This window comes from Lactuca virosa, chromosome 8 (genome assembly GCF_052849685.1).
Source record: "Lactuca virosa cultivar CGN04683 chromosome 8, Lactuca_virosa_CGN04683_v6, whole genome shotgun sequence".
Lineage (NCBI taxonomy): Eukaryota > Viridiplantae > Streptophyta > Magnoliopsida > Asterales > Asteraceae > Lactuca > Lactuca virosa.
In genome coordinates, this window is record NC_136433.1 from 185,556,677 (window position 1) to 185,628,765 (window position 72,089).

General features: G+C 36.5%; 1 protein-coding gene across 1 annotated transcript; it reads left to right on the forward strand.

Moving 5' to 3' along the window:
- The first annotated feature begins 4,551 nt into the window (after positions 1-4,551).
- LOC145131125 (uncharacterized) lies at positions 4,552-5,271 on the forward strand. Its single transcript, XM_079065856.1, has one exon. It carries the CDS (start codon positions 4,552-4,554, stop codon positions 5,269-5,271), a length of 720 nt encoding a protein of 239 aa, XP_078921982.1.
- The last annotated feature ends 66,818 nt before the right edge of the window (positions 5,272-72,089 follow it).

Consider the following 72,089-nt stretch of genomic DNA (forward strand, 5'->3'; position numbering starts at 1 on the left):
GGGTCAAGTCCATCACTCAGAGATTATTCGGCCTGTGTCCCATGTGACTTAGCATATTCACTTAGTAGCTAACTCACATCACCAAGAGTCCCACAAAGCACAAAGCAAACAACATTCAAACAATCAGTAAATCTAACCAGCATACACTAGACAAGTCATTCTATCCGCACATACATCCCGCAGGCAGGTAACACTTGGCGCTATCCTCATCCTAGGCTTACCCTAGGGTAGTCTCCGTCCCATGAACTATCATCAAACATTTGGCTCACATACGACCACTCATGCTGTCCCCATCCATCCATCCTCGCTGTTGGCTGTCTTATGCATGCAAATTATACACAGAACAAGATCTAATAGGCTGTCGAATAATAGACTCTGCCCTAAGACCACATGAAATAAGGTCAAATCAGCTATTCTAAGGCTATAAGATCCTAACCGTATACAATTTTCAAAACATACACATTGCAGTTACAAATACCAATTATCATTCTCATTCCAGCATGACATCCAATATCCGCATGGCCACAAGCACCACATATCAGGCCAAATTATTGTTGACTACTCCGCACTAGCATGCAAGGCAACCAGCTCATACAACATATAAAGGCATATATCCTAGCCCTAACTAGCATGCGATACACAGATTCATAATCAAATCATAACAGATAACAAATGTGGGTATTCTGGGGAAACTTTTTTGAGCTCGACTGATTGCATGCACCACACCCTTTCTTTTCTTAGAAAACTTTTCCTTGAAAACATTTTTCTTTTTAAAAATTTACAGATCCTCAGTTTGATTTCAGACACACCCGAAAATATGTCCGAATCCCTCAAACCAAGGCTCTGATACCAACTTGTAACGACCCAAAAATCAAGGGTAAAATTTTCATTTTTAATATAGCTAAAACATTGATACCATTTATTTCAAACATTTCAAATCATCATTAAGTAAAACATTTATCAGAGTTTATCCCAAAATCCTTCATTGCAGAAATCATAAGTGTGTGTACTACGATCAATCTGAGCCCTCATTTTCCAAATCGATGATACCTGAAACCAAATCTGTAAACCGTAAGCACAAAGCTTAGTGAGTCCCCCAGAGCATACCCCACACACAATCCACATGACACATATCATATTAGTTGTAAAAGCTATCTCTACCACATAAGCACTGCATATAATCATATAAGGAAGCCATGGAAACCCTCCAGGGTCTTACACCTAGTGCCAAGGGAACCCCCACGTGGTCTTATCTTCCATGGGAACCCCCACATGGTCTTAGCCTGGAAAGCCATGGGAACCCCCACATGGTCTTATGTCTATCTGCCTCGGGAACCCCCCGGGGTCTTCCATGCAAGTATCACAAAGACAACTAGCATACCAAATACCACACAATCAACTAGCATACTGCATATATAACTATTTTCCATGGGAACCCCCACATGGTCTTCACATAAATACATAATGTATCAATAGTACATTCACAACAATCATCACAACTAAATAAATGGGCCGGCCTTGGTGCCTTAGACCCATTGGTATGGTGAGAAGACTCACCTCTCGAATGCTGAACTGATAAGCTAAAGTCAAGTATATCCCACACGCTACTCCTTCTCAACTGCCTATAATCATCACGTGATTAACTTAACACCATCCCAAAAATACTCTCAGATCAACCCTGGACAAAATCAAAGTCAAGGTCAAAGTTCACAGTCAAGGTCAACAGTCCATATTGACCTCAACTCGTCGAATAGAACCTGCCACTCGTCGAGTTCCTGGCATAACTCGTCAACTCGCTGAGTCACTAGAGTGACTCATCGAGTTCCCCAATGTTTGCGGCCGTGAACCCTCAGCCGCTAACTTCTGACCGCAAACCCATCCAGTCGAAAACCCCTTGGCCGTAAACTCCTTGGCCGACTCGTCGAGTTGATAGGGGAACTCGCCGAGTCCCCCTTCCTGTTTGCTCGTCGTGATCATACAGGGATTCCAGGGCTTAGATCTGAAGCCCTAAGATGCTTAGAAGGATAAAGTTTCCAACTTTACCTTCTAGAACCATTCCAAATGCTCTAAGGTACTTAATAAAGGTTGGAAAGCTCCAAAGCTTTTCCATTTGATCCAAAACTCTAGGGATCTGAAATCCCTCCTTTCCAGAAAGGTTCCTAGTCTTCAAAACGTCCCAAAGATGAAAGCTTTATGGACATGCATGTCCAATACATGTCCCTGTGTCAAAATGGCAAAAAAGAGGGAAATATGCCCTAAAACCCTTGCATGGTGTCCTTACACGACCAAAAGCCAGATCTAGCCCACCTTGGGACCATTTTGCTCTGGAGATTCATAAAGTTGCAAACTTTATGAATCCTATGCATGCATTCAACAAGAAGGGTAGGAAGTGAGGAGTAAACCAAAGATCTAGCCTTATTCTTTGATAAAAATCGAGTCTTGAAGACTTACAACAATTCACAAGATGATTAAGCTCAAGGATAGGTTCTTGGTTTGTTGGATCTCTTCACTATCTCCTTCTTCTTAAGCTTTAAAGGTTACTCTAGCTCCCAAAATGGAACAGAATGGGGACTAGGGTTAGCACCGACGTTCTTAGTGTTTGGAGGCTGATGGGAGGTCATCCTCAAGGCTCATAAGGAGATTATATAGGGTGCAAACCCTAAAATTAGGGTTTTGTCTTAACAGCGCCTACTCCTCGAGTCGGACTTGCAACTCGTCGAGTAGGGTGTAGATCCCGCGTCCCTGAAATTAATACTTCTACTCAACAAGTTGATCCTCCAACTCGCCGAGTCCACGGCCAAAACCCTAAAATCAAATAGATCAAATAATACTTGGAATAGGTGTTACATTTCAATTTGAAACTATATTCAACTTATGTTAAGTTAATGATCATGATAAACCATCAAATCCAATATTAAAGCGGAAGAAAGGAATCATGTTTATGTTGATTTTTTTTTTCCACATATGTGTTAATTATGTTATTTGTAAATGTTACAATATCTAAAATTCGAATGCCAGTTTTTGTAAAAGAAATAAACTGTGTAAAGTAAAACTTAGGAAAAAGATATCCTTCATAGCATCAATTTGATACATTTTTTTATAAGAATTTAGATGACAGTTTTATTGAAGAATTTAATAATAAAGTTATTTGTTTTTATTTTATATTTTTGTAGAAATAATATTTGTTGTAACTAATTTCAAATATTACTTAATTTAAAATATCGAAATGTCTGAAAAAGGTAATTTACCACATTTCGGTAAATAATTTGCAAAGGACAATGATTTAGTAAATATTTTTTAAAAACACTGCTACCGTACAAAACTCATCCCCAAGATTCAAGACCCGATTATTATATTTGACTTCCGCCCTATCAGTTTAATTGGTTGCCTGTATAAAACAATCTATAAGATGTTGGATGAAAGGCTAAAGAAGGTGGTGCACCTGGTAGTCAGTCCAGTACAACCTGCTTTTATCAAAAAAACGTTTTATACTTGACGGTCCGCTGATACTAAATGAAGTGATCGCATGGATAAGGAAGAGCAAGAAGAAGGCCTTCACTTTTAAAGTTGATTTTGAGAAGGAATTTGACAGCCTTAGTTGGGAATATTTAGACTCAATCCTGCAATAGATGGACTTCGGGATTAAATGGCGAACATGGATACATGGGTGTCTATCGTCAGCAAGGGTATCAATTCTTATCACGGGTCTGCGTTAACAGAATTCTGTATGGAGTGTGGGATCAGACAAGGTGACCTGTTATCCCCATTCTTATATATCAATGCCGCAGAAGGATTACATATAGCGATGGAGGTGGCAAAAAAATGGAATTTTTGAAGGTATTCAACTTCCCCATCAGGGTCCGATCATCTCCCACCTCCAATACGCAGATGACACTATTTTCATGGGTACTTGGTCAATTGAAAATGCGAAGAACTTGATTAGAATTTTAAGATGCTTCGAATTATCATCAGGCCTCAAGGTGAATATGTCCAAAAGTAAACTCTTTGGTTTTGGTACCCAGTCTTGCGAATTGGATCTAGTGGCTCAGAGTTTCAATTGTTCGGTTGGTTCTCTTCCATTCATATATCTAGGATTACCGGTTGGTGCTTCTATGGCAAGGGCAGTACACTGGAATCCTATCATAGAAAAATTCCAAGCAAGACTATCAAAATGGAAAGCGTCTATATTGTTGTTTGGTGGCCGATTAACGCTTTGCAAATCAGTATTGATCACTTTGGGTTCTTTTTATTTTTCATTATATAAAGCTCCCATCAAGGTTATAAAAAACCATTGAAAAAATAAGAATGCGGTTCTTTTGGGGGGAGACCTGGAATCAAGGAAGATGCCATTGATTGCTTGGGAAAAGGCTCTTGCAGCCAAATAAATAGGTGGACTTGGAAGTGGTAGCATAAAGGCTCATAATATAGCGCTATTGGGGAAATGGTGATGGAGATTTAAAAGCTATCCCGATAGTACCTGGGCAGAGGTGATAAAATCCATATATGGCATGGATGGTGGATTCTCTAGACCCTCGGTAGCAAAGAGAAAAAATGAATGTTGGGGTACAATTTGGTAATATACCTAAAATATTAGGGGAAAATCAAGTGACTTTTTTAGAACATTTCCAATTGGCATCTAGAGCCAACAGATCAACCAGATGGGTTTGGTCACTTAAGCCATCAAGAGTATACTCAGTTGCTTCTCTCAGAAACCACATTGATATTGCAATGCTTCTTCTAAGTGATTGCAGATGGTATTGGAACTATCTAATCCCTGGGAAACTGAATATTCTTGCGTCGCGAATCTGTCATGGCAAACTTCCTTCCATGGCCAACCTCTTGAAACTGGGAATCAGCTCATCAAACTTGTGCAAAATGTGTAATGGAGCCCCAGAAACGGAGGAGCGTGTGTTTGTGGACTGCCCAGTAGCACAAGAAGTCTGGCAGCAGGTCTGTAGATGGTGGCGATTGTTGGAGTATCCTATAAATTCGATTCGAGATCGGTTAGATTGCAAAGAAAGGCTATGGGGTCATTATAGGCTGAAAAAGATTCACGAAGCAATAATGTTGGTATTTCTTCGGGTGATTTGGGGATATAGGAACCTAAAAGCACATTCTTCAAACGCAAATACAAAACCGTATACAGCGCTGGCTTACGAGGTACAATCGTTATCTCTTCTTTGGATTAATGCAAGGAATCGGAGAGGGCAGAATCTAAGATGGCTGGAATGGAGTTGTGATCCGATTTTAGAATGCTATTGTAGGCTATAGTTTTGGCAGCTTCTGTTGGTTTTGTTATTTTCTTTCCTTTCCAGTACTATACTTTTGTACCCCTAGCCCCTGGCTAGTTTTGCTTCGTTTTTTAATTCCAGCTGCCGTTCAAAAAAAATTACAGTAATCTATTTGTTTGCTACCGTTAGTGGCATATTAATTAATTGTTTCAGATTAATTACTATTGGTATGAATTTTAAATCTTTAGCAAAAAAATTTTACTATATTTGAAGTTGCATGTTTAGCTAAGTATTAACTTCGAAGGTTTGACTTCAAACTTCTAACCGTTAAAAAACAATATAAAGACATTTTTGTTTTTTATTCAAAATAAAATTAAAAAAAAAAGGAATCATTATATAACAATGAGTTAAAGATAAGTTGCAAAAATTTTGAAATGTTGCAATATGACCATATGTCACATCACGATGCTAATCATTTATTCAGCAAACAGAATATTAAACATTTATCTAGTTTGTTGTCTAACATGCAAAGTATTGTTGACTGTTCCATTAAATTTGTATCAACGTAATACAGTTTTTAAAATCTTATTTATGTTCGACCATGTTTAAAGAGAGATTAAACGTTTTGGATTTAATTTCGCTTGAAAACGACTTTCTTGAGATTATAGAAACTGGTTGACCCGACGGTCGAACTGATTAAACCGGTTGAACTGGGAACCGGTCATTATACCGGTTCAACTAAAAAACCGGTGTTTAAAACATTGGCTACGAGTTGCAAGCAAACAGTTTTAGGATTACTTACTATATTGGTATTCATATAACTTTTTGATTTTTTTTTATTTGTCAGTATCGAAGTATATAGCATATACTTTCTGGATTTCATAACACCATGTTCATTTTCAGGTATTACTATCCTTTTCTTTCCATGTTTTCTTTTATTTTTTGGAAATGAAACTTTTACTAAAAAGGGTTTTCCGAATAGCTTTTGCAGACCTAATCCTCCCAACATAATCTCATGCCTTAGAGTCAATGGCTCAATTCAGACCTCCGCGGCAACAAGGACTGATTTGAACATGGATAATATTAGGCTATGGATTAAAGTACTTTTGCTTTCCAATTCATCCAAAATATTTGATGCATGCAATCATTACACGTCAGAAGAAAGACTATACAACATGGTTGGCAGGTTATGTTCCATCAATTCATGCTAATTAAAACATTCATATATATGTTAATTATCTAAGACACTGTTTATCGCATCATTAAACTAAGCTGCACTGAGAAGCTCCTTCGAACATAGATATAGGAAAATCTAGAGTTGTAACCAAGTAAATATCTATATATATAATAGATATATCAGAAGTTCATGGATAAATCACATGATGATACCATGAGAAAGAGAAAACTTGTTATCATCATCCTCATCCTTGAAGCAAGATCCATCTTCAAACCCTAGTTGGGGTACGACTGCATGTTCCATTTGAGGCAAGCTGGAGAGGTGGTGGTAATCACTATAGAAATTATCAGACGGGAGAAGATCTTGATGCGAGCATTGATAATGATGATAATTTCTATTAGCATTATCATAATCATGGAAATTCTCAAAACTAATCATTGTTTGGTGTAGCCAAATCTGAGCTTTCAAGAACTTGACATATTGAATGGCCTCTTCCAGCATGGATACTGTATCCATGTTCCTGGTATCACTACCTGGTATCAAGCTTCGCAGAATCTTGAACCGCTCGCTGATTCTGTGCCTTCTCTCTCTTGCAGCTACACTTTGTGGGTCTGTTGAGAGCTTCACTTTAGTGCTGATCTTGTTGTTTCTCTTGTGCTTCTTCTTCTCCCCTTCTCTCCCATGAACTCTGTTGTTGACTTTATTGCTTGTTACAACTACCGAAGAAGAAGAATGGAAATTAGGGTTTCTGCACTGTAAAAAGAAATCCATGTGCTGTTTTTATGCAGGGCTCCCTACTCTTTGATTCTGTTGTGGCTGTTTCGTTTGATGTCCACAATCAGATAAAAGAGAGTTTCATTGAAAGATTATGGTGCTTGATGCTTTCAGCAAAGGATGAACATATATATAAAGCAGGAGACTAATGAGTCTAGGAGATCAAACGTATACTATAAATATTGTATCTATTGCGAATATTGTATCAGTAATAAAAGGTTTTGGGTCCTTGGATTAAAAGATAATCGAGAAGATCCGCATGTAACTAATATATATATATATATATATATATATATATATATATATATATATATATATATATATATAATTGACGGCAAAAGGAAGGGTTGTAAATTTTTATAATTGACGCACATGTACCGGATTATAACAAAACCCACTTCCTTTTTTTTCATTTAAAATTTTTTTTAGGCCAAGTTGTTTATCGAAAAAAAAAACCGAATATACCGTTGTTCACGATTTTTCGTCCTCTTTCCATAGAGATCCATGATGATATAAAAAACGAATTTTTTTTTTCGAAAAAAACCCACTTAATTTTCTTAGTTTTTTCAATATTTAAGTTTATTTTTATCAAAAAAAAACTAATTATACCAAAAATATTAATTTTTTGTACTCTATTAATAAACATCAACACCGACTAAAAAAAAAAAAAAAAACCTCGAACAGTACAGATTGACAATGTGAATCTAAACTGTAAATATTTCAATTTTTAACATTCACAATATGAAAAATTTCGAACAGTTCAGATTCACATTGTGAATCTGAATTACTATTATACACACTGTGAATCTGAGAAGGTTAAAAAAAAACCTCGATCAGTGTACATCCACACTGTGAATCTAAACTGTAAATATTTCAAATTTTAACATTCACAATGTGAAAAAACTCCGATCAGTTCAGATTCACACTATGAATCTGACTTCTTATTATGCACACTGTGAATCTAAGGAGGTTGATAATGTGAATCTGAATAGGTTTACAATATGAATCTGAACAGGTTCACAATGTGAATCTAAACTGAAATAATTTTTTTTTTAACTTGAATATGAATCTATGTTTAAAAAGTACAAAAAATATGAATTTTGATATATTTATTAATTTTTTTTCTATAAAAAAATAAACCTTAAATTTTTTCATCAAAGAAAATGAAGTGGGTTTTTTCGAAAAAAAAAGTTCGTTTTTTATATATCATCATTGATCTCTATGGAAAGAGAACGAAAAATCGTGAACAACGGTATATTCGCTTTTTTTTTCCGATAAAAAACATTGTCTAAAAAAAATTTTAAACGAAAAAAAGTGGTGAGTTTTTTTGTAAATGGTGGATTTTTTGGTATAATCCGGTGTGTGTGCGTCCAATGTAAAAATGTACATCTATTTCTTTGGTCGTTGATCGTTATGATTTCCAACGCTCACCGATTGGTTCCTTGGTTAATTATGGTTCTCTATTGAACCTCACCCTATATATATATATATATATATATATATATATATATATATATATATATATATATATATATATATATATATATATATATAGTTAACTTTTGGGTAATATTTTCTTTTATACAAGTATAGGTATAGAACTTTTTAGAAGTGTTCATATATGAGCGGATATAACCGGATGTAACCTGCTACAGCCGGTCATAATGGTCATATGTGAACATTTCCAAAATGTTCGTTAACTATGTGTACAAAAAAAGATAGTAACTCAGATGTGAACAAACAAAAAATTAATTACATTAATAAGTCTATTTCCATTAAATATTTTATATAAATAAAAATACGAGACCTTTACCGATTAAAAAAAAGGACATCTGCGTAGTTTTCGTATTAGGACTTCAAAATCCATTAAAGATAGGTAATAATATAATTAAATCCGGATGTTTAAGAATTATCTTTTTATTTGCAAAAAAAAAAGCAAAAAAAAACATAAACATTATAATAGAAATGTTTTTGGAAAAGGAAAAACCTTAAAAAAAACCATATCTATTATCTTGCAACGTTAAAAAAAAACATTTTATTATTTTAAGTACATTTTAACCATTATATTTTGTATATATTTTGTATATTGTTTAATTTAATAACAATTAACCGGCTAGCCTCAAACAACCGGTTGCATTAACTATTAGCTATGTAGCAATTAAAACAAAAGTCTAGGTTAAATAAATTCATTTTATAGGAGCAAGCCCTCGTTCTTGTTCTTCTTATTTTTTGGGGTTGAGGTGTGTGTGTATGCATCTTTCTTTGGCGGTGTGTAGATATCTATGATAGTTGCTTGGTCTCTCTAGGTTGTTTGAGATATTCGTCATGGTTGTTGTTGGATGTGTCGATTACCCCTGATTGATTCTTGGTTGGTACTTTATTAGATCAGATTGGCTATGCTTTGTTTCGTATCCATATTCATGTGCACATCTTGTGCACTTTTTTGTTATGTTATCGTTGACCATTGCCCCTTGTTTGTTCTGACTTGCCTGTTGGTGCATTGGATATTTGGGTACCTTGTTGTTTCCTGCCACTTTATATAATTCCTTTTCCGATGATTGATATTGATGCGGTTTATTTTTCTTGGTATTTCTCTCTTTTTTGGGAGTTGGACGATTTTACCCCAATGGTCTCGGTCTAATATTTGAAGTATCAACATATATGTGTTCTAAACTTCATGGTTTTTGCTCCTGTGCTTTTGGTAGTTGCTGTTGTTGTTGTCTCTTTTCTGTTGATTTTCCATATTTTGGTGTTGACGATTATACCCTTGGTGTCATTAAACACTTTTTTGTGGATGATGATGTTGTAGGGTAGCCTTTGGTGTTTTCCCCATCTTTATTTGTTGTTTCTCCTGATTTTTAATGTAGGAATTTTAGGCTTATGTAATATGTTGTAGCATGGCAAGTTAGATTTATATAATTTACTTGAAGAATTGCGGACATGTTTTCAATTGTTTACAACAATATACTTTTGTTTTCCACTGTTTATAGCAATCAACTTTTGTGCAATTTTGCTTAAATGGTAAAATGGATGCTAAAATGGCAGATCTTAAGGATATAAAGGCATGAAATATTGACAAACAATCATGGTAAGAATGAAAGCTACAAACATTCCTAGTATAACGAGAAAGAATCCTTGTAAAAATGATCAGTTATGGTAGGACCAAAACAGGCCTGATATATATATATATATATATATATATATATATATATATATATATATATATATATATATATATATATATATATATATATATATATATATATATATATATATATATATATATATATATAGAGAGAGAGAGAGAGAGAGAGAGAGAGAGAGAGGGGAGGGAGGGAGGGAGGGAGGGAGAGGTGAAAATGTGGTAAAATCGAAGCTATGCACTAGGTTAAAAATGGATAATTTTAGTCGTTTACGGTGTCATACGTTTATAGCGAATGGTGTCATTGTTTATAATTTGTATATAACAATGTAGTTTGGTTAAATTGGTTAAGAGCAGTGAAGTTGATCATTTTTACAAAAAAAAATCTGAAAAGATTATGATATATTAGCATTGATAACAATGTAGTTTGGTGAAAAAGAAAACAAACAGGCATTTATAGTAACATACATTAGTGAAAATGAATAAAAATGGTCAAGTTGGCCATTTTTTACAATAGTTCAAACACCAAAAGTTATGAGAAACGCATAAATTACATTTCCAAATTAGCACTAACACCGTCGACCTTTGTTCATGCTTTCTATTAGCTTTCCATAGCAGCCTAATTCTCATTAAAAGTTAACCAGACATTGGGGTCACCATTCATTAAATACATATTAAAGTACAATATCGTGTTGAATTTCATGGTTTTGCGATTGGTCATATGAACCTCCATCCATTCATTCTAATAGTTAACAATCATAGTACAAATCTTCTAGAGGATCCTCGGTATCTGCAACATGTCAACATCATTATAATGAGCATCCAAACAGCCATTCTCAGTAACTAGAACCCAACAAATGAAGACTAATATTAATCATGTCATCAATTCTTTTATAAGATGAAATATAGTTAATTGATCCCAACACATGGGACTTAATACCATCTTGCCCATCAATTCCCTGCATACCTATTGTGAGATACTAGAATAAGCAATATATTCAGTTAAACAAGGATCAGACGTGGTTTTCCAGTTTGGACATATTGGGTACGATGGGGGTAGGTTAATTTTGGTAAATCCCAATAGGGTGTACCATAGAATCTGGTACGGTGTATCTATGTTCAAAACATAATTCCATCAACAGTTTACTTAAAAATAGAAACTCTAGCATTAGTTTACTCAATATAGTTTTCTAGTTGTTGTGTTTCACTGTCTTCTAAAAGACTTACCAAAACACATTTTGAAAGATTAAAAGAACTACAAAATAAAATACATGATAATAGGAAAGCTAATAGAAAGCATGAACAATGTCGTAACAATGGAATTGTGCTATATGTAATTGAAGAAATTCTAGAATAGAAGTTTAGGAATATGTAATATATAATCAAACAAATCTATTGGAAGCATTAATCAAAGCAACAGAACCTAAACCGAATGGTAATCGTCATTTTTTTAGTCGACATTAGTTTTCCCTCCATTCTCCAAATTGGCGATCCAAGCTCTAAATTGGTTATCCCAGTACAAACAAGTTCCAATAATCAAATTTTCTGGGGATCGTGAAGTCCATGTACCCAAGTGTGTTTTCGTCGACTGGAACGAAGACGTACCACTTTTGGGAACAAGGTGTTCACTTCATGGTTGAAACCTATCAACATTCATAGTGGCTCATGGTTGATAGTTCTAATTGCCGACTTCATGTTCTTGAAGAGAGAGATTGGGAAGACATGTAAGCCACGTTGGATATTGTTAATCAGTTACCAACTATTACATGATAAAAGAATTAAGGCGAGTGGTCTAGAAAACAAAAGTGGTTAAAATGAACATAAAAATAGTAAAAGGGTTTTTTAAGCATGCACATATAATAAATAGGGTTTTTTTGGTCTTCCCTTTCTAAATTAGTCCATAATTCTAAACTTTCCAATATCCATTGTACGTCTTGTTCATTCAATAAAAGTCACAAATTACCTTTTCGCTTTAACTCTTTTGTTGTTTCGAAACCATTGCATTTGATATATTCTGATGTGTGGCGTCCTGTCCAAAACTCTATTGACAAACTATGTAACATCCCGACTCCCAGATATGATATTTAATTTATTTTATTCATTTTGTCAAAGCAACTCGACGAGTTGGATGCCCCAACTCGACGAGTAGAGAATATTATGGCCGCGGAATTTTAGAGTCTACTCGACGAGTCGGAGGACCCCGACTCGACGAGTAGGAGCTGAGTAAGAAAACACTGATTTTCAGGGTTTGTGACCTATTTAAAGGAACTTAATCCCTCATTTTTGACACCCTTGTCACCCTACTACACCGTGTGAAACCCTAATCGAGCTATAACCTTGTGTGTGAGAAAGAGAAGCTAATATTGTGAGTTTTAGTGCATTCTTGGAGGAAAGTTGAAGAGTAAAAGACTTTGGACGAGAAGGAGCTTTCGGCTCTGGTGTTCATTCACTCCTAGCTTCTGTTTGAAGGTAAAAAGTTGCCATCTTGCTCATTGTTTGATTAGATCTTGTTTTTAGGGAAATTAGAGCCTTTTTCCCATCCATCTTGGAGTTCTAGAGTGTAATGAGCTTGTCATGGAGTTGAGACTCCAGATCTGGACATATTGAGGTCCCATGAGCCCAATGATCCAAGTTTTATCAAGCTTTGGGCAAGTCTCCATGCATGAAACCCTTTATGGAGCTTGTTTTGGCATTTTGAGCCCTATATGCCTTGCATGAACGTAAAGCTTGCAGCTTTACGTGATAAGTGAGCCTTAGAAGGTTAGATCCAGAGTATGAGACATCATTTTTGCCTAACTGAAGGGACTCGACGAGTCGATGAGCTGACTCGACGATTCGGTTAGGGTTTTCCCCAATGAGTCTGGACACGTTGTAACTCGGCGAGTTGATGAGACAACTCGACCAGTTGAGTTGGACTTTCACGATATTTCTGAGAAAACGAAGGAACTCAACGAGTCGCATAGATGTACTAGACGAGTTGAGTCAACACGGACTGTTGACTCGAGTGTTGACTTCTGTTGACTTTTAGGGTTTGGTCAAGACATGGATTGTGGAGATCATGGATGGGTAAAATGGTCTTTTACCCTTTCCAAGAGTTAGAGAAAAAAGGTTAGCTTAAATTATTTGAGTTGAGGTTAGAAGTGTAATTAGAGATGATTATGACATGTAGGCGAGGATTAGACCGTTCGAGGGGTACGAGGTTTACTTGCTTACTTCCGAGGTGAGTCTTCTCACTATACCTACCATGAGTGGTAACTTGTGTAACTGGAAGGTCTTGTATGCTATTATCGAGTATTGTGATATCCTGCATTATGTCTTTGTGATTTATGTTGTGTATTATTCTGAGCTTTATTGAGTTAGGACCGGAGGGTCCAACCCGAGTTGTGGGACCGGAGGGTCTCCACTGAGACATATTAACCGGAGGGTCTTTATCGAGATATAGCCATGAGAGCCTAATGACATGTGTGTGGTATTTTGGGGAACTCACTGAGCTTCGTGCTTACCGTGTTATGTGATATGTATTTTAGGTACTTCTCATGATCGCGGGAAGGTGTCGTCTTGATGGTACACACGAGATGGAGTTATGTTTTGAGGATCTTGGATTTTTATTTAAACAATTATGGATTTGGTGTTTTTGATAATTTGACACTTTGGGGTTTTTGTGAAATGTGTTAATGAGAATCATGTGATTTTTAAAATGAAAATTTTGTTTGAAAATTTACGGTGTTACAAGTTGGTATCAGAGGCTTGGTTTGAGGGATTCAGATGTACTTTCGGGTATGTCTGAACTCAAACTGAGGATTTGAGAAAAAATTTCAAAGAGAAATGATTTTCTAAAACAAGTAAGAGTTTTAAGAGAAAAAGGAGATGGAGCAGTGTGTACAATCAGCCAGAGCCCGGACGGTGATTTCCCAAAATACCCTTATTTGTTTATATTATGAGATATTTATGAGATGTTAGGGATACATGCTAGAGGATAGGCTAGGTATTTCATATTTGAGGGCTAGAGTTTCCTGATTTGTGATGCCCTAGTCTAGGAGATGTTGCTATCTGTTATTTACCGTGAGTATATGCTGAGTAGGAGTATCTAGCAGGAATCTCTTAGAATGAGTTTGAGACGAGGGATAATCTAGGAGAGATACCAAGATGAGCATATGAGGAGCCTAATAAGAGAGTAGTTTTATATTCGCGAGAGATAGATCACTTGTGAATTAGGATCCTAGGATGAGGACTTGGGGTGACTATAGGTTGGTGTGGAAGGTAGTATTGGGCCCGTACTACTGAAAGTACCGGATCAGTATGCGACCCAAGTAAGAATATTTTGGATACTAAGGATCATGTAGGGATGGGTAATCGAGTGTGAGTATGCTCGAGCGGGTCTCTGATGATTTTTTTTTTGTGTTTCAGAGACATCATGGTGGGTACACGCCACAACCCCGGGAGCAGTGGTACCAGCGATGAGGAGATCCGCAGGATCATTCATGAGGAGGTGGTCGCAACTATCAGAGAGGCTATACCGGAGATGTTTGGGTCTATTAAGACCATGTTGATTGAGACATTCGATGAGCGCTATGCTGCTGTTACTGAGGTTGCTGCTGATGCAGCCACCGCGGCCGTAGCTGCTGCTAGGCCACAGGGAGGTGATTCGTTGTTGCTACGGGAGTTCAGCAACACGAAGCCACCAGATTTTGACGGGACTCAGGATCCGATTGCTGCTATGAGATGGATCTCCGACATTGAGGGTTGATTCTACACGTGTTCATGCCCAGAGCACATGAGGGTTCGGTTCGCTCTGAACCAGCTTCGCTTGGGAGCGAAGGACTGGTGGATGTTCGTGACTGCCAGCTTTACTCCTGCAGATCATGCTGCAGTGACATGAGAGAGGTTTACACGGTTGTTCTGAGATGAGTATGTTACCCAGGTGGAGAGGGAACGGTTAGCCCATGAGTTTCTGTCTCTCAAGCAGAAGACAGAAACTGTGACCGGGATCACGAGGATGTTCCATGAGAGCGAGCTGTTTTTCCCTGAGCACGTGTCTACTGAGCAGGAACGTGTGAGCCGATATCTGAGCATACTCAGGAGGGATATACGAGAGTTTGTGGCAAACTCGTCATACCAGAAATTCACTGAGCTTCAGACCAATGCCAGGCGGAGGGAGATTGAGCTAGAGTTACAGGCTAGGGAGGAGGGAGAGTCTCAGGGGAAAGACCGGAGACCAGCGTAGTCGAAGCCTATGATGAAGCGGGCTAAGCCCACTGATGCGAGAGCGGGAGGCCAGAAGTGCCGCACTTGTAGCAAGTACGGCAAGAGCCACGAGGGGTTTTGTCGAGCGGGGATTTGTTACAAATGTGGCAAGGAGGGGCATATGGCGAAGGACTGCCCTAAGGGATTCTCGGTCTGTTTTCATTGCAACCAGACGGGCCACTGAAAGGCCGAGTGTCCTCAGTTTACTCAGAGATCATTTTAGGCTTCCGCTTCCTCTGCCTTGCGTACTACTGATAGCCGGCAGGCGAAGGCCGAGACCCCGAGAGCTAGTGGGAGAGCATTCCAGCTGACAGCGGAGGAGGTCCGCGCAACACCTGATGTCGTGGCTGGTACATCTTTCCTTATTCCTGTTATTTTGAGATTTGTTTATGCTTATATTGTGTTGTATATAGGTACTTTTCTTGTGAGTAATGTGCCTGCTTTGGTGTTATCTGATTCGGGTGCAAGTCGAACCTTCATGTCCTTATCCTTTAGTCGATACATTAGTGTTAGACGTGAGGCGTTGAGTCAACCTCTGAGGGTTTCTATAGCCGAAGAGCATGCGGTTTTTGCCACTAATGTGTTTTGGGGATGTGTATTAGAGATTTTCGATGTTGATTTCCCTATATATCTGGTGCCGATAGCGATGGGTGATTTATATGTCATAGTGGTCATGGATTGGTTGAGCCAGTTTGGAGCTGTGATTGACTGTGAGCGTCAGTTGGTGACCGTACATGGCCCTAGTGGGGGAGTACTTACTGTGTATGGCGAGGGGACCAGATTTGGATCATCTTTCCGTTCCGCCGCAAGGGCGAGGCAAAGTCTACAGCAGGGATGTATGGGCTTTTTAGCGTACGTGATGGATACGCGAGTTGCCACTGAGATGCTGAGTTCTATCTCCGAGGTTCCGATAGTGTACGAGTTTCTGTACGTTTTCCCCGAGGAGTTGACGAGTGTGCCTCCCGAGAGGCAGGTGGAGTTCCGGATTGATTTGATTCCGGGTGCGGCGCCTATTGCCAAGGCACCTTATCGCCTCGTGCCACCCGAGATGCAAGAGTTATCCTCGCAGCTCCAGGAGCTGTTGGGGAAGGGTTTCGTCAGTCCGAGTAGCTCTGGGAGCGCCGATCCTTTTTGTTAAGAAAAAGGATGGTTCACACCGGATGTGCATCGATTACCGGGAGTTGAACAAGCTGACGGTCAAAAACCGTTATCCACTATCGAGGATCGATGATTTATTCGAGCAGTTGCAGGGGGCGTCTTGGTTCTCCAAGATTGATTTGAGATCTGTGTATCATCAGACTAGAGTTTGCGAGGAGGATATCCAGAAGACGGCCTATAGAACTCGTTATGGGCAATACGAGTTTGTGGTGATGCCTTTCGGACTCACCAACGCACTGGCAGCGTTCATGGATCTCGTGAACCGGATGTGCAGGCCCACGTTGGACAGGTTGGTGATCGTGTTCATCGACGAAATTTTGGTATACTCGAGGTCTAGAGAGCAGCACAAGGAGCATCTGCGGGAGATTCTTGGAGTGTTGAGGACGGAGAGGCTTTATGCCAAATTCTCCAAGTATGATTTCTGGTTACGAGAGGTCCACTTCTTAGGACACCTCGTTAACCAGAATGAGATTTTGGTCGACTCGGCCAAGATTGAGGCAGTTATACGATGGGAGGTGTCGAGGTCCCCATCCGAGATCAGGAGTTTTCTTGCCCTGGAAGGCTACTACTGGAGATTTATCAGAGATTTCTCCAAGATCGTCGTACCTCTTACCAGGTTGACCAGGAAGGGTATTGCTTTTGCTTGGGGTCCCGAGCAGCAGGCCTCATTCCAGACACTTCGCCAGAGACTGTTTGAAGCCCCGGTGTTAGCTCTTCCTAAGGGAGTGGAGGACTTCGTAGTTTATTGTGATGCATCTATATCAGGGATGGGCGCCGTGCTGATGCAGAGCGGACATGTGATAGCATATGCATTGTGGTAGTTGAAGCCTAATGAGATGAGGTATCCCACCCACGATTTGGAGTTGGGGGCGGTGGTGTTCGCCCTCAAGATTTGGCGCCACTATCTATATGGTGTCCGGTGTACCATATACACAGACCATAAGAGTCTGAAGTACCTCATGGATTAGCCCAACCTAAATATGAGACAGAGGAGGTGGTTGAATGTAGTTTAGGACTACGACTGTGAGATCTTGTATCACCCAGGAAAGGATAATGTGGTAGCCGATGCCTTGAGCCGTAGAGTAGCGAGTGCTCTGATCCGAGACGTGTGTATGAGGATGACGGTGATGAATCCAGTCTTAGATACCATCCGAGAGGCCCAGGTGGTGGCCGTGAGACTAGAGAACCGTAAGAAGGAGCGGGTGATCAGGCATATTTCTAAGTTTAGGACAGATAGTCGGGGACTTATGACATTCCTGTTGGATTTGGTTTCTAACCCATAACTATAACTGGAATGTACTTGACCCGATAGTAGCATGATCCTTTTGGGTTGCCTTCACCAGTGGAATTTGATAGGATGGATTTTTGAGAATAAGGTTATTTATGTTTTATTAATATATTACAAGTATAATATATTAATATGAAATCATATTATTTAATTAGTATTGATCAAGAATTAATTTGGAATTAATTTTGTGGTCAAAAAAGACTAATTAAATATATGGGGATTGATTATGTAAATCAATGATTCTTATAATGTGGGCTAATGATCCATGATTATTTAGATGGGCTAAACCAATAAGATAATCCATGGATAGTCCATGGACGTTAAACCCATGGAGCATAAGAATGTGAAAAGTCATGGAGCATTAAGGTTTACGAAGTGTAACCCTAGCATTTGCCACATTATAAATAGAACCCTCATAAGCCAAAATCGGCTACACACTCTTTTGAGTCAAGTAACTTATTCTCTTAAAGCCTCCTTTTGCATATTGGTGTTTGTGAACCAGAGGCATCACACTTAGGGTGCTCAAGCTTTCAAAGGTCAAGAACTCTACCCTACTCAAGAGGTAAGCATCCAAACAAAGTTTATATTGTATAGCTTCAATTGTATGCTATCTAGGCAGAATGCTTTGGAAAAAATGAAAATGCATGCATAATGAGAGGTAACATAGATCTAAAGCATTTAGGGTTGCATGTGCACCATAGGAGTGTTATAGTACTAAAAACCCAACAGTGGTATCAGAGCCTTGGATTGTTTTCTATTATATTTGATGCTGACTAGTTTTTCAAAGCTGAATGTAAAGTCCCAATCCAAGGAACCAAACCAGTGATCAAACAAATAATCAATCAAACAAACAAGAATGGAGTAGAGAAAAGGATTAGTCAAGCAATGCACACGTTTATTGCACAAAACGTCAGGTACACCTTGAGCACACACACACAGCACCGTGAACAACTCTTAACGTCTGACTAGTCTGACAACACTCTGACAGACTCTTATATATAGGACCAAGACCAAACACAGTTCACGGCCGTGAACACCTACACGGTTGCAAACACTAAAGCAACCAACCCTACCAAGACTTATACATAAAGAAACCTAGCCCAAACCATAAAATGTGACCTAACAATCTCCCCCTTGGTTTGGGGCTAGCATTGATTCAGTCTTTCTCGATTATGAGCATATCAGACTTCCCCATTGAGCCAACCCACATTTTCTTCTCTATAATCTCTGCAATCATCGAAGTATACTCCTTAGCAGCAGTTTCAAAAATATCTTCAGCAACCGGAATTTGATGTTGAGCCAGATAGTGTATATCCCATTTTCCAAACTAAAGCAGATCCTTCTTGTTGTATATCCGAAATACACCTTCAGGAAATATGATGACAGCAGAAGTTGTGGTTTCGTTAAATACCCAGTAAAGCTTACTTCTTAGTGAACCATCGCGGAAGTTCTGCACAATAGGAATCTGTCTCAATTGGTTAGTTGGAGGCCACATCATCGTCTTGAAAGGCTCGTTGGTCTTTGGATCCAGTACATCTGGGAAGCTCTTGATGAAAGATTCAGCAGTCTTCATATCTGTAAAACCCTTTTGCACTTGATCTTCCAGAAAATGTTTGAAATCTGTTGCTTGTGGATCATTGGATGGATTAGCAAAGGGAGCATTAGCAAGTTCAGACAGATCAAATCTTGTCCATGAACAAAAATCATGTTTGTCCTTGTAATACTCCACATTCGAACTTTTATGCTTCACAAGCCACAGTTTCAACTTGTCATGAAAACCCCACGACACTATTCCTGACTGATCACCATACTTGGAACCAAATCGTTTCTTCTTGAGTTCTATTACGGTGAGTTGGGGTTGACCTCTGCGAGCGTTCTGATATGAGCTCTTTTTGAACATCCACTTATTTTTCTTAGAAAATGATGCTTGTTGAGCTCGCTTCAAAGCAACTATGTGAGGAGCTTGAACTGGCCCACATTCAAATCGATCAACTACTCGAGTTGTTCTTACAGTGGGAGGATCAACAGGGGGTTCTTGCTGTGAAGCTTGGGAAGGGTTAATGTTAGAGGTCTCAGCTCCGCCTAGTTCCCCAACAGATGATTGGAATTTGTCACCAAATTCCATAACCATCTTATTCTTGAGGTCGAAGTAACAGGCAGCCAGAGCTCCAAGGTGAGTTTGTAAATCAGAGATCTAGGTTGTCTTCAGAGAATTATCTACTTTAAGCTCCGAGACTTGGGTTTTGAGGTTATCAATCAAAACATCTCTATCAATGATTATCTGATTCAGCACACCCATTTCTTCCTTGAGCTCTTGGACAGTTGGGTCCACTGCCCCTGAGCTTCCTTCCTCAATTGATATGCCTTTTCCACGAGGAGGAAGGCATGTTGCTTCTTGTTCAGCCAAGAACCTTGCAAGCCTCTCAGAGTCGATGTTGTGCGCTGGCCTTGGGAGGGAGGAACCTCCAGGAACTGAAGAGCTCCCGGTTTCAAACATGGTGCTTCGACCTTCTTCGGTTGGTACGGTTGGTATCAACCAGATCCAATTCTTGATGTACTGATGAGTTTTGTGAATCTATTTTTGTTTTCAGTTTTTCTGAATTGATTAAACAAACTAACTAACAAGCAAAGTACTAAAACGAAAAATGTTCAAATGACCAATAAGGGGGTTCACGGACATATAGAGATCACGGTCGTACTCACTTCACGGCCGTACACAGTAATCACGGTTAAGCAGATGACGGCCGTACACTTTTGAGAAGATTCTTGGTCAATGAATGTTTCACGGTCAAAGGATGGATTACGGTCAAAATGTTGCTCACTGTCAAGATGGATGAATGATTCACGGCCGTACACACAAGCTAATTCATGGTCAACAATTGTTTACGGTCAAAGGAGTTGAATGGTTCACGGTCACGAGATGAACACAGTCAAATAGGATGAATAGTTCACGGCCGTACTCCTAGTTCACGGCCGTAAAAGCTTCAACAGGTTGAAACTGTGAACAATTAAACAACAGTTTTTCTACCAGATTCTGATCCTTTAGCCTTGAATACTCGAACAAATGCAGATATCCAACAACCAATACACGAATCAACCACGAAAATGAAGAGAAAACTTGAGCCGTAAACACCAAAAATGAGTTTGACACCGGATTGGCTCTGATACCAATTGTAAAGTCCCAAATCCAAGGAACCAAACCAGTGATCAAACAAGTAATCAATCAAATAAACAAGAATGGAGTAGAGAAAAGGATTAGTCAAGCAATGCACATGTTTATTGCATAAAACGTCAGGTACACCTTGAGCACACACACACAACACCGTGAACAACTCTTAACGTCTGATTAGTCTGACAACACTCTGCAGACTCTTATATATAGGACCAAGACCAAATACAGTTCACGGCCGTGAACACCTACAGGGCCGCAAACACTAAAGCAATCAATCCTACCAAGACTTATACATAAAGAAACCTAGCCCAAACCATAAAATGTGACCTAACACTGAAAAAGTCGAAATTTTGGCCTCTGGCTGGTGAACTCGCCGAGTCCATGAACAGACTCGACGAGTCCACTTTGTAAATAGGGCAACTCGGCAAGTCAGTTCATGCACTCGACGAGTTGAAGGACCTTTTTTCAGAATTTCGAGTTACTTCGCCTGGTTTTGATTAGGAACACCACCACAGACTGTTTTGGATCATTGGAAATGTTTTTTATGATACGGTAGTGCTTGTACTCATCGAACCAAGAGATAATTGTCAAAGTTTTAAAAATAATTGTTGTTTTATATGATAAACAAAGTTGCTTTCAAATTGTTGATTTGAAATTATCTTGATTATGAGTTTAGTTAGATCATGAATTATGTGATAATTTTAGTTATTAGAAAAATGATCTAAATGAATTTTAATGACCTCCATAACTTGTTCTCAAGTTATGGAAAATGAAAGGTCTCATACATTAAAATCCAATTAAACTGATAAGTTATGAATGTGAAGAGTTTTGACAAGTTTCAAAACTTGCCCTCAAGTTTTGGAATTTGTAAAGTCTCATCAATGAAACTTTAATTCCAAATCCTAGAGTTTTAAAAGTTAAAATTCAATCCTTGTACTTTATAATATTATAAGTTTAATAATATACATATATATATATATATATATATATATATATATATATATATATATATGTATATATATATATATATATATATATATATATATATATATATATATATATATATATATATATATATATATATATATATATAAGACTAGTCAGTCTTACCGTTAGTAGGCCTCATTCACGAAGCCGGTCTATAAGGGGGTATAAGGTTACTGCCTATAAAATGGTGGTTTAATGAGTGTCCACTCCCACCCACCGCTTCCTTGACTGGTGGAGGGTCGTTAGCCGAACGGGTAGGATAGGACACTAATTCTCCCTCATTAAAAGTATAAGGATAAATATAAAGTAACTAAACTTTTATTAAATTCCCAATCTTAGTTACTTTAGGAAAAATGTGAAAATGGTGCTAATCCATGAAATTACACTTTGCACCTTGTTAAGTCATTAGTGGAGCGTGTGTTGTTAACCGACACACTAATCTGGGACTGACAATGTGCGGAAAAGGGTAGCATGGTGTTAATCATAGATCAATGGAGCGTGTGCGGTTAACCGGCACATTGATTAGGCGATTTGTAACGTCGAGTGTACCAAGTTAATTTGCATGGTTATTCGTACCTTGTTTGAGATCCTCGGCATCCCAGTCACAAACCTGAAGGGCACAATCAAGATTTAAACATGCCATTGAAAAGTTCCATGAATCTCAAAGATCAAGGAATTTCAAACCAATTAAAACTTAATAAACTATTTCGTTCTTCATGGTGGAAATTGGTAAATCGTCATTTACCTACCTTCAAATATTTTACAATTGGATTACGACATCCCTTTTTGCAATTGTAGAATATTGTGTTGGGTCCTAGCCTTAATATTTCATTTGGGTGTAATATTAAGGATTCTCATCTAATCTAAATTGTGTTCTTCTTCTTCTTTTTTCAGATGTCTATCCCAAACAATGGTTCAACACCAATTCCTTCAGGCTCTTGCTCCCTCATTAACCTATGTGGTAGGGTCATTTTTGATGGTTCAAACTTCAATGATTGGATTCGAAACATCAGAATGGCTATTCGCTATGAGTACAAAGAATATGTCCTTGATAAGAGCTTAAGGAGATTGATGTCACCACTGCTACTCCTGAACAAATCATTGAACACACTACTCATGAGAGGGGTGCGACAAAGGTGTCGTGTCTTATGATTGCAACCATGACTATAGATCTACAGAAGTCCTATGAGGACTATTATCCCTATGAAATGTATCATGATTTGATGGAAATATACCATCAAAGTGCTCGACAGGAGAGGTATGAGATCATTGCCTCCTTAATCACAACCAAAATGAAGGATGGTGAACCCATCATGGCCCACTTGCAGAAGATGCAGAGATATGTGGACCGCTTGCTAAAATTGAATGTCAATTTTGATGAAGAGTTGGCTATAGATATAATTCTACACTCTTTACCTTGTTGTTATGATCAGTTTCGTATGAACTATCATATGAACAAGGATGAGCTCACTCTTAGCAAGCTTCAAGGCCTTGTAAGGACTGCAGAAAGCAACCTTAAAGGCAAGTCGGTTGTGTCTACTCCTACTACTACTACTTCTGCCCCTGTTCTGGCAATAGGACATGGAAAGGGAAAGAAGAGGAAGGTTCCCTACAAGAGCCGCAAGGGAAAGTCTCTTGATGGATCCTTTTCTAGTGGGACCAAAGTTGGTTCTGCTAATCCCTCTTCCAATCCGAAGGATGCTGATTGCTTCCATTGTCATGAAAAAGGGCACTGGAAACGAAGCTGTCCCAAGTACTTGCAGGACATAAAGGATGGGAAGATCAAACCCTCCTTTGCAGGTATTTACACTATTCAATCTAATAACTCATCACATGCTAACTCTTGGGTCCTTGATACAGGTTGTGGATTTCACATTTGTTCTGATTTGCAGGGACTAAAAAGACGTAGCGATGTGGAGCACGGGAAGATAAACTTAATCATGGGAAATAGGAAAATGTCACCTGTGACCAAGATTGGAGTTTATTCTTTATTGCTTTGTAATGGTTTAAACTTAGATTTGGATAATTGTTGTTACTCGGCCGATATGGCGAGAAATATTATTTCCTTTCATAGTTTGTACAAACAAGGTTTTACCTTTTCGTTTAATAATGAAGTTGGTACTATTAATGTTTATAATAATGGTGTATTTTATTTTGAAGCATTACCTTGCAATGGTGTATATGAAACAGTGAATGTTGTAGATAACCTAGGAAATAATGTGTTAAATATTGATTCTTCCAATGTTTTGGACATGGCATGCTTGTGGCATTGTCGTCTTGGACATGTCAACAAGAAGCGCATAGCCCAAATCCAAAAGGATGGAGTCTTGGAGTCATTCGACTTAAAGTCGGATGACACTTGCGAATCTTTTTTACGTGGAAAGATGACCAAGTCACCCTTCACTGGTACTTGTGAAAGGGGTGAAGGTTTGTTGGATCTCATACACACCAATGTGTGTGGACCCTTCAGAACCACCACAAAGGGGATTCTAATCGCTTCTATGTGAATTTTACTGATGATTATAATAGACATGGCTATATCTACATAATCAAGCATAAGTCAAAAACTTTTGAAAAGTTTAAAGAATTTAAGCAAGAAGTTGAGAATAAATTAGGAAGGAAGTTAAAGATGCTACGTTCCTATCGCGAGGCTTTCGTGAGACGCGAGACTCACGACAAGCTCGAACCTCAAAGTGAGCGATGTATTTTCATCGGCTACCCGCAAAAGTTCTTTAGATATCTCTTCAATAGACCGAGTGACAATGTTGTCTTCGTTGCGAGGAGAGGAGTCTCTCTCGAGAGAGAACTCATATGCCAAGAGGACAGTGGGAGGCAAATTGACCTTGAAGAGCTTCAAGAGTTAAGCGATGAAGGAACCTCCAAGAGGCACTCAACCCGAGGAGGGAACTTCTATTGAACCAATTGACGAGTCCTTACCTCTGAGGCGTTCCAAGAGAGTTAGAATGGCACCTGAGTTTTATGGTTTCCATATAACTACTGAAGGTGATACATTTTTCAGTGATAGTACACTGGTAAATTTGGATGAACCTAACAACTACAAGGAAGCCATGACAGGCCCCGAGTCTGCTAAATCGAAAAAGGCTATGGACAGCGAGATTCAGTCCATGTATGACAATTAAGTTTGGAACTTGGTTGACAATGTACCGGGTCGTAAGACAGTCGGGTGCAAATGGATATTCAAGAAGAAGACCGACATGGATGGGAATGTACACACATATAAGGCACGACTGGTTGCGAAGGGCTTTACTCAAACTCCGGGAGTTGACTATGATGAGACCTTCTCAACAGTAGTGAAGATTAAATATATAAGAGTTATGCTAGTCATAGTTGCATTTCATGACTATGAAATATGGAAAATGGATGTCAAAACCGCTTTCCTTAATGGAAAGTTGGCTGAAGATGTTTACATGAGTCAGCTAGAGGGTTTTGTCAATGCAAAGTACCCTAATAGAGTGTGTAAGCTTGAGATATCCATATATGGATTGAAACAAGCTTCTCGCCGATGGAATCTTTGTTTTGATGAGAAAGTCAAAGAGTTCGGATTTTCAAGAAGCAAGGATGAGTCATGTGTATATGTCAAAGCTATTGGGAGTATAGTTAGCTTTCTGGTGTTGTATGTAGATGACATACTACTCATAGGAAATGACATCCCAACCTTGCAGGAGGTTAAGTCCTGGCTTGGGAACTGTTTCGCCATGAAGGACCTTCGAGAAGCTGCCTATATCCTAGGGATAAGGATATTGAGAAACAGAAGTAAAAGACTAATAGGACTTAGTCAAAGTACCTACTTGGACAAGGTGTTGAAACATTTCAGCATGGACAACTCCAAGAAAGGTGACTTACCTATCCAAGGCAATACCAAACTGAGTAAGACTCAGAGTCCGAGTACAGAGGCTGAGATAGCATAAATGAGTCATATACCATATGCTTCCGCAGTGGGTTTGATCATGTATGCTATGACTTGTAATCGCCCTGATGTGGCCTTTGCTTTGAGCATGGTCTGCAGATATCAAGGAAACCCTAGTAAAGCTCATTGGACTGCGGTTAAGAACATTCTTAAGTACCTGCGGAGGACTAAGGACTGGGTCCTTACCCTCGATGGAAGTGATGATTTGAGAGTAACAGGGTATAGCGACGTGAGATTTTAAACCGACAGAGATAATTTCCGCTCTCAGTCGGGCTGGATATTTACCCTTAATGGAGGAGCAGTGACATGGAAAAGTTCCAAGCAGGAGACTATAGCTGATTCAACGTGTTAATCAGAGTACATATCAGCAAGCAAAGCAGTGAAGGTGGCGATATGGTTGAAAAACTTCATCAGAGACCTTGGAGTTATTCCATCCATAAAGGAGCCAGTGGAAATTTTCTGCGATGATGAAGGGGCGGTTGCCTTAACCAAGGAACCGAGAGATCATGGAAGATCCAGGCAATATCGACAGAAAGTACCACTTCATAATACATCAAGTAGAAGAAGGGCACCTCATGGTGAAGAAGATATCGTCAGAGAACAACCCAGCAGATCCCCTCACAAAGGGACTGACTAGGGTTAAGCACTTGCAACATGCAAGGGGCATTGGGGTAACAGACGATATTAGTTTTAGTGATTAGATAAACTGAAACTTGTAATAGCTAAATTGTTATTAAATTTTGATGATTGAATAAAAGGAGTTTTATTTATAAGTAAAGTTACTGTCTTGTGTCAATTATTAACTATTTTTTCACATTGCATGTTTTGACTTCCAGAATAATAAGATTTATTCAAACTATCCACAGTCGATCATACTTTGGAAGTAGGTATGAAAGAAGACCATCATGAGTTGGCTTGTAGATTGTCTAAGGAGTTAGGCATAGCAACAGGTTTGCTACACCATTCATGTGTACTTATGAAATAAGATTTGAGTATTGGATCAACCCGCGCTCACTTGAATCACTTCATGGAATTAATCACGAGTGATCGTGAGACGATAATATCATATAAGTCTTCAAACTAAGATATATGAGTTGTTGACTACAAGTTGGTTGTGCATTGATGGCACAAAAACGCATCAATAACTTGATGTTATAAAACGTGTCGTTGTGCATGATTTAATGACTAGTTAGTACAAGCATATAATGTCGAAGTTCATCTGTTCCTTTTATCCTAAGAGGATTAAAAGTGATATCTTGGGCCCCTCGATAATTCTGTTTTGACTTATGTGTTGGGCCCGGTCAGAACTAAATTGATGTGTTCGATTATGTTCTATGTCAGTCAAATTGGAAATCGGGAAACAAACTGCTGGACAATAAATAGGACTTTGTTCCATGTATTAATCTAGCTGATATCTTGAGAACAGAGGATTATATGATCCCTTATCTAAAGGATGCGTCACTGACTGTGTCAGAGTTGACAACGGCTTTTGAAAGCTTACGATTGCTAAGTCAGATCCTGAAGTCACATTGGCAGTTATAGTTATAAGACTTATCCAAGTGGGAGACTGTTGGATTTAGTGTCTAAGCCCATAACTATAACTGGGATGTACTTGACCCGATAGTAGCATGGTCTTTTTAGGTTGCCTTCACCAGTGCAATTTGATAGGATGGATTTTTGAGAATAAGGTTATTTATGTTTTATTAATATATTACAAGTATAATATATTAATATGAAATCATATTATTTAATTAGTATTGATCAAGAATTAAATTGGAATTAATTTTGTGGTCAAAAGAGACTAATTAAATATATGGGGATTGTTATGTAAATTAATGATTCTTATAATGTGGGCTAATGATCCATGATTATTTAGATGGGCTAAACCAATAAGATAATCCATGGATAGTCCATGGAGGTTAAACCCATGGAGCATAAGAATCTGAAAAGTCATGGAGCATTAGGGTTGACAAAGTGTAACCCTGGCATTTGCCACATTATAAATAGAACCCTCATAATCCAAAATCAGCTACACATTCTTTGTTGAAAATATACGATCTGATTACCACGAATAAAGGCTCGGATACTAGTTACTGGGTGACAGATATATATATTTAAGGAGATAAGATGCGGAAAAAAAATAAGAAGTGCGGAATAAATATAAACTGGAAAGCTATAAATGACTGAAAGCTATAAATGAAATAAATGACAGTATTTAAATGACGTAAAGCTGTAATAAAATATATAAATATATAAATATATATAAAGTCGGTTCGTCAATAAATTGACTGAACTGGTTTAGAATTGGACTGGATCTTAATAGACTGTGTCTCTATTTGTTCAAAGTTCAATCCGGTAAGTAACAATAAGTTCTTTTTATGTAACAATGAATTGTTTACAAAACGATACAAAATACACGGGTAATGTTTTTTGTATGTGGGTATGGGGTTTTTTAAGGTGATTTGATGAGGTTGAAGTGGGTATTTGGAGGGTGGTAGAAGGTGTAATAAGGTTGTAGTTTCGGTGGTATAAGGTAACAAAGAGGGTGATGTTGAAAGAGCTTTGGGTGGTTACGAATATAGATTTTCGTAGTAAATCTCTCTGGATAGCCAATTCTCTCTCGCGTCTCTCTGGGGTTTGCAGTGGTCAAAAAAATCGAGGAAAATTCCTGGATGTAGGTAAGGTCCTGAATAATTTGCGGTGCAAATCTCTCCCGTATTATCTTGTTGAGTTGTTCTCGGAGAATTTGTTCTTAACTTGCAAATTCTGAAGTCGAAAATCAGCAAGGTGATGATGGTTGTGGTGATTTGAAAGGGTTTTTGGAGGAGGTTTAAGGAGGGTATTTGGAGGGTGTTTGGAGAGTATTTTGAGGTTGGCTATGTGTTTATTCTTCTGGAGATGAGAGAGTAATAGGAGATATATTACAAGGAAACACAAAACACACACAAAAACTCATGTAAACATGCATCTATATATATGCAAAGGAATCAAGCAACTCTTGTTTGTTTAAGGAAAAGTAATGAAGTGATTGATTGTAAAGGTTGGAAGCACACATGATGTTTGGTACTTTTGCTTTTGTGAAGATTTCTTTCCAATATATATATATGCATGATTCATATATATATATATATATATATATATATATATATATATATATATATATATATGTATATATATACAATATACATACATATATATATACAATATAATATATATACATATATATTTATATAATATATATATATATATATATATATATACACACACGAACACTTATATATATATATATATATATATATATATTATATAAATATATATGTACATATATTATATTGTATATATATATGTATGTATATTGTATATATATATATATATATATATATATATATATATATATATATATATATATATATATATATATATATATATCCAATTGTGAATTGAATTTCCATTTTTGACCCTTGAGGTTTTTAAATTCTTGACAATTTTAGTCTTGATTTGTTTTGTCTTCAAACGACCAAATATTGCGTCTATTTTTCCGTCTTTGCGTATTTCGTCTTTTGCATATTTTTCTATTTCATAATTAAGCACGAATCCACGCAACCTGAAATAACTGATAATATTTGTTAGATAATATAAAACCAATTCGTCTTATTTCAGTGATGATCACATATAAAAACATTTTTCAACAATTTCCCCCTATGTGATCATTGATGAAATAAGGATAGATATAATCACATTAACAGTTTTAATCTTGAAGATTTGGGATAAAAGTTTTGTCAATGAGAAGATATATATAAAACCATTGTAATCGTTTTGAAAGTTTGTGACTTGGTTTAACATATCTTATGTAAAAGATTTTCAGAAATTTGTTTCCGAATCAAAGTCTCGGGTTCGGTTATCAAAGAGTAGTCATATATGTATCTAAAGAAATTTCCTTAGATTTTATAGCATTATTAATGACGACAAGTGGTCTAACAGGTCGATTCAGATGAACGCTCATAGGTATAGCTCACACTTCACTTGGGTGTTTGGTTGTTCTGGCAGCAGAACAAGTTAATGATCACTAAAAATGAGTGATATCTCTCTCTGACGACTCACACTCATATTGGAGGTGTTCAGCTATGCTTTTCCTGTAAAGTCACTTAGTCTCATTATTAGATAATCAATCACATAAGACTGGTTTTGGCATTACTCAGCGGGTTTCTTCATTCATGCCATTAAAGTTCACTCTCTCTCCGTCGGGAAATACATGTAGAGGGGTTTAGCAATTTTCACAGTGCAGTTTGCAACTAAGATTCTTCAGTGATGAAGGCTACAGTATCCCGGGAAATCCATTGTTGTTGCAGCTTCTTCTTTGATAATATCCTGTTTGTTGATTAATATCGATTTATTGTAAAAAGATATTTTGTTTTAGCATTGAGAATTTGCTACATTTGAGACCTTTTTAAGAGTATTTGACTTGAGTGATTGAGATATCTTCTTTTGTGAAAAATGGTTAAAATAAATCGCGGGATTTTATGATTTTTGTTTTGAAATAACCATTTGGTTGAAAGTTTGTTTGAAAATACCAAATATAGAATATATTTTTTTTGTTTTGTTTGGTATATCTTTATTGAATCCATTTGTTTTCTTGTTGATTTGTCTTTGAGGATTGGATGTTGATAGATATTTGTTTTTCCTTTGGTTTTCTTGTAAGGATATGTCGTTGTTTGCTTGATGGATCATGGGATCGCAAGTCTTCATTTTTGGTTGGCTTTTATCTAGGTAGGGATAGGTGGCATAAAAGACAGTTTGTCTAGTATGTAAGAAATGAATGTATCGTCCCTGGTCATTTTGATATCTAAGCAAAAATGAGACCGTGACAAGGTATAATTGGGTATACCTTATAAGCAATAGTGACACACCTAAGCTCACAAGAAATGATTTCCACAATGATTTAGATCGACGAGGCACAAATTCTCACATGGGTTTTTGTTTTCATCTGAACCTCCTAACCTTATGTCCCTTGATTGTTTAAAATCGTCAATAATGAAATAAAATCGAAGGAAATAAAGTTATATACATTATGAAAAGTAGGATATTTGAACCTTCACTCCAATTGAGAATCAATATGACTTAAAATCTTCATCGAGCATAAGCATCTGAAAATTAAGTCAAGAGAAGATTAATCACAAGGTTCTATAAAAGCTTATTATGGCAAGTCTTTTATTAATTTTTTTTTGATGATTTGTTTTTCTGAATGTTTTTGGAAATATTGGTTATTTGAATGTGTTTGGTATTTTTGAAAGGAAAGCAATTTTCAATTGTTTTTGAATTTTCCTTTTGAATGAAAGTAAACACACTTTTATACAAACAAAAAGTAAAAGTTTAAGGATGGATGTTATCTGGATTTAACATTCCTAGACAGCCTAGGAAGTATTGAAACTTTGTTTCATCGAGAGCCTTAGTGAAGACATCGGCAATTTGATCTTCGGTATTGATGAAGTGTAATTCGATATGACCCTTTTGAATGTTGTCTTTGATGAAATGATATCGAATATCGATGTGCTTTGTCATGGAATGGTGAACGGGATTGTGAGAAATGGCAATTGCACTGGTTGAGTCACAAAATATGGGAATTTGTGAAATTTTGAAGCCATAGTCTCGCAGTTGAGTTTGCATCCATATGACTTGCGAACAACAGCTGGCGGCAACGACGTATTCAGCTTCTGCTGTTGATGTGGATACACAAGTCTGTTTCTTTGAAGTCCAACTCACTAGTCTACCTCCTAGGAATTGACAGCTACCAGATGTACTCTTTCTATCTAACTTGCATCCTCCATAGTCTGAGTCGGTGAAAGCGTTCAGCTGAAAATCGGATTTAGCTGGATACCAAAGGCCAAGTTTGGGAGTGCCTTTTAGGTATTTGAAGATGCGTTTCACAGCAACTACATGGGATTCCATAGGATTTGCTTGGTATCTGGCACAGACACATTAGAAAACATGATGTCAGGTCTTCTGGCAGTGAGGTATAAGAGTGATCCGATCATTCCATGATATCTTTTCTGATCAACAGGTTTGCCATTTAAGTCTGCATCGATTTTGTATCCAAAAGCCATTGGGGTTTTTGCGGTATTGGATTTGTCCATTGAAAAGCGAGTGAGTAGGTTTTTGACATAATTCTCTTGGTTGATGAAAATGCCATCAGTTGACTGTTTGATTTGAAGTCCGAGAAAAGTAGTCATCTCCCCAATCATGCTCATTTCAAATTTGCTCTTCATTAGATCTGCAAACTTAATACTCAAAGATTCATCAGTAGAACCGAAAATAATGTCATCAACATATATTTGTACGATTAAAAGATGTTTATTATAGACTTTATGAAAGAGGGTTTGATCGATTGAACCTCTTTTAAAACCTGATTCTTCGAGAAAGGTTGTCAATGTGGCATACCAGGCGCGGGGTGCTTGTTTCAAGCCATAGACAGCTTTCTGCAATTTGAAGCTGTGATCAGGAAATTTGGGATCTTCGAAACCTGGTGGTTGTTGGATGTATACACCGCGATCTAACTCTCCATGTAGGAATGCACATTTAACATCCATTTGGAATACTTTGAAGTTCTTATGTGCAGCATATGCAAGAAAGATGCGAATTGCTTCAATTCTGGCAACTGGAGCATATGTTTCATCGTAGTCGATTCCTTCTTGTTGTGAATATCCTTTGACTACGAGACATGCCTTGTTTCGACAAACGATTCCTTGATCGTCAGTTTTGTTTCTGAATACCCATCTTGAACCTATAACAGAAACATCGGGTGGGGTAGGGACAAGATTCCATACGTCATTTCTTTCAAATTCTTCTAGCTCTTCTTGCATAGCTTTTACCCAGTCTGGATCTTTGAGAGCAGAATGTATGGTTTTGGGTTCAGTCATGGATAAGAAGGCTCCAAATAAACAATCATTAGAAGTTGCGGCTCTAGTTTGGATGCCTGAGTTTGGATCTCCGATGATTTGGTCAGTTGGGTGGTTTCTGGTCCATTTTATTAAGCGATTCTCTTCCGCTATAATAATTGGAATTTCAGTATCCCATTGTTCTTCTCCGGGAGTTTCATCTTGGAATAGGTTTGAAGGTTTCCTCATAAATGATGCATCGGGATTGTTTTGGATATTTGGGGATGGGGTATTTAAAGGAGGATTTGGTGTTTGTTCCAATGAAGAAGTATGTGTAGGTGGTTCCCCCTCGAATTGATCTGCATCATTTCGGTTTGTTTGTGGAGTTCCTTCAGTGGTTGTTCCTGTAGAATCAATAGAAGTAGTTAGAAGTTCAGAATTGTAAGCGGTTTTGGGTTGTTCAAAAAGTAAATCAAGATCGATTTCAATATCTCTGTCAGGAGAAGGTGTTTGTTGAATTGGATTTTGAAAAATATTATCGATCATTTTTGAACCAAAATGTTCACGATCCAATTTCCTGACATAAAATTCATCGAAATGAACATCGGTACTTTCTTCAATTACTCTGGTACGTTTGTTTAGTACTCGATAAGCAGCTGAAGAAAATGAGTAACCAAGGAAAATTCCTTCATCCGACCTTGATTCAAATTTTGAGAGGTGGTCTTTATTGTTCTTTATGAAGCATCGACAACCAAAAATATGGAAAAATTTGATGTTTGGTTTTCGGTTGTTAATGACTTCATATAGTGTTTTATGAAGATGTTTATGGATTAAGGAACGATTTTGAGTGTAGCAAGCTGTGGCTATTGCTTCTGCCTAGAAGTATTGTGGCAGATCAGCGAAGATAAGCATTGATCTTGCAGCTTCACATAGAGTTCTGTTCCTTCTTTCGACAACACTGTTCTGTTGTGGAGTGTATGGGGCTGAGAAGTTATGTTCAATTCCTTTGTCTTTGAGAAATGAATCTAGAGTCTTGTTTTTGAACTCTAAACCATTATCACTTCGGATTCTTCGAACAGGTTGTTTGAGCTTCACTTCGATTTGTTTGATGAAGTTGATCATCTCTTCAGGTGCTTCTGATTTTAGTCTTAAGAAAAAGACCCAAGTAAAGCGCGAGAAACCATCAACGACAACAAGAATATACTTCTTCCTTTGTATGGTTTGGGTTTTGGCAGGGCCACAAAGGTCTATGTGCAACAATTCTAGTGGTTCGGATACACTAGATTCTGAGATGCTTTTGTGAGTTGATTTGGAAAGTTTTCCTTTTTCACATGCGGCACACAGAGTTTCATTATCAAGCTTCAGAAGTGGCAATCCTCTAACAAGATCATCGCCGATCAGTTTGTTGATGTACCCAAAGTTTAGATGGGAAAGGCGGCGGTGCCATAACCAACTGATATCTGCTGGGGCTTTTGATAGCAGACATATATCGGGTTTACCATAGATAAGATCCATGTCAAGTGGATACATATTTCCGGCACGGTAAGAATCAACAATGATTTCTTTGGTTTTGGCGTCCATGATCAAGCTTCTTTGTTTGGTGAATAGGACTTCAAGATTGTTATCACACAGTTGAGAAACACTGATGAGGTTGTGTTTCAGGTCATCGACATAGGCAACTTTCTTTATGGTGAAGTTACCATTTGTTATGTTTCCATAACCCTTGATTTTTGCCGTCATGTTGTTGCCGAAGGTAACGTCTTGATTGGTTTGGGTGGGTTTGAAGTCACGAAGGTAGTTTCGGTTTCCTGTCATATGCTTGGAGCAGCCACTATCAATATACCATGTATCATCCTTGGGTTCTCCAGCATTAGATACCTGCAATTTAGACAGAAGATTTAGGTACCCAAATCTGAATGGGTCCTGGTTTGTTAGTTGTTTTTATTTTGGGTTTTTTGTTTACCGAACTTCTTGTAGCATTTGACTTCATATTGCTATAAGAGTTTGGTTTATAAGGATGGAATGGTTGAGGTTTGATTTTATTTATCAAATTTTCCCAAAAAGTGATTTGTTTATGAAAATTCGTTGGTTGATAAAATCTGTGATTTGGTGAATGATATCCTAGATGTGAATTTTTTTTTGAAAAGTTCTCTTCATATCTGGGATGTGATTGGCGGTTATGAAAGGCTTTTTGAAGATGATGTTTTGAAACTTTCTGATTTGGTCGTTTTTGAAAGTTCATTGAATTTTTAAAGGTGATCTCTTGAAAAGGGTTTTCAAAAGGTTTTTGAAAAGGTTTTGGTTTTTGTTTGGAAACCTGTTTTTGAGGTATGACGTATGGTTTAACAGGTTTCTTTGGTTTGTTTTCAAAAGCCTTTGGTTTGTTAAGTGGGGTTATGGTTGCTTCATTGGTATGTTTGATTTGGTTTGTTGAAGAACTAGCAGAGTTTGTTTCAGATTTTACAACTCTTTTGATAGACTTTTTGGAAACAGTGAAAGCAGTGTCATCTGGGCTACAGTTGATAACTGTTTCGTCATCTGAATCTTCCTCATTAGCAGATGTGAAAAGATCTGGGAGAGTGGATTCAGAGTTTTCACAAATTGTCATGTTTTCTTGTTTAGCTAGTTCATTTTCAAAGGATTCTCTTCCAATTCCTGGTCTGTAATTCGTATCAATTTTGCCAGTTCCTAAGGTGTTTGCTTTGGTGAAAACATCATCACTTAGTTTTCTAGCAATTTTGATAGAATTCATATTCCATATCAATCTTTTGTTTTCAGATTCAAGAAAATTGGTTTGGTTTAAAGAATCAGTCAGTTTTTCATTTAAAGTTTTGTATTTTTCAGTTGATTCTTGAAAGTTTTGTTTCAACTGAAGGATTTCCTTTTCTAAAACATCTTTTGTTTCAGAGGAAATGACTGACTGATTTTTTTGTTCCAAATCCTTTTTCTGAATTAGGGTTTGATTTAATTGTTCCAAGACGTGATTATAATCTTCTGATTTTCTTTCAACGTCTCTTTCCAATTTGTTCTTTATCCTTGTTGATTCTCCAAATTTGAGTTGCAAGGTTTGTAACTCAGATTTGCAGATATCGGAATTGATCATTGTGTCATGATATTTTTTGAGATCAGCTTCTAGACTTTTCTCAATCTTGGTTATATGGGACTCAAAAATTGATTTCGAAAGACCAAGTTCAGAGATCATAGACCATACCTGTTCTATGACGTTTGGAGCTCTTGAAGGTCTATCAACACCAACTACGAAACAGAAGTTTGATTGTGTTGGTTCATTGTCAGCTTCGTCTTCAGAAGTTGGCCAGTATTCCACGTTTGGTTCATGGATTGCCATCAATGCTCTTTGCTTATCTTGATTTTCCTGTTTCTTTAATTCATCGGCTTTTTGAGCGTAGTATGCTGAGTCTTTGACTTTGGTTTTGTTTTTGGCTCGGCATTCTCTGGCATAGTGATTAGTTCCTTTGCAGTTGTGACAAATGATCACTTCTTCATCACTTTCATCCTTTTGACTTTTAATCGGAAGTCTTTCAGGAGCTTGAGTTTGGATTTGTTGGGAAGATTGGGAAGGGTTCTGTTGGAATCCAAAATTTTGGTTGTTTTGAAAGCCATTGTTTTGATTAGTGTAACCTTGATTTTGGAATCCTCTGTTTTGGTTTTGAAAACTGTTGTTTTGGTTACTGTTATGATGACTTGAGTTGGGATTGTTTTGAAATCACTGGTTTTGAAAACCTTGGTTTGAATTGTTTTGGAAGGAAGGTCTTTGAAAATTTGTCCAAAATAAGGTCTTGGTTGAAAACCTGAGTTGTTTTGTTGGTTGAAATCCAGAATTATTTTGTCCAAATGATGGTCGGTTTTGAAAATTTGGTTTAAAATTCGATTGACCGTGATTTGGAATAAATCTCTGGAGGTTTGTGTTTGCTACCAAAGCACACAGTTGTTGGTAGTCTGCTTCATCATTTAAATCAGATTGATCAAAAGAACTGTTCAAAAAGGGTTGGTTTTGAAAAGATGTCTGATTAAAATGATTGAAGTTTTGTTCATTAAAAGGTGTTTGGTTTTGAGAAGATGTGGAAATGAGAGCAAGTGGTCCTCCAAAAGCTGTAGTGGTTGGTAGGTCAATCGAGGATTCATACGATTGAAGTTCTCCATACAAATTGTATAAAGTTTCAGTATGAATGGCTGGATTTCCCTGAATGATGAGTTTAACCATCTTCCAGCTTTCGTAAAGATTGTTTAGAAACTTGAGATTTATCTCGTGTTGTGTCTTTTTGATGCCCAAATTGTTCATTTTTACCATGATAAAATTGAACCTATCATGAGCATCATGGATGGTTTCTGATGAAAGCATCTTGAAATTATCGAATTCATTTAAAACAGATGTTCTTTTGTTTCCAATAATTCTTTGATTTCCACAAAAATGATTTTTTAAATTTTCCCAGATTTGATTTGCAGTCAACAGTATTATGTCATCCATTTGACTTAGAATACTGTGGGGAATTCCAGACACAAGTTCCTTTTTGGCTTGGAGTTGCAGTCTTTTTTCGGTTTCAGCAAGAGTTGCTTGATTTGTAACAAGAGTAGCCATGTCTTCTGGAGTAATATATGTTCCTTCTACACAATTCCAGACATTTTCATTTATGGAGTTGAGATGAAGATTCATACGGCCAACCCATGAATTATACTCTTCGGGAATAAGTATGGGTGCCCGTGAACCAGATCCCAAGCTGTTAGCAATAGAAACAGAGTTCATGTTGGAATAATTAGCAGAAGACATAATAAAATTTTTGTTTTTGAAAGGATTTTGAACAAGTGATATTAAAATGAAATTTTTAAAGAAAAACTTATGGAAGGTTTATAAACGCTAACCAAAAGTTTTCGACAAAAATTTCAAAGTAAATCACACAAGCTCTGAATTTTTTTTGTTTAAGATTTTTTTTTTTTTAAATTTTTTTTTAATTTTTTAATAATTTTTTTTAAGGATTTTGAACAAGTGATATTAAAATGAAATTTTTAAAGAAAAGCTTATGGAAGGTTTATAAACGCTAACCAAAAGTTTTCGACAAAAATTTCAAGGTAAATCACACAAGCTCTGGATTTTTTTGTTTAAGATTTTTTTTTAAAATTTTTTTTTTAATTTTTTAATAAATTTTTTTTAAGGATTTTGAACAAGTGATATTAAAATGAAATTTTTAAAGAAAAGCTTATGGAAGGTTTATAAACGCTAACCAAAAGTTTTCGAGAAAAATTTCAAGGTAAATCACACAAGCTCTGATACCAATTGTTGAAAATATACGATCTGATTACCACGAATAAAGGCTCGGATACCAGTTACTAGGTGACAGATATATATATTTAAGGAGATAAGATGCGGAAAAAAAATAAGAAGTGCGGAATAAATATAAACTGGAAAGCTATAAATGACTGAAAGCTATAAATGAAATAAATGACAGTATTTAAATGACGTAAAGCTGTAATAAAATATATAAATATATAAATATATATAAATTCGGTTCGTCAATAAATTGACTGAACTGGTTTAGAATTGGACTGGATCTTAATAGACTGTGTCTCTATTTGTTCAAAGTTCAATCCGGTAAGTAACAATAAGTTCTTTTTATGTAACAATGAATTGTTTACAAAACGATACAAAATACACGGGTAATGTTTTTTGTATGTGGGTATGGGGTTTTTTAAGGTGATTTGATGAGGTTGAAGTGGGTATTTGGAGGTTGGTAGAAGGTGTAATAAGGTTGTAGTTTCGGTGGTATAAGGTAACAAAGAGGGTGATGTTGAAAGAGCTTTGGGTGGTTACGAATATAGATTTTCGTAGTAAATCTCTCTGGATAGCCAATTCTCTCTCGCGTCTCTCTGGGGTTTGCAGTGGTCAAAAAAATCGAGGAAAATTCCTGGATGTAGGTAAGGTCCTGAATAATTTGCGGTGCAAATCTCTCCCGTATTATCTTGTTGAGTTGTTCTCGGAGAATTTGTTCTTAACTTGCAAATTCTGAAGTCGAAAATCAGCAAGGTGATGATGGTTGTGGTGATTTGAAAGGGTTTTTGGAGGAGGTTTAAGGAGGGTATTTGGAGGGTGTTTGGAGAGTATTTTGAGGTTGGCTATGTGTTTATTCTTCTGGAGATGAGAGAGTAATAGGAGATATATTACAAGGAAACACAAAACACACACAAAAACTCATGTAAACATGCATCTATATATATGCAAAGGAATCAAGCAACTCTTGTTTGTTTAAGGAAAAGTAATGAAGTGATTGATTGTAAAGGTTGGAAGCACACATGATGTTTGGTACTTTTGCTTTTGTGAAGATTTATTTCCAATATATATATATATATATATATATATATATATATATATATATATATATATATATACAATATATACAATATACATACATATATATATACAATATATACAATATATACAATATACATACATATATATATACAATATAATATATATATATATATATATATATATATATATATATATATATATATATATATATATATATATCCAATTGTGAATTGAATTTCCATTTTTGACCCTTGAGGTTTTTAAATTCTTGACAATTTTAGTATTGATTTGTTTTGTCTTCAAACGACCAAATATTGTGTCTATTTTTCCGTCTTTGCGTATTTCGTCTTTTGCATATTTTTCTATTTCATAATTAAGCACGAATCCACGCAACCTGAAATAACTGATAATATTTGTTAGATAATATAAAACCAATTCGTCTTATTTCAGTGATGATCAAATATAAAAACATTTTTCAACACTCTTTTGAGTCAAGTAACTAATTCTCTTAAAGCCTCGTTTTGCATATTAGTGTTTGTGAACCATTAGATGCATCACACTTGAGGTGCTCAAGCTTTCAAAGGTCAAGAACTCTACCCTACTCAAGAGTTAAGCATCCAAACTAAGTTTATATTGTATAGCTTCAATTGTATGCTAGCTAGGGAGAATGCTTTGGAAAAAATGAAAATGCATGTATAATTAGAGAAAACATAGATCCAAAGCATTTAGGGTTGCATGTGCACCATAGGAGTGTTATAGTGCTAAAAGCCCAACACTTCAGTGGGCGGATAAGGATGCCGTATACGGGTGGGGCTCGACGCATTTTGATGGAGGAGGCCCATAGGTCGAGATTCTTGATCCATCCGGGAGCCACCAAGATGTATTTGGACTTAAAAAGGGATTATTGCTGCCCATGTATGAAGAGAGATGTGGCATTGCTAATCGAGAGGTGCTTGACATGTCGTCAGGTCAAGGCGGAGCACCAACGTCCGCATGGCGCATGGCAACCTTTAGAGATTCCCCAGTGGAAGTGGGAACAGATTTCCATGGATTTTATCACCAAATTACCGAGGACAGCGTGAGGCGTCGATGCGATATGGGTGACTGTAGACCGGTTGACGAAGAGTGCTCACTTCCTGGCTATCAGTGAGAGCTCTTCTGCAGAGAAATTGGCTGAGACCTACGTACGAGAGGTGGTGGCACGACATGGAGTGCCCACCTCGATAGTGTCAGATAGAGATGCGTGTTTTACTTCCAGGTTCTAGAAAAAATTTCATGAGGAGTTGGGTACCCAGTTGCACTTCAGTACTGTATATCACCCACATATGGACGGGCAGAGTGAGCGGACGATCCAGACTCTTGAGGACATGATACGTGCATGTGTTATGGACTTCGGTGGAAGTTGGGACAGTTACTTGCCTTTGGATGAGTTTTCATACAACAACAGTCATCATTCCAGTATCGGTATGCCCCCCCATCGAGCTTTTATATGGGAGGAGATGTCAGACTCCCATTTTTTGGGGAGAGGTAGGGCAGAGAGTGATGGGGAGCACTGAGATAGTGCTCAAGATGACTAAGCAGATTCAGCAGGTCAGACAGAGGTTACTAACGGCTAGAGTCGTCAGAAGGGTTATGCAGACCGGCGACGATCCGAGCTAGAGTTCAGGTCGGAGATTATGTCCTCCTGAAGGTATCCCTATGGAAAAGGGTGATTCGATTCAGGAAATAGGGAAAGCTACGTCCTAGATACATCGGTCCTTTCAGAGTAACCGCTCGAGTAGGGAAGGTAGCTTAACGGTTAGAGCTGACTGCAGAGTTGATCCAGATTCATAACACCTTCCATGTGTCCCAGTTAAGGAAGTGTGTAGCCGATGAGACGGCGGTGGTCCCTTTAGAGGACATTTAGGTTGATGATCGCCTGAACTATATTGAGAGGCCAATATCTTGGACCGGAAGGTGAAGCTCTTGAGGAAAAAAGAGGCGCCCTTAGTTCAGGTCCAGTGACAGCAGCGGAAGGGATCCAAGTGGACTTGGAAGCCGGAGTCCGAGATGCGAGAGAAGTACCCCGAGTTGTTTCTGGAAGATGACTTTGAGGGCGAATTCTGATTCTAGTGGGGGAGAATTGTAATATCCTGACTCCCAGGTATGATATTTAATTTATTTTATTCATTTTGTCAGAACGACTCAACGAGTTGGATGCCCCAACTCGCCGAGTAGAGAATATTATGGCCGCAGAATTTTAGAGTCTACTCGACGAGTCGGAGCACCCCGACTCGATGAGTAGGATCTGAGTGAGAAAACCCTAATTTTCAAGGTTTGTATCCTATTTAAAGGACCTTAAGCCCTCATTTCCACCACCCTTGTCACCCTACTACATTGTGTGAAACCCTAATCGAGCTATACCCTTGTATGTGAGAAAGAGAGACTAATATTATGACTTTTAGTGCATTCATGGAGGAAAGTTGTAGAGCAAAAGACTATGGACAAGAAGGAGCTTTTGGATCTGGTGTTCATTCACTCCTAGCTTCTGTTTGAAGGTAAAAAGTCACCATCTTGCTCATTGTTTGATTAGATCTCATTTTTAGGGAAATTAGAGCCTTTTTCCCATCCTTCTTAGAGTTCTAGAATGTAGTGACCTTGTCCTGGAGTTAAGACTCCAGATGTGGACATATTGAGGTCCCATGAGCCCAAAGATCCAAGCTTTATAAAGCTTTGGGCAAGTCTCCATGCATGAAACCCTTTATGGAGCTTGTTTTGGCATTTTGAGCCCTATATGTTATGCATGAATGTAAAGCTTGCAGCTTTACATGATAAGTGGGCCTTAGAAGGTTAGATCCAGAGTATGAGACATCATTTTTGCCTAAAATCGTCTGAATGAGAAAATAGATTGAAGGGACTCGACGAGTCGATGAGCTGACTTGACGAGTCGGTTAGGGTTTTCCCCGATGAGTCTGGACACGTTGTAACTCGGAGAGTTGATGAGACAACTCGAGGAGTCAAGTTGGACTTTCACCATATTTTTGAGAATACGGAGGAACTCGACGAGTCGCATAGATGCACTCGACGAGTTGAGTCAACACGGACTGTTGACTCGAGTGCTGACTTCTGTTGACGTTTAGGGTTTGGTCAAGACATGGATTATGGAGACCATGGAGGGGTAAAATGGTCTTTTACCCTTTCCAAGGGTTAGGGAAAAGAGGTTAGCTTAAATTATTTAAGTTAAGGTTATAAGTTTAATTGGAGATGATTATGACGTGTAGGCGAGGATTAGACCGTTCGAGGGCTACGAGGTTTACTTGCTTACTTCCGAGGTGAGTCTTCTCACTATACTTTCCATGAGTAGTAACTTGTGTGACCGGAGGGTCTTGTATGCTATTATCGCGTATTGTGATATCCTGCATTATGTCTTTGTGATTTATGTTGTGTATTATTCTGAGCTTTATTGAGTTAGGACCGGAGGGTCCAATTCGAGTTGTGGGACCGGAGGGTCTCCATTGAGACACATTGATCGGAGGGTCTTTATCAAGATATAGCCATGAGAGGCTAATGAAACGTGTGTGGTATTTTGGGAAACTCGCTAAGCTTCGTGTTTACCGTGTTATGTGATATGTGTTTCGGGTAATTCTCAAGATCGTGGGAAGGCGCCATCTTGATTGTACACACGAGATGGAGTTATGTTTTGAGGATCCTGGATTTTTATTTATACAATTATGGATTTGGTGTTTTTGATAATTTGACACTTTGGGGTTTTTGTGAAATGTGTTAATGAGAATTATGTGATTTTTAAAATGAAATTTGTGGTTGAAAAATTACGGTGTTACAAATTCACTGATTACGTAATTTTCCTGGAATACTTTTCCAAATACGTGTGGTTCTACCCAATGAAACCGAAATCCGATGTAACCAACATTTTTCCTCAATTCAAACTCTTGGTCGAGAAGCTCTTCGAAACACCTTTTGTGTCAATCGTTACTGATTGTGTTGGTGAATATGTAGGCATATCTCTCATTCTCAAAACACATGGCATTTCTCACTACACCACTCCCCCTCATTCACCTGAACATAATGGCGTAGCTGAAAGGCACTACTGACACATAGTTGAGGCCAGTCTTGAAATGTCCCAAAAATATGACCCAAAATTTTCATTTTTAGTTTAATTAAAACAGTATCCCAAAAACATCATCAATACAATCCAAGTGAAACCAAGTGTATCAACAACATATCAATCAAAGTAAATCACACAAAAGCGGAATTATATGGTGTGTGCGATGCAGTCATCCCGAGCTCTTCCCCTTGGGACCAGAAGTTCCTGAAACATATACTGAAAACCATAAGCAAAAAACTTAGTGAGTTCCCCAAACTACCCCATACCATACATATTAAATCAGTTACTGGGCCCCCGCTCACCATCAAGCCTCGCTCGGTATACAAATTTGTTATTCTTAGGCTCCACCTGACATCGAGCCCCACCCACCATACACGTATAACATATATCACACAATCATGCTAACACATGCAATGATCATAAAAAAATAGCATATGTTTCAGTCATCGGGCCTCGACCAGCATCGAGCCCCGCCCGATATACATAGAAGCACATAACACATGCAAGGGTCACGCAGACTCCTAGCATCCTAACATAAACAATAAGGGCCGAAATTGGTGCCTTCGACCCGCTAACCCAGTGAGCAAACTCACCTCGTGTCACACCCCCAAACTGGAACGGCGGAAACGTTCGGGGGTGGAGGACGTCATGTTAAGTATCACAACACATGTATCATAGTAGTAAAAGTAACAACAACTATTGTATTGATAATATAATATTTACATTATGTTCAAAACATTACTTGAAATACATAAAAAGTACAACAAAAGTTAAGACGTAAAGCTCCTTCTTCGCAACACCTGGAAGAGAGTACCTGTCTACTAACGACCCTGAGAATACAAGTGGTTTGAAAAAGTGTCAACATTAAATTTGGTGAGTTCATAAGTATTTTTGTTCTAGAAATTATATCCTTTATCCTTTTGAAAAGTTCGCCAGTTCCTCCATAAAATCCTATATTTTCTGTTGTTAAATGATAAGTAAAACAATTCATGATTTTTCCTTCTATGAGTACTTAGTGAATACAAGTCATATACATTTAGATCGAACAGATAGTTGACTGTGTGGTTCTGCCCCAAGCCCACAACCAAACAAGGAACAGGAAATGATGTAGATTCCACACATCCCACTATCTGTTGGATCCTCATGTATCTAACCCTAATGTATTCACTAAATACATTCAACATTAATTTAATGATCCTTTAATTTGAAAACGTCCCTTAAGAAAATCCTATATTTTCTTAATAAGTAAAATGACTGAAGTTAATCCTTCTGTAATCATTCGGTGAATACTAATTATATATAATGCAAATCGATAAGACAGTTGAATGTGTTAATCTGCCCTAAGCCCACAACCAAACAAGTTCCTTCTATAATCATTTAGTTTATACTAACTATATATAACCTAATATCGAACGGACAGTTGAATGTATGAATCTGCCCTAAGCCCACAACCAAACAAGGAACAGGAAATGAGGCGGAAGTCACACATTCCACTGCCTATCGGATATTATTTATATATAATTTGAATGTATAAACTAAGAAATTATAGAATTAACCATAAAGGTCCTTTATGTAATACTAGTTTAATAAGAAGTATTAAACCTTTAAAAATAAGTTTCTAGTTTCACTAACTCTATTGTGAAACATTGATTTCGGAAAGTTCTATCGAAAATCGTTTATCTTCCAAAATAACGATGTAAACCATAGAAAATCCTATATTTTCTATAAAACCGATTAGTAGTCTTAAACGCTCCAATACCGAGAAGCACAAGTATAATTACCATACTTAGCTTATTGGTACCTAGTTTTGTTTATCAGTAACCCTATCTGAACATGTAATTACCCTGAAAACTCGACGTGACGATACTACCCTCCTATGATCACTTAGTACACACGAGTTGTATAATACCGAGATCGAATAGACAGTTGAATGGGTGAATCTGCCCTAAGCCCACAACGAAACAAGGAACAGGAAATGAGGCGGAAGTCACACATTCCACTGTCTATCGGACTTCAATTTAATCTAACCCTATTGTATATACTGAAAAATCATATAGTTAGTATTCCTTGGGAAAGTTTAGGAAAAGTATATCTTTATGTAACTAATTAGTTAATACTATTGTGAATATTCATTATAACCATACTAATACAAAGTTAGTCCCATATAGATCTATACACCAACACGCGCTCTCCCAAATGAAGACTCTGGTTATACTTAAGATTCGAACGGGTACCCTAAGTGGTACATCGAGTGGTTCACAATCCTGTATTAATTATTTACATAAAATGTAACACCTTTTTATAATTAATAAGAAATTTTGTGAAAATATTTTCTTTTGTTTCATAAACCAAGTTGTTGGGTATGAAATATTGCGTCATTGGGCTTTTTAACTTAGTCCTTTTTGTATACGGTTTGGGCCTGTCCAGCCGTATTTATTAGGGTTATAGTATCTATATATAATGCATGCATGCACCATGAGAGAGGTAGTCATTCATATCATTATTGTAACCCTACCACACCTCTACAATATTAATTCTTTATAGAGTTCTTCTGAGGTTGTGGCTTATTAATCATTCGACATCAGTTTGATTCATCTTGTGTTCTTATTTACTCTGTGTTCTTGAGTTGCTTGTTAAGAATGTTATCGATCTTAAAGAGATTTAGTCTCATCAATTGGTATCAGAGCAGGAGGCTATGTGAATAATGCGCATCTCTTCTGTTAGAAGAAAATCCTTAGGGTTTCCGCTTTTATCGAATCCATTGAAGCCGTCATCACTTTATTGACGTTGTTTCTAGATCTCGATATTACCCTAACTCAATCTTTACAAGTCTGATTCTTGATAGGTAAGCAGATCAAATCATCATGTCTCTCGACGAATCTCAAACCAATCCCATCAACATCTGTAACAGCATTGGCTCGACCACAAGGATTCCGATCCTATATACTCATGGATATGAAGTTTGGGTTCTTCATTTTGAAGACTATGTTCTTGGTTCAGAGGATAACAAATATTTGATCTGGGAAGCTATTACTTTGGGTCCTTTTGTACACTCCGGAACCAACAGAACCATCAAGACACAGAAAGAGTACAATCAGCTAATGATAGATGTGAAAGAAGTCCCTCAAGATGAGAAGGACAAACTAATCAGCAATGTAAAAGCAATGAGGATGATTAGATTCCCTTTACAATCTGATACCTTTCGTCTGGTGAGTACGTGTACTACTACAAAGGAGATCTGGGAAAGGCTTAAGGAGCTATATTCCACCGATGAGGATCTCGAACATTCCATCCAAACTCTTCTACTTTCGGAGTTTGGTGACTTCAAGCAAAAGCCTGAGGAAAGTCCTATTCAAACATTCAATCGATACAACCATCTTCTCAATAAAATCATTAAGCATAGAATTGGCAGAGAGGTGATCGAGCAGAAGGTCACTTTCATGAATGGCCTAAGACCCGAATGAATGTCGGTGGTTTCAACTGCTAAAGCACATGAACAGTTCAAGACTTACTCGTTGGCAAAGCTCGTAAGGGATTCTCAAATCACATGAAAGTGTTGTGACAAAAGAATCAAAAGTTGTTTCTAGTTTGGGATATTTCGCACTTGTGGATAAAGGTAAATCTGTGGCTGATGAAGAACATGAGACTGATCTCTCAAAATGTGATCTTACTAGTGAGGAGTATGATCTGATGGTGTCTAACCCCATGCGGTTCGCAAGGAAGAAATTCCCTTCTGCGAAGAACCGAAACTGGAAAGGGAGTTATAGCTCCGAGAAGGAGAAAAAGGAGAACAAAAATACTCCTCAAAAGGAAGAAGAGAAGATAGAAAGAAATCTAGTTGGTAACTTTGGGTATGAGTGCCACTACTGTCACGAGCATAATCATTTGGTGAAGGATTGCATGTTACGAAAGCTGAATGAGAAGAAAAAGGGAGAAGATGATGAAGCTTACTTCAAGCGTAAGCTGGAGGAAATCAAGAAGAAGAAAACTAATGATAAATCTATGCCTTCTTTGATTGTGCAGGAAGATGTCACAGAGAACGACTTCGGTGTAGTAGAAGTTTGGTCTACTAACTCGGAAGATGAAGAAGTTCGCAAGCCCACACATGGCAGGGCATTTTTTGCGAAGGAAGAAGGCTCTGAAATTAGTGGCAGATGTTTGATGGTAATAGCTGGTGTGTCAAAAATGAGAGGCTACACAACAGATGGCGGGTGTGAAGAAGCGAAGGAGAGGGAAGACAAATGCTTTACTACAAAACCAGTCGGAGAGCAGATCAATGAGTGTGATCAGTTGCTCAAGAAGGTAAATTCCATCCTTGAATCTCTTAAAATACCCGTATCTAACTATGAAAAGGAATTAAATGATTTAAAATTCACCTTCTCTAGTTTAAGTGGTAGCCTAAAACAAACTCGCCTCACGAATTCTAACCTAACTGATCAAATTAGCAGGGTGTCTTCCAAGAGTGAGGAGCGAAGGATGTGGATAGAGAAAAAGGAATTAGAGTTGGTTAGGGAAAGAGATGAATTGATTTATATGCAACGTGACAATTTAAAGTTTTTGAAACAAAGGAATATTTTTTGCTTAATTGCTAAACATCTTTATTCCAATATTACTCAGTTGCATTTAGATTGTGAGATTGGTAATAAGATTCACGAAATGATTTTGCCTTTCCTTGAATTAAAGGAAGACAAAATAGATGCTGATTGCTATAATTGTGAATCAATTGTCTCATCAGAAGAAACCTCTGAAGCCTACGGAATTGGACTGGACAAAATTGAGTCATTTATTAAGTCCAAAGACCACAAGGACATGCTCAGAAACTTACTAGATGAAAATGACAGATTGAAAATATAGACCGAAACTGCACAGAAATTTGATTCATCGAGTTCTAATTGAGTTCAGATAACAAGATCAATGCTGAAAATACATCTAAATTTGATGAGGACAGTGACATGAGTGAAATATCTGTAGAGGATGAGGTTGACTGTTCTGAATTTATTAAAACAGAACCTGAACCAACAACAATCCTTATATCCAAAAACTCTGTTGAGTTCGCTCGATTGTCTAAAGACAAGGTCAAAGTCCTGAAAAAGAAGCTTGTGGTATACCAAAAGGTACAAACCGTACCAAATCAGGTGTACGCTACCACTAAGGTTACTAAGGATCATACAGTTGAGCTAACAACCTTAGTAGATGAAGACAACGTTGATGGCTGTGATGAGTATTTTTGGTCAGCCCCAATCGACAATGCGGATGAAACGAAGGGTTTGTCTGAACGAACCTCGTGGAGATTGAAAAACAGATACGTAGCTGAACCACTAAACAAACCATCGAGGTTCAATAAAGCTAGTACAAGTGGCACCAAGGACGTTCAAAGTGAATTTTCAAAAGGAACAAGCAAAACTAACAGTACAAGCGAACCTCAGTTAGTGAGAGCTGAACCTCATGCCAGGAAGGCGAAGCCGAATGTGAATATTCATAAATCATCCAAGCAACTAGCAGAGCAGAAACGTCAACGAAATAGGAGATATCAGAAAAATCTCAACGAGAGGAAGCAGTTTTGGCAATCCTAGAACTCCAATTATGTACGTAAAGAAAAAGCTTCCAACCAAAAGACAAAAGTACATTCACATGCAAAACCCAAACAGTGTTCACACTGTCATTCTCGTGCTTCACAGAAACAAAATGGTAGTTTCGCTCATAAGTCATCAGTTCCTAAAAGGCTCTCTGAGAAACCCAATCCTCCTCACTCTCAACCAAAGAAAACTCCTATCAAGGATGTTAAAGGGAAGGGAAAGCTCGTCTCAGATTCTGAAGTTCAAACAAAGAAGACGACCACTAACCCTAGGAAGGATAAGAGAGAATTTGTTAAGAATCAACATAAAGAAAAACAAACTGATTCAAACAAAGCGAATAACAAAATCAAGGTTTTCACGATTAAAAGGAATAACGAAACCACTTTAATAAAACAAATGTATATGCTTGATCTTTCTATTGCTTTTCCTTGTTCTGTAAAAGGCTCACCAGGACCCAAGCAACTTTGGGTTCCTAAAACTGCTTAATTTTTGCAGGTTATACATGATGAGCAGTTTGACAATGAATGGTATATTGATTGTGGCTGCTCGCGTCACATGATAGGAAGAAAGGAAGAGCTGAGAGAGTTTCACGCTCTCAAAGATGGTGGATGTGTAAAGTATGGTAATAATTCTTTTGGAACAATAAAAGGCTACGGGATGATCACAAATGGAGATTTTTCAATCCGGAAGGTGGCTTATGTGGAAGGGTTGCAACACAATCTAATTAGTGTTTCACAATTAGTTGTGGGAACTGGCCTGAAAGTATCCTTTGATGATGAAGGATCAGAAGTTATAGAGAAAAAGACGAAAGCAGTTCTATTGAAGTCAAAACCAAAAGGGGAGATGTACCCCTTGAACCTAAATCCCATAAGAGGGAAGCCCTCTATATGTCTGCTAACGAAGGCTCACTTTGATGAAAGCTGGCTTTAGCACCGAAGGCTTTCGCACCTTAACTTCAAAGACATCAACAAGATAGTTCTTGGTGATCACGTGCGAGGGCTTCCTCTCTTAAAGTTTGATAAAAATCACCTGTGTGCAGCATGCGAAATGGGGAAGCAAAGCAGAAAGAGTCATCCAACTCTTGTAAACACAAAGATCATCGAGCCTCTTGAGCTACTACATATTGATCTTTGTGGACCATCTGCAATCGAAAGTGTTGGTGGTAGTAAGTTTATACTTGTTATTGTTGACGATTTTTCCCATTTCACTTGGGTATATTTTCTTAAACAGAAATCAGAGGCTACTCCAAAAGCTGAAGAACTTTATAAAGCAAGTGGAAGTTCAGTTTCGAAAGCTGGTTCGTAACATCAGAAGAGACAATGAGCTGGAATTTAAAAACAAATAATTTGAAGAATTCTTAGCTGAAAAGGGAGTAACTCACAACTTTTCCGCTCCCTACACTCCACCGCAGAATGGAGTAGTTGAAAGACGAAACCGATCTTTATGTGAAGCAGCCCGAACCATGCTCAGTTTTGCTAGCTTACCTCTGTATTTTTGGGCTGATGTTAGCGCCACAGCTTGCTACACTCAAAATAGATCCTTCTTGAATAAGTGATTTACCCTTACTCCATATGAAATCTTAAATAGTCGCAAACCTAACGTCAAGTTTTTCCATGTCTTCGGTTCTAGGTGTTTCATCTTTAATTCTAAAGAAAACCGAAGCAAGTTCGATGTGAAAGCCGACGAAGGTATCTTTTTGGGTTATTCGCTGACCTCTAAGGCATATAGGGTTCTCAACAAATGATCCAAGAAAATAGAAGAAAATTATTATGTCACGTTTGACGACAACTACCTGAAGTAGAATCAATCAAGCGAAAGTCAAATGGGAGACATCTTTCTAACACCAAGTCCAGTCACACTTCCAATAGCTGGCCTATATGAGGAATACATGCTACTTTTTGATGAGAAAGAGAAGGCTATCCACTCTGATGCTAAAGCTGTAGATAATAAAGTCGATGAAATAAAGAAGATAATCGATGATGCCACAAAAGAAATGGAAAGCAAACCTCCAATCTTAATCGAACCTTCAACAGAAAGCACTCCATTGCGGGGGAGGGTTCGTCTATGGCAATAAATCCGATTCGTCTTTCCAGGGGGAGAACCCATCTCCAACCATGAACCATGAAAGTCCACTCGAGGGGGAGAATTCTGAACCTGATGTTTAAACCATCTCATCATTCGAGGGGGAGAATCAAAATACAAATGATAATTCAGATGTTCAATCATAATCCGAAGAGGAAGTCAATGCTGAACTGGATCCTGCCTATGATCCATCCTACCCTCCACTCACAAAATGGACAATAGATCATCCAAAAACTCAAGTTATTGGTGAATCATCTGAGGGAGTTCTTACACGCTCTCAACTGAAAGCGAAGCAAACTGCTTTATTCTCTCAAGTGGAATATTGCATGTTTAATTCGTTCGTCTCCAAAGTAGAACTGAAAACAGTTTATACTGCACTCGATCACTCTGATTGGGTTCAGGCTATGCAAGATGAACTCAATCAGTTTGAACGAAACAAGGTTTGGAGATTGATTCCCACACCACCTGATGCATCTGTGGTTGGTCTAAAATGGATATTTCACAACAAGATGGATAAAGAAGGCAACGTCATAAGGAAAAAAGCGAGACTTGTGGTGAAAGGATATTTTCAGGAAGAAAGGATCGATTATGAAGAAACGTTCGCTCCAGTAGCAAGGTTAGAATCAGTTCAAATCTTCTTGGCATATGCAACACACAAAATCCTCGAGGTATTTCAGATGGATGTCAAGTGTGCTTTCCTGAACGGAGAACTAGAAGAAACCGTATATGTTGAGCAACCACCAGGTTTCGTGAATGAAAAGTATCCCAACCATTGCTATATTTTGGACAAAGCTTTATATGGTCTGAAGCAAGCTCCTAGAGTCTGGTCTGAAACTTTAACTTGTTTTCTTAGGATGTCCAAGTTTAAACAAGGTTCGGTTGACTGAACCTTCTTTCGCAAGAAATAGGGTGACCATTTAATGATCATCCAAATTTACATCGATGACATCATTTTTGGTTCCACAAATTCTAGCCTAACAGTTGAATTCTGAAAGTTGATGGAGACTAAATTTGAGATGAGTTCAATGGGTCCAATTAACTTTTTTCTTGGATTGAACATAAGATAGGGACCAGAAGGCATTTTTATCAATCAGGAGGCTTACACAAAGACTTTACTGGCGAAGTCCGGCATGATGGGAGACTCAAGAGTGAAGGTTTCAATGGCATTCGGGACGAAGATAAAAACCTTCTCTGGAAAAACCGGCTGCTGATATGACGCTCTATCACCAAATGATAGGGTCTCTAATGTATCTTAGAACTAGTAGACCAGATATTATGTTTTCTGTTTGTTACTGTGCCAGGTTTCAATCCAATCCACGCGAATCTCACATGGTGGCAGTCAAGAAGATTTTCCGATACCTGAAGCAAACCTCATATCTTGGCATATGGTATCCAGTGAAATCAGGATTCTTTGTTCAAGCATTCTTTGATGCCGATCTAGGAGGATGTGGTCTAGATAGGAAAAGCACCACAGGCGGTTGTCAATTTCTGGATGGCAAACTCGTCAGCTGCCAGTCCAAGAAACAAACGTGTGTATCCTTGTCCACAGCCAAAGCTGAATATATAGCCACTGCATCTTGTGCTTCCGAGGTCATTTGGATTCAAAGTCAGTTAAGAGACTATGGCCTAAACATGAAGCGAATCCCACTCTATTGTGACTCTGAAAGCGCTATCCGAATATGTCACAACCCAGTGCAACACTCAAAGACGAAACACATAGCACTGAGGTAACACTTTATCAAGGATCATGTGGAAGATGCTAACGTTGAAATTCATTTCGTGCGTTCCGCTGATGAATTGGCTGACATATTCACAAAAGCCTTGCCTGAAGCAACCTTCAATAGAATACTCCAAGGCTTAGGAATGATGGAAGCCGAATCTGTACCGAAACCACCTTCGCTTCTATAAGTATAACTTTCGCTTTCGCCTCATTAAAATTTTTAACAAGCGAAATAGAGCGAACGCTCGGTCTATTTTGGTTCCGAATTTTCCGGGCACCGAATTGTACCGAACGCTCGATATATTTCGCTTCATCTATCAAAAGGCGAACGTTCGTCTGGCACTTTATGTATGCTTTTGTACATTTTATTTTTCCTTTCTGTTTTTGTTTCTCTTTCAGAAAAATCAAAAATACAAAAATATTTTTCCTTTCTGTTTTTATTTTCTTTTTCAGAGATATCGAAAATGCAAAAAAAAATTTCTTTTAATTTGTGTAAACTAGATTATTATACAATTGTTGCATGTCTCAACAATGTATCATGAGGAAGGTATAAACTCTTAATCTATATACTAGCTAAGTGTCCCTAGAAGCATGTTGTTGCATGTTGTCCAAAGCCTCGACGACTCTAGAGTGAAGCCTTTCTGATTCGATATATACAAATCGCTTCTTCCCAATCAGGCTGATAAATTCACTTAAGTCATGAGCTACCTTACTTTTCTAACATTGAGTTAAGAGTTATCTGCTCGGTCACTTTCGTATAGCAGAGGTACTTTTGGTTTTTTAACCACCTCACCATTTTTCTCCATTATTTTCGATTCCATGAACGTAATCCTTGAGACTCTCAGCATGTTCCACTGAGGTTTATGGTTACACAACATCTGTGTTAATGATCTTAGTTTCATTTCACCATGATCTAAGTGAAACCCACAATCCAATACCTTTAATGAATTGACGGTAAACAATTGAATGTTCTAGGTTTTCACCAATGTATTGACGAAACCACTCATGTGGTATGTACCAAGAAATCTCTTTTATTTTTTTTGAGATCTTTATGAAATTTCCTAAAACTAAGGGATTTATTCCTAAATGATCCAGTTTTATTTTGTTTTTGATATTTCTGCTATTTCACCAAGTCCTTGAAAAAGATTCCAACCTACTTGATGTTATAGGCTACACATGCCACACAAGTACTTCACCCAACTTTCGGTCTTATATCAAGATACGACATTCAGTTGAAGCTAAAAACCACCCTTCTAGCCTAAATTTGAAAAGATGTCTTTCAATGCTTCTTAATAAGCATTTGATCGTACTTCTACGGGAAACCATACAGACACTTCTAAGTCTCTCTTGACTTTGAAGGAAGAGATTCGTACCCGGGATCATCCGTTTCGTGTCTCTAATGACATCACTAATATCCCAAATAATTAATTTGCTTTATTTCTTTTTCTTTGGCATACTCTTGCACGAAGATCTTTATGATTTTCCTAAAGTCTTGTTTGTGGCCCTTATGGCAATTTCCAGTTCTACAATTTACCTTCTAATTCAATGGTGGTCTTATATGTTATAAAGCAAAAGGTGCTCGGTCCACACTAATCTGCTTGATGCTCATGACTCAATCCTTACCATCAGTGTTTGCCGACACTTAGCATAGAAACTCTATCCAGCACTTGTGATCCTGCATCGCCTTGAGGGTGTTTCCGAGGCGGGTGCTCCTCCGAAACAAGGGGGAGAAGTAACTCAAGAAAAACCTCCTCCTACTCAACCAAAGAGAACCGCAACAGTCCAGACTCCTCTGAAACCGAAAGTCACCAATGAACCGAAGGAACTGCAGCATAGAGTTCTAAAGGAAAGAAAATTATCGGCGAAAGTGAAGAAGAAGAAGAAACTGAAGAAGAGTTGTTAAAGCAAAAGCACCGTGATCGATTTCTAGATGAAAATCTCAAAGTTGCACGTGGAGCCGAAGGGAGGGAAAGAAAAGAAAAAGAAGCCCATGAAATTTTGGAAAGGAGAAAATCTCTCTTTCCATTATGGACATTGGAAAAGTTGCTGAAAGAAGCAATTGAATCTCCAAGCACTCATTGGCTTGAGCCAGTCCTTTCTTTTTACTTGGAAAATACCAAAGACTCACAATTTTATATGCCGATCACCCGAAGGGCATTTGTTTTTCATTGCTTTGAGCCCACAGCATCACTTCCCTCTCCTGACGTGAAAACTGATCGTTCTTTAATTGATTACTATCTTGCTTTTTCTAAACCTCAGTACTTGACCTGGAGTGCACAGAAGATTACATCGGTCAAGGTTCTAAAGCCAGTCGTTGCAGGAAGCTTTATCAATGTGAAGTTTCGAGTGACTCGAGGTTCTAAAAACTCGGTTCATGAGATCTCACTTGCTGATCTTCAGAACCTTAACCCCGACGATTGGATCCTGCACACAAACTTTCTGCTAACCGAAGAAGAGAATTATGATCCCATTCTTGCTCACATAAAGCGAATGCTGGTCTCATACATACATGAAGTCGCGAAGCTGGATCAGGAGATCGCTTCAGCTTTGAGGAAGAAGCCAACTGTCAAACAAATTGGTAAAGCAAGCGACGTGAACAAGATGCAAATGGGAAAAATAAACACGAAATATCTCACAATGATGTTCACTTGTGGAGAAAACTAAAAAGGCATGTTCGCCTTACCCGACAAACACCTGTTCTCCACTACTTGTTTGGAGCATATCTTGAGTATTATAAACAGGTGAAAACAAAATGACGATGCTGCTAAAAAAATTTAATGACATGCTTCGCTGGTATATTCTTTTTCGTCATACTCTACTGGCTATCATACTGAAGCTGTTCAAGACAGTGAAGAAGACAAAACAAGCACAACAGTAGATTTCTCTCGCCTCAATTTACGCAAAGGGGGAGATTGTTGGATATGAAATATTGCATCATTGGGCTTTTTAACTTAGTCCTTTTTGTATACGGTTTGGGACTGTCCAGCCGTCATTTATTAGGGTTATAGTATCTATATATAGTGCATGCATGCACCGTGAGAGAGGTAGTTGTTCATATCATTATTGTAACCCTACCACACCTCTACAGTAGCAATTCTTTATAGAGTTCTTCTGAGGTTGTGGCTAATTAATCATTCGACATCAGTTTGATTCATCTTGTGTTCTTATTTACTTTTTGTTCTTGAGTTGCTTGTTAAGAATCTTATCGGTCTTAAATAGATTTAGTCTCATCACATGTTTATAAGTTCATTTCCTTGTTTTAACTGAATTTTTATAAAATAGTTCCTATGATCCATAAATCATACCTATTACAGTGAATCTAACTACAAAGGTGATTGGAAAACAACCTAGGATGCAAGAATAACTCACCAAAGGAGTGTTAGAAACAAGTTTGAAGGATGCAAGAAGGGTTCACGGCCACCTGGAGGTGTGCACGGCCACCTGATGGTGTTCACGGTCCAAGAACAGTTTGTGTTCTTGAGTTCACGACCAGCTGTTCTTGAAGGATGATGAAGATTCAAGTGTTTTAGGCTGGAGGTTTGTGTGTGTTCTTGGTGTTCTTGAAGGAATGAAGAATACCTTGAAGATCCAAACAATAATCTAAGAAGATTTGAAGGTTTGGAAGATGATACTTGAGGGAGAATTGGTTGAGATCTCGAATGAAAGTGAAGAAATGAAGTGAAAATTAGCTGAATTGTGTATATATATATATATATATATATATATATATATATATATATATATATATATATATATATATATATATATATATATATATATATATAGGGAAGGGTTATTTGGAAAACAAAAAAACCCTAAAAAAATCCCCAAAAATCATAAAAATGCATAAAAAAAATACATAGAGATCACGAAACTTTTTTGTGACATTTTTATGAAAAAATCGCAGGTTTTTAAAGAAATTCGCTGAAAAAAAATTTGAACAAAAAACTCTTTTTTATATAAAAAAAAATTGATTTTTTATTTTTTTTTTCAGCGAATTTTAATAAAAAACTATGATTTTTTATAAAAAGAATTCAAAAAAAAGTTTTGTGATCTCTAAGTATTTTTTTTATGCATTTTAATGATTTTTAGGGTTTTTTTATGTTTTTTTGTTTTCCATAGAACCTAAACCTATATATATATATATATATATATATATATATATATATATATATATATATATATATATATATATATATATATATATATATATATATATATATATATATATATATGTGAGGGTTCACAGTCCGAGGAGTTTACGGCCGTGAACCTCGTATACGGTCCGAAGCGATTACAGCCGAAGCCGTTTACGGTCCGAGGTCGGCTAGCGTTTTCGGCTGCGAGGCTTGTTTACGGCTCGGAGTGTGTTTGCGGTCCTCATGCGAAGTTTCTCAAATCCTTTTGCTTTTTTCTTCCAAACTATAACACACTTATAACCAATCAAATTTTAAGAATCATGTAAGGAATAAGTTTGACCAAAGAGAAATTTTACAAGAATAAAATTTTCGGGTTGTCACATTATCCCCCGTTAAAGGGAATTCCGTCCCAAAATTCAGAATTCGAAGTGGTTGCTCATGAATTTGGGAAAAAGGTCGGTACCTTGGTTCTATCTGATCTTATGTTATAAATGGTAGAGAGTGTGTGGGTTTGGATTACTTGACTACGTTTATCTAACTGGTAGGATGTTCACTCGTATTTCTGGACAGCTTTGTCCTGAAGCTCATGGTAAGACTTGTGACAACCGTCAAAATTCGAGTCGGTTCTAGATTTGAATAAACTTGGTTGCACGTATAGGCACGACACATACTAGACTTAGTAACTAGAAGTTAAGATATAACCTATTAGAAACTTGGAAACAATTAGAAACAATGGATAATGTGCTTGGATTTCATATTGGTATGTGAATTCTACAACTACTTAACTGGAGTGACTGTCCACATTCGGGTCATTCCTTGACTTGAACACCATTTCATGAATCATATACACACATCATGCACTTGACATAGTAGTAGAAATTAGGTCAAAGTCTCATAGAAACTTAAGTCAAAGTTGAAGACTAGGACTAGTATACTTGATTCCTCAATCTCGTTTAAATCTCGGAATCACTGCATAGAATGCCAATAAACCAGTAAAAATGAATTACAGACATTATTGTTTTTTAACAAGAAAAGAGTTTTGAATTCTATTATAATTTGAAATCTCAAATAATTCAATTTATTTTGATATCCAAATATTTATTAAATCTCAACACCCTAAAGACCCTAAAAACCCCAAAAATCTCAAATTTATAAACTTTAACACCTAAAAATCCATAAAATTTGGTATTGAGTATATAATATCATTATAAAATAACTCAATTTATTAAAATATAACCAATGAGAAATAAAATTGAAGTCATTAGTATTTAACCTTATTTTCTAAACAAAAAATCAAGATTTTATGTGTAAAATCTATATTAAGGTGCATATTTTATAAAAAATTGATATTTTTATAAAGAATTTGAAATTAATAAAAACGGAAGAGAGGGAAACCCTCTCTCGTCCTTCATAATTCCGTGCTCCTTCTTCCAAGATAACTCTTCCCAAAAAATTTAATCACTCTTCACTTTACTCTCATACTTTCTCTCTCGCACTCCACCTCCTCTCTCATTTCTGTCTCACACTCTCACACACATTTTCTCTCTTCCTCTCTCTATGAAACACGAAAATTTCCAGAAAACAAGTCCAAGAACACTCATGATGCTCAAAATCTTCATCATCTAGTGGTGTTCATTAAGGTAGAACACGATTTCCTTTCATTTTCCTTCAAGTTTTCATGGATTTTCTTGCATTTCCTTGTTCTTCTACACCATTCTCTTAGAAAATTTGTGTGAATGTTCATTCACTTCAGTTTTGATGATGATGGTGGTAGATTTTCACCAAAAACATCTTGCATGTTACAAAATGGTGAAGATCCATGACCTAAACCTAAGTCAAAACCATGGAAATGCACTTTTCTACACGTTTTGGTGGAAAATCACCACATGCATCCAAAGTTTTCTTTCAAAAATGAATTTTGAACATTTCAAACTCATGAATGATCTTCAAACAAACATTCATGTGATGATCTTCAAGCTTAGAAGCTAGATCATCAAAGTATGTTGTTAAAAGCTTTCAAATATGTTCATGAAGGATTTATTTCCAAATAAATATCTAAAACTCCTTTTCTGACCAAATCCGATTGTTTCCAGATTCCTATCAACAAGATAAGATGATCTGTAAATTTCCAGAAAATAATTCATTTATCTCGAATTATTATAATTATTGGAAGAAAATAGATTAATAATTCATATAAAATACTTTCTGAGGTATATAAATCCTAGATAAATTCCTGGATGACCCATAAGCTAAAAAATGACCTCTGATTAGGTTTCATCTATTTTTGTTACTGTTTTAGTATGGTTTTGAATTTTCTTTTTGTTTAGCTCCAATAAATCATAAAACCACTTTAGAGAATGTCAAATGGCGACCTAATAATTTTCGCAGCTCTTACCCTATGTGAAAGACTTAGAAAAATATTTTCAGAATTTTTCATAATGCATTCGTATTTTTCCCTGATTTTTGTATTTAAAATGGTCTAAAAACAGGAAAAATAGTTTTACTCATCCAAAATTCATGCAAATTTACCAGAACACCTTATAATATATTAGGATGCTATATAAAAATTTTGATGATATTTCTCTTCTGTATGCTATTTTCTTCTAGTTTCCCAAGATTAAATACACTTAAATCCATTTTTTTATTAGAATAAATGCACAAAAATCATAAAATTGGGTTAAACAATTTATAAATCCATTTATATATTTTTCCCAACTTAAGAATGTTTAATAACAGTAATACAAAAAGGTTGGGTAATTTTGGAAACTGTTTTCTATTTATCTCAATTTTTATTAGAATAAATGCACAAAAATCATAAAATTGGGTTAAACAGCTTAGACATCCATTTTTATATTTTTCCCAGCTTAAGTATGTGTAATGGCAGTATTATAAAAAGTTTGGGGAATTTTCTTAATTGATTGCTGTTTTTCATGAATTTTTATCTATTTAGAGAATTAAATATAAGCAAAATGGTTATACTATCTATAAACCATGAAAATTTATTTGAAAGTCTTTTAATGTAGTTAGAACCAAATCTGAAGTTTGGTAATTTTTATTAACCGTTTAGTATTTTTCATGATTTTATGGTTATTCAAGAAACTAAAATGGTGAAAAATAGTTAGACAAATCAAAACTTCAAGAAACTTTATCTTGAGGTCTTTGACTTCAATTAAAACTGAAATGCAAAGTTTGAGAATTTTTATTATCTGGATTCTATTTTTCACGAATTTATATTTTTGTGAAGGCACAAAAATTTGGAAAAATAGTTAATCACATCAAAATTCAAGAGAAATTTTATGGAAGACGTCTAGTGTATTTGGAACAAAAATGTAAAATTTGATTAATTTTGGAAACTGTTTGATAATATTTTTGGATTTTTAGGAGTTTAAAACACCTTTAAATTTATTGAAATACCCTCAATTAATATTACAAAAATATGGAAAATGATATCCAAAATTATCTCAATCACGTGAGTTATAAAATTTCACCATTTCAGAAAAATGTTTGTAACTTAACAATATTAAATTTTGACACATTATTGGCATAATTCTACTGTAATAATAAGTATACTAGTATTAGATTTCAATTAGAGACTCATTAGTGTGTAACATCGTTGTAGGAAAACGATAGTGGTACGAGTGGAGCGTAGTTCAAGGCACCATTTACATCATCTCAATACATATTGTGAGTATTCACCACTCCCCTATTTTCGGTTTTTAAATGTTTTGGGGTGGAAAAGCATGTCCTAAACTATTTATGTTCGTTGTATTTATTTTGACTCGTATGAAACTTGGTTGCTATACTTTGTATGTATGTGTATGTTACTTTAATTCATGAGGATTGTATCGCGGTTAAGTCCCTGGAATCTCTAGACACAACTCATTAACTCTTTTGAGCCTATGATTATTATGAATAGTGCTATCAGGAGGTAGACAACTCCTCACTCGCATGATTCGCTTGAGTGCATTTTACCATTTTATACACTATGTTTTGCGATACACATAGTAGTCAATAGGGCACGATTCGGTCATTAGGCTTGGGTTGTGAACTCATGAATGGAAACTTGATGCACATACGAATCTTTATGCACACATGAAACTTGTATTCTCATGTTAGCAACGACACTTGTATACTTATTTTAGCAATGAAACTTGTATACTTATTTTAGCAACGAAACGTTTATGCTTATTATAGCAACGAACTTTGTTTCTCATTATAGCAACGAACTTTTATTACTGAAAACTTATATACTTGTTTTAGCAATGAAATTGTTTTCTCCTTGTAACAACGAATATTATTTCGATTCTTGAAAAATCATTTTAGCAATATACTTTTATTAAGGGAAACTTTTATCAAAACTTGATTTCGATTCATGAAACCAATATTATTATTTTAATCTGTGAGTACTCACCAACTATTTTTATAGTTGACGCTCGTTTTACATGCTTTTTCAGGAATCATCAAGTAAGTGGCACTTAGGGACACATCACTTTTGGGAGCATTCTCATGTGTTGTATTTCAATTTACATTGTAATTCTTTTAAACGTTGTTCAATTCTATTGTAAAATTGTAATGATTTTTAATACAATGGTTGGTGTTGTCTTTTAACTTTTGCTATGAAACCCTTTGTACTGCCACGCCCCGTGTTTCCGCTTTAGCGGGGTGTGACAGAAAATGGTATCAGAGCCGAAGGTTATAGAGAATACCGGTTTTCCTTTGGAGAACCACAACTATAGCCAAAAATTTTCAAAATGTTTTTAAAATACTGAACATACTACAGGTATAACTAATTCGAGTATGCATTATTGGACTTTAATTAAGTATAGCCTGGCCAACTATGCTTAATTAAGGAAAGTTAATGTGAGGCTGGAAACGGTTATAGTAGAATTATGTTCAAAACAATTTTCAACTTAAACTTTTGAAAAACAAAATTTTTCGGTGTGCGTGTGGGCATTGCATATTATAGGCATTCATCTATATACACTTAGAAACTAAGTGCACTTTTATAACAATGCCTTTATTTAGAAATATTCTTACCCCCTATCAAGTGCTAGGTTAACCACTTAGGTTATATCACTAGCCACTCTAGGAGCAATGCACTTAGTACTGAGAATGAGTATTCCTTGGTAGCTGTTGACTTTAGATGTATGATTAGTAGTTAGATATACACAAGTAGTAATCTTAAGTCAAAACCTATTCCAATTATTCCTCAATACCTCCTCATCGTCTTCGTACTAGAGTTACAACTAGGAAAGCGTTCCTATACCAACACGGATGAAAATTGGAGCATCGCGTAAGGAGGTAGATGAGTCGTTACTAAGCAATCACTTGGATACCATTGGCGGGCATTTCGGATTCGACTCACGAGGAGACACGGAAGCTTAACCCATACGTGAGACTTCTCTACTACGCTACGAATTTAGCTTTAGGTTGTTTCCACCTTAAGCTTAAAACTTAACATATGATATCCCTTTGACCTCTATAAAAGGTCGGAAATTGCATTGACATTTTAAAATGTCTTTCAAACAATTTTTCTTGTCCTTTATCTTGGGGAAAAAGACTTCGGTACTCGCCTATTACTCGCCTTGTACTCACCTTAGTATTTAGGTACGATCAACTACACTAACATACTTATTCCTTACTTCTTAATCTTCCATCGAAAATTTATTTCGTTTCATCGGTTTTATTTATCATCGATAAAATATTTTATAAACACATCATACAACTTACTAGACCTTTCCTAACAATGTAAGCCATATTCTCGCTAAAACATTTGGACAGCTTGCTTTAACTTAACACTTTTCTTCAAAACTCAATTTAACCAATATTGTTTTTAATGTTGCTATTACAATCTCATTTCAAATCCATTTCAATGGATAGATGTGCTTTTGAGGGCACATAAACCATTTTAAACATTGCTTACCATTTTGACACGTTTTCGAAAAACTAGAAACATTTTCTTTTATAATCGTGTTTAAACTCTTTGCTACAAAACATAGACCTATGACATTGAAGTTCATTTTATGTGTAAAAGCTTCATTGAATCTTCAAAACACTTTTGTTTGACATTTTTAACACCTTTCTCATTTGGACAATATACTTTGCTTTAATGTGTTTTCTCGAAACCCAACATGATATTTATGTAAATTTCTACTTCAAACATGTTTATAAGACATCTCTAATGCTTGTATTTCAAAACATACATTATTTGTGTACTTTGCTTCAATATAGTTTTATAATCTATAATGTTTTTGAAATTTATAGCATTTGAAAACTTAGTGTTCACTTTTAAATTTCCAGTGATACACTCTCAACAATGAATAATTATTCTTCTAAATATATTGAGTTTTTACCTTATCCATTTTAATCATTGTTGGACTTCCGTTTAAAAAGTCAAAATTGTCAAATTTTCAATTGCCATTTGTAGGGCTTTTTTTTTTTCACAAATGGAGTTTAACTTAATAGATAACTTATGAATTTTTAGCAATCGTTAGCAAACACTTTAGAACTCCCACATGTCTATTTAATCATCAATATACATCAAATATTGAAGTTTTAAATATATCTCAACTTGGTTTTAAATCTACCTATAGGTATTGTTCTTATAATTTTAACAATAACAATCACTGTCGCCGCTACCTTCCTTTTTCTTTCCCCCGAACTTTATTTCTCGCTATCCTTCTGATTTTTAGATCTCGAACGCCATAATATTAACATAATACATTGTCTAACCTTGTTTCTGTCTATTTTGTTTCTCCTGGTATCATGTTTATATACATAAAGCCTAGAAGTTTATCCTTTCGTTTTGATCGATTAATACGTGTATAGTCATGACGCATACTTTAAGTTTAGTCAACTTTGATATATTCAATTACGCCTTTTATCATATACATCTTGTTTCTATTTTGAAATCTACTATAAACAAGTGATCCTTATTTACATTACTCTTTCGTTCTAAATTCAGAAACTTGATATAAAATGCAATTTTCATTGAATTTTTCCTTATAATTAATATACAAGATGAATACTCTTACGCTTATCATTTTTCTATATTCGGGAATTATATGTGAAGGATATGTTTCCTTATGTTTTTCTTTTCTTAAAATATATCAAAAGTTTTGAATTTTACGATTATCTATTCTCTAAATGATTGTTTTTGTAGAAACACTAAATTAAGAATGCACTATTTTCAATGATCGATATTTTTACAACTTTCCTAAAATAGCATTCTACTTTGTAATTTTTAGTGAGTTCCTAAATTCTCAACCTTGTTTTCATAAATGTTCTGACTCGTAAGCTTGAATTTGTCCTGACTTAAACAATTAGACTGTTTTTCAAAAGAGTAATCAAAATATTTATCTTTAAATTCCCTTATTGATGACTTAAACCTGTAACCTTAATTAATCTTTATATTATTTTATTACTTCGTTGGATCGCCACACATGTATCTTCATTATCTTGAAATTATTACACATTTTGATAATAGTGAGATTAATTATCATTTCTAAACACACATTTTGATAACAGTGAGATTTTTATCACTTCTAAACACTTAAAATGCTATCTACACAATGTGATTTAATTTATCATAAACTTTCATCGCCTCCATTTGCAACAATGACTCTCTAAATATATTTATTCTTATAATAAGGTTTTATTATTGTAATAGTAACCGTAGTAGTAATTATAGCCTCAGAGATCCTCAATCATTTCGTAATTTATTTTGTCGACGACACTTAAATAGCCTTTACATTTGAGATGTACCAAAACTTTGTTGCCTACCCTTAGTACGTATTTTTAGGAACTTACCCTCGATCGCTTCCCTTTCATTCGTGATACCCCTTCTTATTTCGGAATATATCTTTTCCAGATATAGTAGCCAACCCGGAAGTGAACAAATTGTTCCTAATCTCTTCTTTATTAGGCGACGAATTTACACTTAGTGCTAATTTAGAATGCGACTTGAGGATCAATGCAGATTTAACGCTCAATGCAGTTGGTGCTTCAGCAAAACTTATAACGTTCTTTTAAGTTAGATAATATCTAACTATATAATCTTTTTCAACTAGGTCGCCATGGTTGGATCATTATTTCCATGATCCTAATTTCTCGCAATCTAGACTGTAGAACTCGAATTAGGGAAACATTAATTTGATTATAGCTAAAGAGTTGGGCTCTTCCCTTGAGGAATTAACCCAAAATAATCAAAGAGCTCTTCAAGTCACCATCTCTCCAATTATACACTTGTATTCGGCTGAGTTCCAATAGAATGCGCCACGAATTGAATTTCGGGGCGAAATTCTTTCAACCAGGGGAGACTGTGACAACCGTCAAAATTCGAGTCGGTTTTAGATTTGAATAAACTTGGTTGCACGTATAGGCACGACACATACTAGACTTAGTAACTAGAAGTTAAGATATAACCTATTAGAAACTTGGAAACAATTAGAAACAATGGATAATGTGCTTGGATTTCACATTGGTATGTGAATTCTACAACTACTTAACTGGAGTGGTTGTCCACATTCGGGTCATTCCTTGACTTGAACACCATTTCATGAATCATATACACACATCATGCACTTGACCTAGTAGTAGAAATTAGGTCAAAGTCTCATAGAAACTTAAGTCAAAGTTGAAGACTAGGACTAGTATACTTGATTCCTCAATCTCGTTTGAATCTCGGAATCACTGCATAGAATGCCAATAAACCAGTAAAAATGAATTACAGACATTATTGTTTTTTTAACAAGAAAAGAGTTTTGAAACTCTATTATAATTTGAAATCTCAAATAATTCAATTTATTTTGATATCCAAATATTTATTAAATCTCAACACCCTAAAAACCCTAAAAACCCCAAAAATCTCAAATTTATAAACTTTAACACCTAAAAATCCATAAAATTTGGTATTGAGTATATAATATCATTATAAAATAACTCAATTTATTAAAATATAACCAATGAGAAATAAAATTGAAGTCATTAGTATTTAACCTTATTTTCTAAACAAAAAATCAAGATTTTATGTGTAAAATCTATATTAAGGTGCATATTTTATAAAAAATTGATATTTTTATAAAGAATTTGAAATTAATAAAAACGGAAGAGAGGGAAACCCTCTCTCGTCCTTCATAATTCCGTGCTCCTTCTTCCAAGATAACTCTTCCCAAAAAAATTAATCACTCTTCACTTTACTCTCATACTTTCTCTCACACACTCCACCTCCTCTCTCATTTCTGTCTCACACTCTCACACACATTTTCTCTCTTCCTCTCTCTATGAAACACGAAAATTTCCAGAAAACAAGTCCAAGAACACTCATGATGCTCAAAATCTTCATCAGCTAGTGGTGTTCATTAAGGTAGAACACGATTTCCTTTCATTTTCCTTCAAGTTTTCATGGATTTTCTTGCATTTCCTTGTTCTTCTACACCATTCTCTTAGAAAATTTGTGTGAATGTTCATTCACTTCAGTTTTGATGATGATGGTGGTAGATTTTCACCAAAAACATCTTGCATGTTACAAAATGGTGAAGATCCATGACCTAAACCTAAGTCAAAACCATGGAAATGCACTTTTCTACACGTTTTGGTGGAAAATCACCACATGCATCCAAAGTTTTCTTTCAAAAATGAATTTTGAACATTTCAAACTCATGAATGATCTTCAAACAAACATTCATGTGATGATCTTCAAGCTTATAAGCTAGATCATCAAAGTATGTTGTTAAAAGCTTTCAAATATGTTCATGAAGGATTTATTTCCAAATAAATATCTAAAACTCCTTTTCTGACCAAATCCGATTGTTTCCGGATTCCCATCAACAAGATAAGATGATCTGTAAATTTCCAGAAAATAATTCATTTATCTCGAATTATTATAATTATTGCAAGAAAATAGATCAATAATTCATATAAAATACTTTCTGAGGTCTATAAATCCTAGATAAATTCTTGGATGACCCATAAGGTAAAAAATGACCTCTGATTAGGTTTCATCGATTTTTGTTACTGTTTTAGTATGGTTTTGAATTTTCTTTTTGTTTAGCTCCAATAAATCATAAAACCACTTTAGAGAATGTCAAATGGCGACCTAATAATTTTCGCAGCTCGTACCCTATGTGGAAGACTTAGAAAAATATTCTCAGAATTTTTCATAATGCATTCCTATTTTTCCCCGATTTTTGTATTTATAATGGTCTAAAAACAGGAAAAATAGTTTTACTCATCCAAAATTCTTGAAGATTTACCAGAACACCTTATAATAGATTAGGATGCTACATAAAAATTTTGATGATTTTTTTCGTCTGTATGCTATTTTTCTTCTAGTTTCCGAAGATTAAATACACTTAAATCCATTTTTTTATTAGAATAAATGCACAAAAATCATAAAATTGGGTTAAACAGTTTATAAATCCATTTTTATATTTTTCCCAACTTAATAATGTTTAATAACAGTAATACAAAAATTTTGGGTAATTTTGGAAACTGTTTTCTATTTATCTCAATTTTTATTAGAATAAATGCACAAAAATCATAAAATTGGGTTAAAGAGCTTAGACATCCATTTTTATATTTTTCCCAGCTTAAGTATGTGTAATGGCAGTATTATCAAAAGATTGGGGAATTTTCTTAACTGATTGCTTTTTTTCAAGAATTTTTATCTACTTAGAGAATTAAATATAAGAAAAATGGTTATACATATCTATAAACCATGAAAATTTATTTGGAAGTCTTTTAATGTAGTTAAAACCAAAATATGAAGGTTGGTAATTGTTATTAACTGTTTAGTATTTTTCATGATTTTGTGGTTATTCAAGAAACTAAAATGGTGAAAAATAGTTAGACAAATCAAAAGTTCAAGAAAATTTATCTTGAGGTCTTTGACTTCAATTAAAACTGAAATGCAAAGTTTGGGAATTTTTATCATCTGGATTCTTTTTTTCACGAATTTATATTGTTATGAAGGCACAAAAATTTGGAAAAATAGTTAATCACATCAAAATTCAAGAGAAATTTTATGGAAGACGTCTAGTGTATTTGGAACAAAAATGTAAAATTTGATTAATTTTGGAAACTGTTTGATAATATTTTTGGATTTTTAGGAGTTTAAAACACCTTTAAATTTATTGAAATACCCTCAATTAATATTACAAAAATATGGAAAATGATATCCAAAATTATCTTAATCACATGAGTTATAAAATTTCACCATTTCAGAAAAATGTTTGTAACTTAGCAATATTAAATTTTGACACATTATTGGCATAATTCTATTGTAATAATAACTATACTACTATTTGATTTCAATTAGAGACTCATTAGTGTGTAACATCGTTGTAAGAAAACGATAGTGGTACTAGTGGAGCGTAGTTCAAGGCACCATTTGCATCATCTCAATACATATTGTGAGTATTCACCACTCCCCTATTTTCGGTTTTTAAATGTTTTGGGGTGGGTATTTATCTTCGTTGTATTTATTTTGACTCGTATGAAACTTGGTTGCTATACTTTGTATGTATGTGTATGTTACTTTAATTCATGAGGACTGTATCGCGGTTAAGTCCCTGGAATCTCTAGACACAACTCATTAACTCTTTTGAGCCTATGGTTATTATGGATAACGCTATCAGGAGGTAGACAACTCCTCACTCGCACGATTCGCTTGAGTGCATTTTAAAATTTTATACACTATGTTTGCGATACACATAGTAGTCAATAGGGCACAATTCGGTCATTAGGCTTGGGTTGTGACATCATGAATGGAAACTTGATGCACATACGAATCTTTATGCACACATTGTAATGCCCGTGTTTCTAGTCTAAGCATTAATATTGACTTGATAGTCTAGGTTAACCTTTGTGACTCATTTTGGAGAAATGAAAAAGGAATTATGTGAATATTATGTGTTTTATGTGTTTTATTCTTAATTACTAGGAGTTAAATAATTAAGAATAAAAAATGAGCGTCAAAAATAAATATTAGATAAAGCCGATATCTATTAATAAAGTTCTAGTGGTCGTGACAAGGATTATGGATATATAAAGAACGCCGATATCCGAGTTATAACGAAGAAGTTATGACCTGTCGAAGTTTCGCGACAAAACCGGCACGGTGCCAAATGACGTAAAAAGTGAGTTTTTGATAAACTACTTTTTAGCCTTAGTGATCTAAACGAAACTCGTAGTGTTCGTTAAACCGAGAGTAGGTATAAAAAGAACGTCCAAATCTGACTTCGTATGAGGAAGTTATGATTTTTCGAAGTTTCGGCTTAGTAGTAGACAGCTAAAAACTCGAATTTTAGATCGAGTGATTTTTAGCCGACTCGGCCTAAACGAGAATCGAAGGTCTCGTAAATAGTAGCATAACGGTAAAAAGTCTGACGAAAACGGACGTCGGATGAAGAAGTTATGAATTTTTAATGGATTTCCTGTCCCGGTCTGTTAAAAATAATAATATAAAAATTAAAGTCAAAATTAGCCGATGAAGTCTAAACGGAAGTTATAGAGCGTAATTTTACCTACGCGTGCATATAAAGAACGTCAAAAACGGAGCTCGTATGCGAAAGTTATGGATTTTAGAAGTTTTTGCACAAAAATCGAGAAAATTCGCATAGTCACGTTTTTGCCACGTCACCTTCGCTTAGAAAGTGCCACGTGTCCGAAATTGGTGAGTTATGCGAGGCACGTGTCGCCTTCCCTCGCATGAACAGTAGCCGCATGTTGCACAGGTGTCCGAAGAAGCCACGTGATCCTCGCATGCAACCCACGTGATCCAACCCACGTGTAGGCTTCTGATTTGACCGATGAGGAGGCCCAATCCGAAGCGAGCATCTGTCCGAACCGAGGCTGCTGACCAATCCGAAGCTTGCAGCTGGTCCGAGCCTCGCACCGCCTTAGTCTCCGAACCTTGCAGATTGCGACGCATGGTCTGCTTCTCGCTGCTTCGGGTCCGAACCTCGGGCCTATATATAGAAGGCTTGCGAGATCTTCCGGGTACTTTTGGAAAATTGGCAATTTTGGCCCCTTTTTCAATATTTTTGCTATTTTCACATCCCCCGAAGCGCCAGTATCGATTATAACCCCCGGAATACGCCACGAAGTGCCCGAGAAGCCCGAAAAATTTATCTTTTCGGTTTCGAAGCCCAACCCTTTGCAGAGCCCGGTTTCTCAATAAAACTCCCGGTTTTATTAAATACGATCGTTTTAGGAAACGAATTGCTGCCCGATTTTTGTTAAATTAGGTGAGTGTATAGTTACTTTCACCTTACACATAGATATGAAGTATTTTTTATAAAATACGTGTTGTGTGAATATTTATTGTTTGTTTATTTGAGTTGGATGTTGAAGGTGTGATTTATACATGTTTTTAAATAATTTAAACTTTTATCATGTTTTGTTTTTGGGGACCAATTCCGTAACATCTTTTAAAAAGATTCTCTGACTTTATTTTAAAAAGCATAAATTAAATCGGTCTTTTCTGGCCGAGAAATTAGGGGATGTCACAGTTGGTATCAGAGCATTAGTTTAAGCGAACTAGGAAATTTGTAGGATTTCTAGACTTAAACTTAGAATGCTAAGCGATGATTGTGAGTTGAGTGTTTCTATTATATTTTAGGTAGTACACCTAAATTGACACGAGCACTAGTTTATTTTAGGAAGGATGCCTAAAATGCTTTTATGTGCTAAATGTTTTGTGTTATAGCTATAATGATGCTATTATTTGTTCGGATCTATGGTCTGTTGCCGACCGGATCTGGAAACCTTATGTGTGTAGGATTCTAAACGTATGACTACGATATTAGAACTAACATATAAATGTTTCGGAGTAATAACGAAGATTTAACGTCTATCGAAATTAAAGATCTAAATTCACCTACGATTGGTGTATAGATCGAAATGGCGAGTACACAAAGTGAATTCGGAAACGATAATCCGCAGCCAGAGCCAATCACGATGACTGGGGTGCAGGCAATGGTGCGTACGATGTTGGATCAACAGATGGAAGAAACAAAACGTTTACTTCAACAAAGTAAGGATGAACTTACTGTGCCAGTACGTCAGGCATCTGTTCTTGAGGCAACTATCTGGGTTGCTAAGTCTATTGAAGAAATGATCAATGACAGGACCGCCAACAAGATTGAAGTTGGCAAGAAGAAGAAATTTGAGGGGTCTTCAAGGCCCAACAAGAGCAACATATCCTCAAAGTCTGGGAAAAGACGAGGTAGAGGAAAATGGTGCGGAAAGTGCAAAAATAAACACTCTGGGAATTGTGACGGGAAGGTGAGGTGCTTTAGGTGTGGAGAAATAGGGCATTGCGCCAATCACTGTACGATTCCTAAGAGGGTGTGTTATGTATGTAAGGAAGAAGACCATATTTCTAAGGACTGTCCGAAGAAAAATGAAGTAACAAGGCCAAGTGCACCGCCAACGCCAAGGGAATTTCAGAATATCCTTAACGAAGCAATTAATAATGGTAGGAAGTAGAAGTAAAGACTTGATACCCGAAGATCAAGTTACAAAGTAATAATGTGAATAGTAACAAGTGGTTTAGCCTATTAAAGGCATAGTATAGGGTAAACTTGAACCTTTGTGTAATCGTTTCAAGGAAATAATATAAACCCTGGTTTTGTTATCTGATGAATGGAATGGTTGGTGTAATTCTTGAAGTTGTCCCAATCGTCTGGAATTTCCATCACCAACCAAGTTGAAGCAGAATTGATGATTGAAGATACGCATGGAAGAAGTCCTAGTAGAGTCTAGGAAAATTTTATGATTAATTGGACACATTCGTATGTGTTAAATTGTTTTGTGATTTTAGGACTTGGGGACTGCGAGACCGTGCTTGGGACGAGTATGAGTAGGTGTGAATAGTAGTAGAGATCTATACTACTGGAAGCACATGACTCACACTTGGATCAGGGAAAGTCACAAGGTTACCAAGGAGCTATTATTTGATTCAGTCTTGTTCTAGTTTGTCGTTACCATCGTTTCGGTAATGACTAAGAAGATGATTGTTATTCCGACCTTAGAGGTCATATCGAATCGAGTCTGACTAAGATGAGTTTATTATGTGGTTCAGAGAACCAAGTTCGATGTAGCATTTGACTTAAGCCAGAAGATTGAAGTGAAAGATGATCAAAGCGATCAATAGAAGTATCGCACTCAT

Excerpts from the sequence above, each read along its gene's own strand:
- LOC145131125 (XM_079065856.1), top strand. The coding sequence starts at position 4,552 with ATGAATGTTGGGGTACAATTTGGTAATATACCTAAAATATTAGGGGAA.